The 71211-nt window shown below is 48.8% G+C and overlaps 1 long non-coding RNA gene across 1 annotated transcript; it reads right to left on the bottom strand.

The window, feature by feature from the left end:
* Positions 1–2855: 2855 nt before the first annotated feature.
* On the bottom strand, positions 2856–18860 carry LOC116656741. Its single transcript, XR_004311660.1, has 3 exons — positions 18571–18860; positions 17578–17579; positions 2856–2867 (listed from the first exon to the last, which is right to left on the bottom strand). It is a non-coding gene; the product is annotated as an uncharacterized LOC116656741 (long non-coding RNA).
* Between the last annotated feature and the right edge of the window lie 52351 nt (positions 18861–71211).

Consider the following 71211-nt stretch of genomic DNA (forward strand, 5'->3'; position numbering starts at 1 on the left):
TGGGGTCCAGGCAGGCGATTGCCTTGCCTTTCAAGCCTTGGAGAGCGTGCAGCCCGCCTCCAAATTTCCACCTCGGGGATGGTGGCTGGGACGCAGCATGCCTGTCAAACAGAAGGGAGGCAGCTTTAGAAGGCCTGAGAGCACAGCTTTCTCTCCTCACAGCAGCCTGCGGGCTCACAGCCACATCCTGGCTGAGCGATAGGCCTCCAGCTTCCCTGGGGCCAGGGCTGAGTCACCACGCATCCCCCACAGCGCTGGCAGCCGCTGCTTAAAGAGACCCAGGACCGAAATAAAAGGTGGGGTGAGAGGTTTTTGCTGTAATCAGGCTAGAATCGGGGAATGCAGAGGTCAGAATCTCTTAGAACCCTCCACGATTTGGGGAAGGCCCAGGCCCTGCTGGTCTGCCAGGGGAAGGGATGAGTGTGGGTCTCCTCGACTTTGCTGAGGGAGGGGGTCTGAAGGGTGGGCTCCGTGGACTTAAGTCTGATTCCTTTATTTTATTTTATTTTATTTTATTTTTTAACATTTTTTATTGATTTATAATCATTTTACAATGTTGTGTCAAATTCCAGTGTTCAGCACAATTTTTCATTCATTCATGGACATATACACACTCATTGTCACATTTTTTTCTCTCTGAGTTATCATAACATTTTGTGTATATTTCCCTGTGCTATACAGTGTAATCTTGTTTATCTATTCTACAATTTTGAAATCCTTTATTTTAAACGATCCTCCTAATGAAACAAGTTAGCATGTATTGAGAGCTGTCATTCAGCGAAGCCCTTCAATGCAGTTTCACATTTAAGCCTCCCAGTAGCCACATGGGGATGAGCCCATTTTACAGATGAGAAAAGCAAGGCTGAGAAGGATGAACTCATCCAAGTCAAGAGACGATCAGCAGTTTCTTCTTCAGGTTTTCTCTCTGCCCTTGCAGGCTAAGTTCATTTGTGATCTAGGAGGGTCCACCTGGGTTTCCAACCCTCCAAGGGCTCCTTTCAGTTTATGGCCATAGACTCATTACTCTGTCTGTTAGATTAATGTCACTCCTGTCTGCTGGACTGGGTGGGGAGTGTCTGGTTTTCTTCCACTTTGTATCTCCAACACCTGGCATAGAACAGGATCTTGAATTGTGACATGTGTGAATGAAGAGATGATCCCAAAGCTTCTGCCATCGACCTTTCTGCCATCTGGTAGACCCCAGCCTCCTGCCTTGGTTGGGTACATGTGGAATAAGGCCCTCTGAACATGGGTGGCCAAGTTCAGCTCCCTCCCGAGAGATTGGCACACAACTCAGCAGTGCCCTGCACAGCTCCCAACCAGCCCGGGCCATCTGTTGGCTACAGCCTAAAGGCTTGGGTGGCCAGTCCAGGGACACCATGGTTTCCCTTCCCCTTCCTCTCACTGCCCGCCTCTTGGTAGACACAGTAGGGAGGGCCAGTACGAGGGACCCTGGAGTTAAACCACTTCTCTTCTGGGAGGATGGAGGGGGCAGGACCAACTGGGAGTCAGGCTTTGGTCCAGGTGCCCACCCACTTCAGTGTCTCTCCTTTCTCCTCTCTGGCTGGCTGGAGCTCTGAGCACCATGTTACTTTATGGGTTTTGACTGCCCCTGTGTTTCTCTCCCGAGGTGCCCCATCTTCCCACTTTGCCCTCTGGCCCTTCTTCTCTGGGATGTGGGAAACGTGGCGACTGCACCAGTTCCATGCAGCAGGGGAACCTGAGAGCAGGTAAAGAATGAAAGGATGGGTTTTCTGGAAGCCCGCAATCACACATATAACCGCCTGCACTTCTGCGATTGATCCCCGCTGGGAAAGTTCGCTGGGTGAACCAGCCCAGCCCAGTTCCGAGGGACTGAAAGCGCTCTAGGGTTCTTCCAGACATTTGCGTTCGATGTAAGTCACAGCGCACAATTGGAGGGATTACAGATGATGTGAAGAAGGAATTGATGGTCTTTAAAGGAGGGTCACGGCCATCCTTGAATTACACTTCCTGGGTTCCCTGACCAGGAGACACTGGGAGGAAGGGGACATCTGAGGTCCTCAGTCCCCTTCCGTCAGCAGGTGCTTCCAAGCCAACTCAGGTCTGCACCTTGGCTGGCATCAAAATCCCCAAGGGAGGGAGTCATGTGGTTTTATTTATCCTGTGACACAGCCCGGGGTGGCATCCAGGCTGATGCCTCTGTAACCCAGCCTCCAGGGAGACTAACATCCAGATAAGACGTTCTCTGCTTCTCTGCTTTCCCTGCTTCCCTCCCCTTTCCCACCCTCAGCCGTCAGAGGTGTCGTTTGAGTCCCCTCAGTAAGAGGTTTGTCTTTTGTGCTGGAGTTCTGTGTCGTGCAGTCACACCAGGGTTATTCCTAAGCGTCAGGCTTAATTTGCTGCAAGTTTTATTTCATTCCCAACAGCCTGTTTCACTTACAGTACAAAGGTTTGTCCATTGTTACCGCCCTCCTTTGCAGTTTTGTGCGTCCGGAGCATGCGTAAGTATTCACAGTGAGAAGAAAACAAACGTGACACTGAGGGAGTATTGCTTATGTAGCTCGGGGTTTTGGTAAAGCTTCTTGGAAGCGTGGTCACTTTCTGCAAATTCTGCTTCATGGTAAAGCACACGCTGATACCCTCACATGATTAGAATCCTAAGGTCTGATCTTGTAATGGCTTGAATTTTAGTTTAAGGCTGATAGGTTGAATCACCCACATGTCAAAGATCTCCAGTTTGGCTTAACGAGAATCCCTTAGCAGAGAGGTGCTGCTGTACCCCGGAAGAGATGCTGGAGTAATGGTGTTTTGCTTCTCTGTGCGGTAACTCGTTCCTCTTACTACTGCAGTGTTTTATCAGCTAACAGGAGAAAGTGTCTCTTCCGCTTTAAAGTCTTTTTGTTTTTTTTTTCCTTCCTCGTAATCTGATTCTGTATGTTGTCTTTCCACTGAAGTCTTCTCCTCCGTAATGGCCAGGGGACCATTTGGGAAAAGGGGACAGGGAGGTCCTCTGGGAAGACCTTACATCCTTGTAACCAATTAGAGTTTTCTCTTCCCTGGGCAGAACCTCCTGTGGTTTCTGGGTGGAATTCAAAAGTGAAATGGGTTCTCCCAGCCACTCAAGCAGATCACAGAGGCCCCAGGGAGATCATAAGCCCCAAATCAGGGACATTGTTCCTCTTGGGGAAATGGAACTGGCATCCTTCGCCTCAAAGACTTAGTCCCTCCTGACCTGAAGGTGTGGCCTTGACCAGAGTGACAAGATTGCAAACATTGGGGTGAAGGAACTATCTCATGTGGCAGCCCTCTCTCCTCCCAGAATATTCTCAACTTCCTGTTGTTTTTAATCAGTTGCCTTGAGAGAAGAGACTCTTAGTTTAAAGCAGTGTTTCGCCCTCTAAGAGGCTGTGTTGTGTATTAATTCAAGCTGAGTTTGGCTTGGAAGAGCGTTCCCTCTGACCAGTAGCTTGTTTTTTCTTTTCCTTTTCTTTTTGCAAGCCAGGGTGGCACTTAAGAATTCCCCAGCATGGGGTAGGTCTCCATTTCTCTAAACCTACCCTGCCCCCTTCCCCCGCACCCCCCCACCCCAATCATCTCAGATAGATAGCATTTTGCAGTGCTGCCCGTGGGGACAAAGTGTTTTGCATTGAAGAATGGAGTCTCCAAGTAAAATATGGGCTTCTTTTGGAAGCGAGACTATGGCCGCAGTTAACATGCTGGGCAGGTCCCCTGGTTCAAGCTCAGTTGGAGCCATTTCTAGATATGCAAGCAGTTTTGTACTCTCCACCCCTCCCCCAACTCCTTTCACTAAGAGAGGGGGGGAGCGGGGGCGTGGTGGAGGAGGCATATAACTTTGCTGACCATCAAATCCTTTTGTCCTTCTCGCTGCATGCATTAACGGCACAAGCCTGCTCAGCCTTTTCCCTTCAGGGAGTTTCAATAGCCACTACAGAGAGATGAGAAAGAAATTAAAGTCGGTGGGGGTTGCCCCGTACCCCGAAAGTAATTCTCTGATTCCAATGCCGAAGGCCTGAACATCTCGCTGTCTGTCAGGCCCAAAGTGGAGAGGGGGACTAGCTCGAAATGAGTGAAGGTGTAACTTCGGGATAGCCCTTTAAAGTGATCCGTCTGTGTTGGCGGGGCGGGGAATGACTGTCTTGAAAGCCTGTTCATTCTTTCCCATCCCGTGGTTGTCTCTCTAGACTATAGAAGAGTTGTTTCACCAAGTTAGTCTTCTATGGTCCACAGTGAATCTAAGTTCAAGTTACTAATCTCAGTGGTGAGGCAGATTGGGTTCAGGCTTTCAGGAGGAGGATGTGGCCAAATGAATTAAAAGCCTTGAAGGACACACTCTTGACACGCTCTCCGTTCACGTCTAGAAATTTATCCTGATAATATCTCAGACAAGTATGCTCAGCGTGGATGTTTGCCCATCCTCGGCTTACGGACATGCCCTTTGAGAGAAGGGTATCACCCCTTCCTAGAGTGGAACGCTAGGGAGCCATTGACAATGATGTTGGAGATTTCTCTATGTTGATAGAGAAATAGGTTCTTGATGTTTTGTTGAGTAACAACAATCTGTTTAAAAATTATACGAATGCACTGCTGTGTGGTACCCCAGACTGGATCCTGGAACAGAAAGAAGACATGGGTAGAAAAACTGGGGTGAGGCAAATAAAATCTGCATTTAATCGTAATGTACCGATATTAATTTCTTAGTTTTGACAAATATGCTGCGGTTCTGTAAAATGCTCGTGACATTTTATCCTTTCTAGGTGAAGGATATACAGGAAATCTCTAGGGCCTTTGCAACTTTTCTGTTTATCTAAAAATCATTCCAAAATAAAAAGTTTAAAAAAAGCATACGAGAGCACTTAAAATTTTTGGAAGGATTTTTAGCAAAAGATTAACAGATTACCTCTGAGTGCTGCAATTATGGGTGATCTTAATTTTCTAGTTTACAGTCAGAGTTTTTTTATGTTAAAAAAAATCAGTAAAGCTCATTCCGTCTGGTGAAAGAAAGTAGCATATAGATATAATAAAAAAAATTTTTTTTTGAGGGGGAGGTAATTAGGGTTATTTATTAATTTTTTTAATGGAGGTACTGGGGATTGAACCAGGACCTGTGTTATGCTAAGTACACACTCTACCACGAAGCTATACGTATACCCTGTCCCCTCTCAAGATATAATTTTGTTGTTGTCCTTGTTTTGGACACAGTAGCCTCTCTCTCTCTCCGTTAGACTTCATAGATCCTTTAGGATTTAAGTTCTCCCTTCTGGGTACAGCCAGGCAGGCAGGATAGGCTATGGTGAACGACATAGACATTGGAATCAGAGAGATGTGTTTGATTCCATCACTTACCAGCTGTGTGGTCTTGGCCAGTTACTTTGTCTCTGACTTATTTTTTTTTAAATCTGTAAAATGGGTTTAATGATCCTGATCACATAAGGCAGTTTTTATTTTATTTTATATTTTTTAATTTAATTTAATTAATTTATTTTATTGACATACCATCAGTTATAATTTGTCAATTTCTGGTGCACAGCACAATGTCCCAGTCATGCATATACATGCATATATTCATTTTCATATTTTTTTCATTAAAGGTTATTACAAGATGTTGAACATAATTCCCTGTGCTCTACAGCAGAAACTTTTTAAAAAATCTATTTTTATATGTAGTGGCTAACATTTGTAAATCTCAAACTCCCAGATTTATCCTTTCCTACCCCCTTTTCCCTGGTAACCATAAGATTGATTACTATGTCTGCAAGTCTGTCTCTGTTTCGTAGGTGAGTTCATAGTGTCCTTTTTTTCTTTTTTTCTTTTTTAAGATTCCACATATGAGTGATATCATATGGTATTTTTCTTTCTCTTTCTGGGTTACTCCACTTAGAATGATGATCTCTAGTTCCATCCATGTTGCTGCAAATGGCATTATTATTTCATTCTTTTTATGGCTGAGTAGTATTCCGTTGTATAAATATACCACAGCTTATTTATCCAGTCATCTGTTGGTGGACATTTAGGTTGCTCCCATGTCTTGGCTATTGTAAATAGTGCTGCTATGAACATTGGGGTACATGTATCTTTTCGAATTAGAGTTCCCTCCAGATATATACCCAGAAGTGGGATTGCTGGATCATATGATAAGTCTACTTTTAGTTTTTTGAGGAATCTCCATACTCTGTTCCATAATGGCTGCACCAAACTACATTCCCACCAGCAATGTAGGAGGGTTCCCGCCATTTTTTAAAGTTAATTAACGTAAACACTGTGTTACTCATAGTGGCCTCTGTCCTCAGTGGCCTCAGTGGTCTCTGTCCCTACCAGATTCTGATGTTTGATGTGTCTTACCTTGAACACGTCTTTTCTGAAAACTTTTACACTAAGCATTGCCACTTCCATGAGAGTGGACGGTGTGAATTATATTTATTTGTTAATTCACTTAATAAGAATTTATGGTCTGCTACTCAAACACCGAGTATTTGAGGATCACGATCATGCTGTTCCCATTTCATTCCCACCGTCCCATGTCCTGTGCCTAAATAATCTTTGTGGGTTGTCTTTGTATATGTTGTGTCTAAATTAGGCCAGTTGGGGAAAAAAAAATCCTTCGTAGGTGTGATTTTTTTTTCCTCTCCCTCTCAGCCCAGATTCTCTCATAAAGGTGCATTGACTTCAAATGTCCTCACCCCACCTTACGTCTGAGTACTTGAGGAGTTTCCATGTGTCCCTGGGGAGGTGGCCGTGGTCATCATCCCTGGTGGTGACTGATATGAGATGTTTCCATAAACTCGCATGTCCAGGAAGGGTGACCCCAGGACTGTCAACTCAGGGCTGGAGCCTGGTGTGTTCCTGTGGAGAATGGAATGTCCTGCCCAGGCCCCTGGAAACCATGCCACCTGCATTCTGATCCCAGCTGGGCCACTGCTGACCTCTCGAGAAAGGCCACTAGAGTCTGCCCGAGCCTCCCTCTTCACCATAATAGCACACGGGCCTCTTAGATGTCCTGCGTCTCACGTTCTGTGATTCTGGAACATTTGGCAGAGAAGAGGCACCATCCTCACTCATGCTCCAGAACACAAAGCAAAAAATGTCCCTGCGCCAACATCAGAAGCTCAAAGGCTTTGAACATACCATTTAAGAAAATGTTTATTTAATATTGGATAAAAATATACTACTTTACCTTTGGAAAAAAAATTAAATAACCGGGAGGGCTTCAAAGCATTTCCTCTCCCCTCTGCTTTCCAGGAGGAGAACTATTTTTCACAGTCATTCAGATATTAAAGAGCGGGGCCCCAGAAGCCCTCGGTATATGGGATGGAGATCGGTGAGTCAGTCGAATATTTTTCAGAAGGTGGTTTTGTGCACAGTTTGAGACAGAGACCCTTTCCCTGCCTCGCGCTGTCCTCTCTCCCTTTTCTTGTTTTTCACCCCCTCTTCAGTCCTGTATGTGAGCTGAGAAATTTAATCTGTTTGTTTCTGATTCATTTACACTTAACTCATCAAAATGCTATTTGGTGAGAGGTACTTCAGGTCCAAGAGGTGCTGAATCCGGAGGAACAGGAAATTGCATCTTGTGCAGAGTAACTCACGGCAGACCCAGGGCTGCTCTGACTTTGGTCGTAACCCAGACCCCAAAGTGAATCTCCGTGTCGGGCGGCTTTAAACCCAGCCCTGAGCGCCCTCCATGCCTTGCCTCACTCTCGTTTCTCCGCGGCCTCCTAAATCTGTACGCCGTGGATTTGCGTAAATAGCTCAGAAAACTCACCCCATCAGTGCTCTTTTCACATGAAAGTGTTTGGGGTACCCTGTACGTCTCCCCGCAAACCACCCCAGATTTTATTACGGAAAATTACAAATATACGTAAACACTGAAAGAACTTTTACACTGAGCACCCATATACCCACTGCGTCAATTCCGTAACTGGCTTTTGCTGGACTTGCTTTATCACATATCCAGCCTAATTCCTAGGTGTCTTTGTGTCCCATTTTCTTTCATCCATTCAAACTAAGTTACCCATAAGAGTATGCATCCCTCCAAATACCACAGCATGCATATCATTAACTGGAACTTGATATTTGGTTGCAGGGTTTTTTTGGTTTCATTTTTAAGGTAAAATCTGCACAGATCTGAAGTGTCCCAAAGGCAGACACTCCCAGCTTCCCAGCAAGTTTCCACTTGGCCTCTGCCAGTCCGCCCCCGCCCCCACTCTCCCACCACCCTTCTGATTCTTTTTCTCCCCAGATGAGTTTTGCTGATTCTCAGGGGGACTGCATATAGATGGAGCCAAGCGATACATATTCCACTGTGTGATTTTTCTTTCACTCAGCACAATGTTTTTGAGATTCATCCACGTTATTGCACGTGTCAGAGGTCTGTGCCTCTCTGCTGTTGAGTGCTGCTTCGTTAAATGACTAACCCGCGGTTGGTTTATCCGTTCTCCTGTTGGTGGGTGGCTGCCCTGTTTCCAGTTTCTGGCTGTTTTGAATAAAGGTGCCTTGAACATCCTTGAACAAAACTTCTTGTGGACACATGTGTTCACTTCTCTCGGGTAAATAACTAGGAGGGGATCGTTGGGTCACAGAGCCGGTCTCTATTTAGTTCTGTAAGATGCTGCCAGGCCTTTCCCCAAAGTGCCTATATCCTTTCACGCTCTCACCGACAGTGGATGAGCATTCCAGTTGCTCCTCCTTAACATCTGATACTGTCACCTTTCCCGAGTGCTATTCTGGTGGGTGTGTGGTGGTACCACGTGTCCTCACTTTGCGTTACGTGTGTTGCCTCTGCTGAGACACAGAGAAGGATGAAAAGGCAGAAGGAGGGGTTCGTACGTAAGGGTGACCTCCTGAGCATCTTACCTCTGGGGACCTCAGGAATCTTCCTTTCTCTTAGAAAATCAGAGCTTTCTTTCTCTTTTAAATTGAAGTATAGTTGACTTACAGTGTTGTCTTAGTTTCTGATGTAAAGCATGTTAATTCAATTATACATATATATATTGTTTTTCATTATGGATTATTACAAGCTACTGAACATAGTTCCCTGTGCTATGCAGTAAGACCTTATTGTTTATCTATTTTGTATATAGTAGTTTGTATCTGCTAATCTCAAACTCCTAACTTACCCTTCCTCCATCCCCTTTCCCCTTTGGTAACCATAAGTTTGTTTCCTATGTCTGTAAGCCTGTTTCTCTTTTGTAAATAAGTTCACCTGTAACATTTTTTAGATTCCACATACAGGTGATATCATATGATATTTGTCTTTCTCTGACTTACTTGACTTAGTATGATCATCTCCAGAACCACCCATGCCGCTGCAAATGGCGTTATTTCATTCTTTTTTATGGCTGAGTGGTACTCCATCATATATATCTACCACATCTTCTTTATCCAGCCATCTGTTGATGGACACTTAGGCTGCTTCTCGGCTGTTGTAAATGGTGCTGCTGTGAACCTTGGGGTGCATGTATCCTTTCAAATTAGAGTTTTCTCCAGATACATGCCTAGGAGTGGGATGGCTGGATCATCTGGTAACCCTGTTTTTAGTTTAAGGAATCTCCATACTGTTTTCCATAGTGGCTGCACCAAATTACACTCCCACTAACAGTGCAGAGAAGATCAGAGCTTTCTGATTCCATTTTCTCTCTCTCTTACTCTCGTGGATCTCTTTTCTCTCCTGACATGATCATCACCTCCATGGCGGGGACTGAATCGCCATTGGATTCCCAGTGCGGGGAGCCCAGGAGCGCTCCTTGGAGACCTGAGCAAGCACAGCTCGTTCCTGTGACTCTGGGACCTCCCTTGTCACCAGACCTAAAGCAAGGCCAGGGCTTTTCAGCTCAGCTGGGTCCCCACGTCCAGCGGAATGAGAGACACATCATGGATACTTAATAAATATCTGAGTACAGGGATAGAGTTGCCTTTTCCCTCTTGCAAGTTTTGTTTTTTTTTAATCCATTTATTCAGTAAGCATCGTCTAAGGGTCTGCAGTGTCCACAGTGCCAAGCCGGAGGCTAAGGGCAGTTAGGAAGTAAATGAGACCTGGTGCCTGCCTTCGGGCGCTCTGTCTGTGCAGGAAGAGACTTTCATGCAGCAAGCGGTAAATGCTGGGCAACCAGAGGAAGAGGCGAACTCACCACCGGCCCACGGTCACTTGTCGGCTGTGCGGCTGGGCCGTAACTGACCCGTGAACCTCCGTGCGCGCATCTGTGCAGTGGGATTCTGACCGTTTCCACCTCTCGAGGCGGTTATGGGGATTAGAGCTCCTGCCTGGAAGGTCCCGAGCATGGTGCCTGGTACAGATGCTCGCCGGAGGAGGTAGAGGGGGGAGTCTCATTATGTTTATAGGTTGTGTACAATCTGAAGAGACAAAAGCTGCTAAACTCTAGTGGGTAAATTGAATCTCCCCCAGCAAAGGTATAAATTCCTTCAAAGCTGGGATCATCTTGTCTGACTTTTCTGGGCTCTCCCTCAGTACACAGTGCTGAGTCTACAACTGCATCCCGAAATGGACGCTCCATGTTCAATGGAGATTCATGTGTAAGGGCTTTTTTTTTTTTTTAAATTCTGAAAAGGAAGCATAAACCCCATAATGGGTGTGGTGTTGGCTCTGCTCATAGACCTGGATAATCTCAGACGGGCTCTTCAAACTAGCATTTTAAAATTACAACAACGGATGCTTCATAAGGATTTGATGATATTCTTGGACCCGGGACCCAGACTTCTCTTCCTGCCCAGCCGCGGGCTCTTGGGGCTTACCCAGCTGAGTCTGGTCTCTTCTTAGGAACGACGATTGTAAATAATCATCGTGAAATGCCTACAGGGGACAAGCCTTTATAAAGGATGGAAGTCACAGTCCTATTTCTAAGAATATGGGGAAGGAGGGAGCTGGCGAGTGGATGTGAATCCGAAAGCTCCCCGCAGCTGGTCCTTTGCTTTCGGTTCACTTTTGTATCACCTCCGAGGGCTCCACACATCCAATCACCCTCCGCTGTTTCTTCACCCGCCTCGCCAAGCCAGGCCCGACTTCCCCTCTGGGTCCTGTATCCACAGCGCAATTCTAACAGCTGGGCCTGATGTCAGAGGCAGAGGACTGTGGATCCCCCTCCCGGCCTCCCTCCCCACCACCCTTTTGATCCAAGATTGAGTAAGAGACATTGGCAAGCACTGGGAGGGACAACTCGATTGTTGCAACTTGCAGAGCGAGAGGGGGAGATGGGTTCTCATCTGCCAATGACTCATGTACCCGGTCCCCACCACCCCCGCCGCCCCACCCTGCCCTTAGAGAGTTCAAAACCCAATACAAAACCAGCAACAAACCACAAGAAAGTTGCCCCCTTATCTGTACACACGCTGGGAGTTCAGACTCCCCTGCAGAGAGGTCACCGAGGATGAGTTCTCTCTGGTCTGTTTTGTGTTTCCAGCTCTGCTCCAGGGCAGCAACAGCCTCTTTGGGGGCTTTGCTGTTGGGGAGGCAGGGGGTGATTCTTAGAGCTAGGGGACTGGGTCACTGGTTAAAGCCAGGTTCATGGGACAGTGTCCCAAACAGCATGCTCCCCGGCAATCTTCCTCCTCCTGTCCATGCCCCCCCCCCCCGCCCCGCTCCGTGGGTCCCCTCTCAGCGGAGCTCTGGGAACAGCTTTTGCTCTGTTTCCTGGACTCTGAAGGCAGTAGCTGGAGTTGCCCGGCCTGCCGAGCGGCGGGCCTATCACGTCAGTGCTCCAGGCTTCATTCCTATGCAGGACAGGTAGGCTGCAGGCTCTAACAAGCCGCCAGCCAGGCTCCACTGAGGCCTCGGCACCAGTGGAAATTAAAAAAAAAAAAAAAAAGAGCGAGTGGGAGGGAGGGAGCAGGAGAGAGGGATTATTTTGTTTCAACGTGTTTGAAAGCGGGATCTGTGGCCAGTTGGGTTTTTTTTTCCCTCCCCCCCGCCTTATTGACACAGTCTGTTCAGAGACACACTAGGGCCTGTTTGGATTGGGTGTTTGCTTCGGAGACCGGCCAAGGATTTCAGCCCTGCGCGTTGGCACTGCCACCTCGGCGGCACCTGGGAGGCCCGGTTGGTCACAAGACCTCACGGGGCCTCCTAGCTCTCTGCTTATCCTCCGTTCACCTCCTCTCCCTTCCTTGCCTCCCATCCCCAGCAACCTTGGGCCCCCGGGGCAGAAGAGGGGGCTGAGGCTGCCTGTTGAGTGGACTTCATCTTTAGGATGAGGGCTTCCTGAGGCCAGGGGAGGGGGGTGCCATGGGTAGAAGAGACAGAAAGGAAGGCTAGGGTACAGACCCTGGGAGAGGTGCTTTTCTCGAAGGGTCTGGGTTCCCCCAAGGGCCTGTGATGAAACTTGCCATGTGTGGACCAGTTCCAGGTTTAGGGAGGTAAGCAGCGGCCGGAGCCCCTGGAAATCTGTGTAAGGGCTGTTCTCTTGGGGATGGTGAGCTGGAATCAGGCTTGTCTGGGGAGGTAGGAAGGAGCAGCCCCAGCCAGCGCTGCACTCCAGGCCTTCGTCATGCCAAGTGGGATGCAGCTTCAGCATCGCTTGGGGAGCTTGCTAGAAATGCAGGCTCTCAGGCCCCACCCGGCCCTGGTGAACGGGAAACTTCATGTCTCAAGGTTCCTGTGTCCCTTGAAGGTGGAGAAGCCCTGCTCTGAGCCCTTGGTTCCCCAGCGGAGTTCCCTGGCATCCTCCTCACACCTCGAGATGCCCTGCTCTCTGTCTTTCTCCACTCTTGGACAAAAGGATTCTTTGGAGAATGTTGCAAAACGCACATCCCACCCTCACCCCCCTCTCCACCCCGCCTTGGAAATGAATATGCTTGTATTTGCTGGGGAAGTCTCTGAGAAGTTCTGCAGGAAGAAATCTGTTCAGTTTACTTTAACCCAGTGGTTCCCAAACCTGACCCAGATCGTCTACCATTTCTCCCCTGAGGTGCATGTATTGAAATTCGCTAGAACTCGTGATGGGTGGCTCCTGCTTGGAGAAATACTACTCCAGTGGGTCCAAGTTTACCTTTGGGATCTTCCAAGGAGCTTACCTTTACTGTAGACAAGAGAAACAGAACACGTAGTGGTTACGACGTGGACTCAAACGAAATACCTGGGTTCTGATCCTGGCTCAGCCACTTACTTAGGGGGTGTGACTTTTGCTCTATTAGACGGCCGCTCTGTGTCTCAGTTTTGCCCTGTGTGAAATGGGAGGAGTGAGAGTACTTGCCAGATAGAATTGTGGTGAAGTTTAAATCACTTAATAGTGACTTAAATCAGAACAGTGCCTGGAATGTAGAAGCCCCTTCATAAATATTGGCTAGCTCATCATTTCAAGTCTTACTTTCTTGGGGTCACTGTCTCCCAGGTGGTCTAGATGAATAATCCCAAACGCAGCTGTGCATCAAAATCACCCACGAAGCTCTTTTAAAAACACGGTTTCCAGAGCCCCACACCAGACGCACTGAGCCAGGCTCCAGCAGGAAGGCCTGGGGACCTGCATTTTATAAGCTCCATGGGTGATTCCAATGCAGCAAACATTTTCCTAGGTGGCTGGGGAGCAACTGCTCTAGAACTTCCTTCTATAGCCAAGTCAGCTTGGCCCCGATTTCCCACACTGGTTTAAGCCTAATGCTTCCGTGGGGAACACGCCGTCTGGTCTGGGACCTGAGATTAGTGGTAGAACCTTCCCTCTGACCTTCCGTCTCCTCCTTTACAAAAAACGAGAGAGCCAGGCCAGGTGGTCTTTGGATTAACTGCATCAGAAATGCTAGAATTGCACACTCTCAGCCCCACCTCAGACCTACTGAGTCCGAATCTGCATTTTAACAGGGTCCCCGGGAGGTCCTTGTTAAACAGAAAACAGCGCCTCTCCAGAAAAGGTTGGAAAAATCGAATTCGCCAGCATCAGATGTCTTCTTTCCCTATGAAAAGACGGCTGGGCTGAGCTGAGGCAGGAGTGGCACCGGTGGGCATGGACACGGTGACCCTCTGCTGTCCATCCACTCGGGGGCCCAGGAAGTGGGCTTCAGGAGCCTTGGCAATGATGGGCAGATTGAGGAGGACATTTTTGTGATGTTGAAGGTCATGATTTCCTGGGAGGTTTTGCAGGAATAAGTAAACTTTGGGCAGGCTTCTCTCTTACTAAAATCGGATTGATCGCTGTGCATCCATTTGGCAAACGTTTATCTAGGTGCCAACTCTGTGCTAAGCTTGAGCACCAATAGGTTGAGAATCACTTGTAGGTGGCAGTGATTCTGTATGGCTGCTGTTTATATCCGCGCTTCTCACCTGCTAAGGACAGGCATATGCCTGCCTGTGCACAGAACTTTGCAGGGACCAGCAGAGCGCGCTGACACAGCAGATGACCCCGTGGATGTGTGTCAGTTACCTACTGCTGTGTAACAAACCCCCTCAAGACTCAGTGGCTTCAAACAGCAACTATTTTATTGTTTATGATTCTGAAATCTATCCTGGGCAGGTTCTTCTGCCGGTCTGGTTGGTGGTTACTTGGGAGACTTCATTCGGCTGGTGAGTGGGCCGGGGGCTGGGTTCAGCGAGGTCCCTGGGACACTGGACCTTTCTCTGTTTTTCCGATCACTGCAGGGCTTCTTTGTCTCCTCATGGTCTCTCCGTGTGATCCCTCCAGTGGGGGCGGCATGACTGTTTATATGGCATCACTTCTGCTCCATCCTGTTTGAGTTAAAGCAAGTCCCAGGGCCAGCCTAAATTCAAGGCTAGGGGCCTCCATGAGGGTGTGGTGTCAGGAGTCAAGTTTCCATGGGAGCCACTGACCTGGTATTAGCGTGGGAAGTTGAGGCTGGCTGATGGGAGAGGTCTCATTTTGTATCTGAGAAAGACAAGATTGCCTCTGGCTCTGCTGTTAGCTTTGACCATTCCCTCCAGGATTCCAGCTGAGTGTTTTGTGGCTATATTCCTCTCCTCCGGTATTGTTGGGAGCAGCACTGCTATCCTTTTGGGGGGGGGGGTGTTATCAGACACTAAAATATGAAGTGAGGTCCAGCCTCTCCCCTTCTGTCAGGTCCCCAACACAGTTTCCTATCCAGTTGAACACATAAAAGGGTATCGGGGAATTGGCAGGGCTTGGTGGCTATTTCTGTTGCTACCGTCTCAGTGGAGATGCTCCGTCATGCCGGATTTATTGAGGGAACTTCTCACTGACCCCTCACCCCAACCCGTGCCTGTCCAGTCTGTTCACTCCTGGAGTGAGCACTTCCACCCCCCATACACACAACCTGTGACGGATTCCTAGGTCCTACAAGATAGATCGGAATTCCTTTGGTGTCGATGGCATCCCTCCTCAATCCTTTTTAGGGTTACCCGCTTGTGCTCTGAAACAGAATCTCTGATTGATGTAAGATGGACTTCTCAGGGTCCCTCAGCTCGGCAGGCTGAACCTCACTCCTGCACGTGGGATTTCCTTCTTTCTTTCCCACTGATTGGAGTCAGTCCCACATTTTGAAGCCCCGTGGAAGTCCTGCTTTCTTCACGAAGCCTTCTCTGAACATTTGAGTCACAAAGAGTCTCCCGTAGGACCCTTAATCTTTGAGCATGTATCGTCTTTACTAGTCATTTGGGTCCTCCTCATGGTCTGCTGTATTCTCTGAATTCTCTCTCTTCTATGACAGTGCAGCCTTTGAAGCAATGCCTCTATCTTTCAAGAAAATAGCAAAGCACTTCCTTAAGGTGCTAAACTCAGAGCTATATCCCTTATAGGGGAGGGTTCGTAAATATTCTTTCTCTGTTGGAGAGACGCCTTTTTTGCTCTAGATCGAGATCTGTTCTCTACATGCTGAAGTTACTCTAGGATGTTGCCCAAAGGGCAAACAGTCATTCGCCCAGGAAGCAGTCCACGTGGCGTTAATAACCTCTCTGAGATCACAGAGCAGAGAAGTCAGGGGGAGACTCCACTAGAGGTTGGACTTGCCTCTCTTCAGCTCCTGACTCTGCCTTTGCTAACCCCCCCCCAAAAAAACAACAAAATAACCCAGTGTTTCTCAATTGGGGTGCTCCTGGCCTTCAGGTAGGGGAAGTCTCGTGTGACGCAGATACATCAGCAGGGATGATACCTGCCCACCCATGTATTGTGACAATCCCAGATGTCCCCACGCCATAGTTCCCCAAATCCCCCACTTGCGAACCTCTGAGGCTCTCTGGATGGTGTCCCTGGGCAGGCTGTGTCTCTTCCTCAGGCTCTTCAATGGAGCCTTAGAGGGTTGTTGCAAGAATCACATTAGTTTATGGCATGAAGTGTCTTGGTACATAGTTAATGTTCATTGAGCACTTAGATTATTAATTTACTGAATAATCATCACGGTCACCAGTTGACACGTGGCCACTCTGGAAGTGGGCTTACATATGATACGGAACAGGCTTTTCCTCTCGCCTCTCTGACTGCCCTTTGCCCCAGTGGCTTCGGCTTCTCTGTACTTCTCTTTTCTTGTCTTGGAGGGGGGGACACACCTGTCTCAATCTGCCTGTGGGGTGTGGCAAGATTACACATCCTTGGTAAGCACTCATGTCATCCCAAAGCGGCCGTTTACTTCTTTACTGATTGCACATGTGAGACTTGGCAAATTTGTCTTGGAAACTAAAGGACATTTGACAGATGTTTATTGAGTGACCATTATGTGCCTGGCCTCGCTAGGAACCAGAGAGTGGGTGGTGAAGCCAGGAAAAAAAATAAGCACAAATTTATTTCTATCCGTGTTTGTTGCTAAGATTGTTCCCACCTGTTCACTCTTGGAATTGCTGAATGGATGTGTGTGTGTGTGTGTGTGTGCGTGCGCGTGTGTGTGTAATGTGTTTTCTGAGGGCAGTCGGTATAGAGGAAGCGAGGGCAGAGGCAGGGAGATGGTGTGTATGCTTAATAGTTGGAGGAGAAGTAGAAAAAAAAAGAAGAGTTCAGTGGCCCACTTTCCTAAATGCGAGTGTAGCCAGCTTGGTTAGGAACAGTGTTGAAAACTCGCACCTGGAGATTGGGGGCTGATTGGAAAGTGGGTCTGATTTGCTGAAGTGGGAGCGGCTTCTCATTGATGGCTTCTTTCTTGGATCAAGTGTTTTTCAAGCTGTGCTTCCCTCCACCAGGTGTAGTCAATTCAAATGGATTCTGCCAAGTGAAATGGGGGTGCGGGGCTGGGGGAGGCAGCGACCTGCAAGTTACACGACACATTGTTTTCAGATGTCGAGGAAAGAACAGAGAGGGCCATCCTCCTTCAGGTGATGCACCTTGTCCGAGGTGTTCATGATATTTAGGGTTTTAGGTGTGATGTTGACTTCATCAGGGTAACAAAAGGGTCCTTGGTAAGGACGGGAGGGAGCCCCCCCCCACCTTCGAGAGAAGGGATTCGGTTCTTGTCTGTGTGGGTCCTTGTCTGTGTCAGTTCCTGTCTGTGTTCGCTGAGCCCACAGTGAGTTCTTTCTGTTCAGGTCTGCTCTTCTTGTGAGTGTCCAGCACTGAGTCCATCTAAATCAGAGATGGGCAGTCAGCGGTTCACAGGCCAGATTTGATCTGTGGGTGTGTTTTGTCAGGCTGACCACGTTCAGTGTTTTTCTTTAATTTAGTTGCCGGTATTACAAATAGCCACATCTCATTTAAAGATCCAGTTTTCCAGCTTCCCTTGAAAAGTCAGAAAGTCTGGCAACAGTGGGGTTTTCTTTTCCATATGGCACAAACCAAGGAGCTGGGGAATAAATGTCCCCTTAAGACTGGACATTTGCTCTCAATTTATTCCAGTCCCCACCACGCCTGACCTGATCCCCGTCATGCTTGGCCTTCTTGGCCTGGCTTGGTGACTGCTGGCCCCGTTGGCATTCAGGCCCAGGATCCCCAACCAAGTGCTAGCTCTCTCCTCTCGGATGCTGGGCAAAGCAGTGATGCTGTGTGAGGCTTGGAGACTTGGCTGATGATTTCCTGGGGCCAGGGGTGCCAGCGAGAATGTGTCAGTCTCTGCTGCTGGGTCAAAAGGCCAAGAGTTCAGAGGTCTTGTTCCAGCTGTGCCCTTGACTTTCACGGTGACCTGTCAGCAATCATTTAACCCGGGTCAAGCCAGTGGCAAAGTGCCAAATGCCAGGGCTTCTTACTACACCTGTGGGTGGAATCATTTAAAAAGGGGGAAATGTCCCCACATGAATTTTCACCTACATTGTTCTCCTGACTTTTCTCATTCTTCCCTAGTGTCTTAGATCTTAGAGGAGCAAAAATTATTCTGGGAGTGCAATTAAAAATCATTCTAATGGATCTGATCATTCTGGAAAACTATTTGGGCAGCATCTGCCAAAGTCGAACATTATGTATATGAACTTTATAAACACTGATATGTACCCAACCAAAATACATTAACATTTCAGCAACAGGTGTGTACAAGAATGTTTATAGCAGCCCTTTTTGAAATATTCCCCGAATAAGAAAGCACCCAAATGCCTGTTGACAGTAGTACGAGTGAGTGGACTGTGGTATGTTCATTCACTGGAGTACTATACAGCACTGAAGATGAATGGGCTACAGCTGCATACAGTAGTATAGAGGAATCTCCCAAGCACGATGTTGAGTGACAGATAAACAGAGGTAATGCATGGACCAGAGCAAGGCTGTGCACTGTATTACTATATTTACATAAAGTTCAGAAACAGCCAAAGCTGATCTGTGGTGTTAGAAGTTAGGAGAGTGGTTGCCCTTGGTTGGTGCTGATGACAAGAAAGGCTCTGGCGAGTACTGGTAATGATCTTGTTTCTTGATGTGCAGTACTGGTTACACGGGTATGTTTACTTTGTGAAAATTCAGCGAGCTGTACTCTCATGAAATGTGCATTTTTCTGTTGTATATTTTATTGCAGTAAAAAGTTAAAATTAATAAAGGCAAAAAGCACAAAAACCCAACCTAAGAGGCACAGTGTTATAATTTCCAAGTACCTGTGCCAAGATTTTTGTACAGAATCCTGTATCCATCAGAATTCTTGTTTGCAAGCAACAGAAATCACCCCTGGCTAATTTAAGCTGAAAAAAGATTTATTAAAAGCAGATTGCATTAGCTCAGCATCTCCATTAGGGTGGGGAAACCAGGTTTGGAGGTTCTGCAGCCAGGAACATGTCCCAAATGCTGCCGAGTTGGTCTGATGACGGCATCACTTCTAACCTCTGGGCTCATCCATCACAGCCCATCCCACTGATGCTGGTGCAGGAGGCTGCCCTGGGACCCCCGCCTCCCCAAGCTGACCATCACTCCTGCCGCTGCTGTTATCCCACCCTCTCCGGAGTGGATTTCTCAGGGCTTGTGTGACTTTGTATTACTGCTTCAAGCTCAAAGGCATGGGTGGGACTGATTAGGGGAACTTCAGCCCATTTGCTCTTGCCCTACCTGCAAGGGAGGCTGGGAAAAGAAGGACTAGGCATTGTCAGCTTCAGTAGCAGGTGTTAGACCCATGGGGCATTCCCCAAACTCAGGAGACTGACGAATGTCCACAAGTGAGATGATCTGCCTGGTAATGGCCAACTGGATCTCTTAGTGGCAGAAGCTTTCAGTGGGATGATCTGAATCCTGCTGGTCCTTCCCAGAGCGGAGAGAAAGTGTGCCCACAAAGAGAAATTGTTTCTCCTTTGCCACAACCCCAAAGTTCCCAGGCGGCATGGAAGGGGGCATTCAATCCAAGCGCCTTGGAGGGGCAGGTTGGAAATGAAGATACCGGCTAACTGGGAAGCTGGCACCAGAGCTTCTCCCTGAAGTCCTTGGGCGAGGGGTGGGTCCCAGAGTCAGAGCGGTTGGCTCTGCAAAGAGATGTGCTGGCAGGATACTTGAAGGGCACCTGGTTCAGCCGTCCACCCACTGCAGGAATTTTCTTTGTTTATTTGATGACATTTCATTGTGCCCAGATTTTCCGGTTGTTTTAAAAGTAAATTTATGTAGCCTCGGTCTTACCCCTAGAGAGGAAAATAAAACTGTTTCTTCAGTGGTCATAATTTGAAAGATGCCTGCTGCGTGTTATTAAAGGTGGACATATTGCTTCCTTGTGTCTGTGCTTTTTCAGTTCATGTTACAGATTTCTCAGGAAAATCACCTACTCTTTCTAAGCATACACCTCAGCTGTACACCGAGGAAAGTAAGGTAGTTGAGAGAGTTAACAATGGTGAAGCATGGATAGCTGTTAAATTAGTGGTAATAATAAAGGGGTTAATGGGCCGCACCCTGGAGAATTTGGAGCTAAAATATATTTGGAGGTAATGTATTAAAGCACTTAGCACTGGGTATGGTTTGTAGTAAACAGCCGTAAATTATGGTAACAATAGCCATTGTTTACAGATGCAGAATAGAAGCTATGATCTCAGCCTCAAGGTACTAGAGTAATGGATGGGTTGGATGACAGTCCTGACAGATGGGGAGAGCCCTCCTCCACTGCAACAATCTCCCTCCCCTGCCCCGCCCCTCAGCTAAAGATACATTACACTGATGAGGAAACCTAGGTCTGAAACAAGCTTTGTAGCAAAGCAGCGCAAAGACGGGCTGCAGGATGAATGTGCCCACAGAGCCACCCTGGAGGGTCCAGGCAAGTGCAGCCCAAACCTCTGATCACTGCAAAGCCAGCCCTTCCAGGAGTGTCACTTTGCAAGCCTCATCTCCCCAGAGGAACAGGAGAAGGGCAGCTCTGTAGTTTAGTTTCAGGAAATGCCTTAGCCATATGCTGATTGGAGCTTCCGTAATTTAAGATTCCACATATGGAAGCTGCCTGATCCGTCTTTAGCTCTCTAGTAACTGTCCTGATGCTTGCACTTGGGGCAAAGCTGGGAGAAACAGCTGGCCGGGCTCTCCATCTGCAGAGCCAGCTCTGCCGGCTGGAAGGAGAAATGGATCATCCTGGCGGCTTGCTGACCAGCCTGCTGTGCAGAAGCCGGCAGATCTCACGGCCGCGGTATAAACAGGATGGAAGGAAGGCAGGGTTCTCGAGGAGCCCCACGTGTTGCTGCTCTTCCTCTCTGTCCCCTCCCTCGGTCATCTCCTGTCCGCTGGCTCATGCCACACTGCAGGCAGCCTGATGGGAGAGCAGTACCCTGTTTCTGGGGACAGGACAGGCTCCAGGACAAGAAGGTCCTCACTGGAAGAGAAGGCTTTGCCAGTAGTCGGGTACATCTGAGCCAGGCCCAGCAGGGAAAGCTCTGGGACTGCAAGAGGTTAAAACTTGCCCCTGTGTTTACTTTTGTTGGCTGCCACACTGCATAATAATCTGTCAGCACGTCAGGTGCGGATTTATTTGTGTATTAAAAATTGCCTAGAGCAGACGGATGCAGACGCTCTACAGCACGCTGGAAAATGTGCCTCCAGCGCAAAAACAGTCTCTCCAAATATTTCACCCTTTTAATAAGTGCATTTAATTAAAGTCATATAACTTTTTTTTTATTATATTAAAAAAAATCCTTTCGCTTGCTGAAGCTGACAGTGAACTTTAGAGTGCAAAGAGGTGTGCTTCCCTGGTCCCTGTTCTGGGAAATGGAATATTCATCAACTGATGTGTTCCCTCTTGCCTCTTGGAGGCTGATTTGAAGAGGGTCTCACGATGGCTTGGGTTGGGGGCAGGGTGTCCGTGTGACCCACGGGAGTGACCTAGTTGGCAGGGAGTCAGCTACAGAGCGGGTTTTGTTGTGTGTTTAATGTTTTGGGTCAAATGCATGGGTACAGGCATGACTGGGCACTCACAGTTCATGTCCGTCTATAACAGGGGTGGCCGTGGTATCAGCCCTTTAGAGAGAGATGACTATTTTTCACATTTATTTTGAGGACAGCCCTGCCCAATGGCGGGAGGCTAGACTGAATGAGTTCTTCAGCCCTTGCCTTCCAATAGTGAAATTTGTGATCTGGGGCAGGGTCGGGGGAGAAGGATGGCATGAGATGGAGGGGACTGCGTGGGGGACGGTGGCGCTGGAGAGGGAGATCAGTGTCAGTTTCACTCTGCATTTTCTTTATTCCCGCCAGAGCTTTGTAAGTTTCAAAAGAGGCTGAGACTAAGTTTGGCTCTGAGGTGGTGACAGCCTTATGTAGCTTGCTCTGCGTGCGCAGGTTAGGGAGCGTCCGTGTGTGGGCGGTGGTGGCAGCCTCGGAGCTGCTGTGTGGGGACCCACCGTGGCCGAGGAGGGGCCGGGAAGGAAGGGCGGGGATGTGTGTGGAGCGGCGCCGGTGAGGAGGGGGCTGGAGCGCTGCTTGGGAGTGGGGAACCGCAGCATGCCAGGCATGGCGGCCTGAAGCCCGCTAATTATGCAGCCCGAGGGAGCTATGTGGACCTGCCAGAGCCACCTGGAGAGGTGGCATGGAAAACCTCAGAAGGGGTCTGTGTGCCTTGGGTCTGATCAGGAAATAGCCCCTGGGGCTGCGATGCGCTGGGTCTGCGGGAAGCAGGACTGGATGCCCCGGCTGCTTGCACGTCAACAGGAATGGCTTTCAAAATGAGTCTTCAGACGGTTCTCCATGCAGGAGAGAGCGGACTCTGAGAGCGTCTCCTCCTCCTCTGTGCCAGGCTGTGGTCTCTGGAGCTTCTGAAATCCAGCACGCCCATTCCAGAAATTCTGCAGAACCACCCCGCTTGGTCTTTAGCTTTCTGGTTCTCCCTGCTCCTTTGGGGATGACCATGACCTTCTTTTCATGCCTGCAGAAACAGAAATCTCAGAGTTGGCTGCCCAAGGCCACCCAGAAAGAGCCAGGGGACCAAAGACCAGGCAGGTTTGGTTGTTGTTTGTTTTGTTTTGTTTTGTTTTTTCCCAGTTACTCTTTTCTTAGCATCGTCAAATGATATGCAGGCATTGCTATTTATGATTATTTTCCCTGTTCACAGGAGACAAATTCAATCCTCAGTGCTCAACCTTCTCTGTGAAGTTCACACCCCCCACCCACTCCCGGCCTGGGTTTACTTTTATGACTTTCCCATTCTCTCTCATAGCTGTTTTTTTTTTTTTAAGTTTTAATTGAAAGGATCATATATTGTTGTTGTTTTGAGGATTTAATAACTCTCCCACTTTCGTGAAGAAAATAAATTTCGTTTTAGGAATTGTTAATTATTCTGGTCCTACGCCAATGATACACTCTAAACAGTGTTCTTTGCATTGTGGAAGACAGTGTTAAATACAGGAGCTACTAAAATGCTATGTTTGTGTATAACGTTGACTGACTGATTGATTGCAATTTTTATTTGTTTTAAGTAAGAGGCTTTTTAAAAAGCAGACAAACCTCCCTGAAACATGATGGGGAAACAACAGTAATACTAAGCCAGCTGGTCATTGCCCTTATGTGAAAAACTATTCCAGGCCATTTGGAAGAGGTGCAAAGTGCCTACTATGCGCCAGGCACCATCTAGGACGTCATTAGAGAGGACGAGGAGGGAGAAGGCCTGAAATAATTTTTAAAACACTTGCCTGCTGACTCACTTATCTGCTGTATCTGTAAAACATTAAATGCAACATGCTCTGGGTATTCATAGAAAATTAGAACTTGAGAAAAAACCCAAAGAAGAAAATAAAATCATGGATATTTACCATAGTCTTTCATTATCTATTTTTTTCCCCCTATTTACCAAAATTGTCAAATATTCTTTTCCAGCTGTGGTTCTTAGTCTCATGACTAAATCAAATGATTGAGAGCCCCAAAGAGCTTTTTTTTTAATTCTTTTTTTTTTTTGAGCATTTAAAAACATGATTTCACATTTTAATCTATGTATTTATTTTTAATGGAGGTACAGGGAATTGAACCCGGGACCTCGTGCATGCTAGGCACGTGCTCTACCACTGAGCTGTACGCTTCCTCCCCAAGGAGCTTTTTAATGTTGGTTGTAAGTATTGACATTGACTGCCTTAGAAATGAAAGCTGAGAAATTTTCAGAAATTATTTATTCCTTTAAAAATAACAATACTAAACCCATTGCATTTTAACCAGAAAACATTTTTATAAAAGACAGTTTTATCTTCTGAAACAAAAACATTGAGAAGCATGGCTTTTTTTTTTTTTCCTTCTATTTTTGCTAAGCTCTACTTTGTCTGGCTTAATAGAAAGTCGTTGAGTTCTCACATCTGCTTCTGCATTCAATCCATGGAGATGCGTGTGGCTGTGACGACCCGGCTTCATCCAGATATGTATTACAAAAAAGGAGACGTGTGTTCCTCCATAGAGGAATAATTGTGGAGATTCCTCTTTCGTATTTCACCAAAACTCGACAAGTTGTAGTTTTTTTTTTTTTTAAAGTTGGTTGCAATCTAAATTTTAATGAACCTTTTTATTCTGTTCCATTAAGATCCTTTTGCTCTTTTCTCTGCCTCTTGAGGGTAGGGTGACGTTGTCCTTGGGCCAGGGTGACAATATGGTGGACGGACTATTTTCGATGGAAAGCTTAGGAAAAAGAGTCACCATCCTAGCCCGTTTTGTAAGCATTCCAAATGAATGCAGACTGCAGTGCAAATAATGTTTTTGGCTTTCTCTGGAAGGTCAGAGGTTCTTTAAACTTTCCAAATTCTCCTTTACTCCAAGTTTTTCCTCCTAGTAATGCCCCTCTTCATCGAAACCCTAACGACTTCTGTTTACTTATTATCCTGCCTTAAAAAAAAAAGTCTCTGATGTTACTGACAGATCTAAAGCCTAGAAAGAGTGAATTTATGCCTTCTAGAGAGACTAGAGCTTTCTCTGTGGCAGTTACCCCGGGTCCTGTTGCTCTAGTCTGGGCAGAGCTAGAGCTACAGCTACCTGTTGACCAAAGGGTGCAATTCCTTTACATGGAGAGTTCTCGGATCTAAAGAAGAGGTCTAACTGGATCCTCTCTTTGTAGCTTTGATGTCATCAATGTCCTCAGGTGTGCAGGAACATTTCAAGCAGCCGTGCCCAGGGAGCCTCCAACTGCCCAGGGGACCGTCAGTCTGCTGACCAGAGTGACCTCTGCCTGTCGAGACACCATCCCTTCCCCGAATCATCACTCACTGTGCATCTCAACTTGGGTTTCTTAAAGAAAGTGCTGTAAATGGGAGATGCAAAAAAAAAAAAAAAAAAAAAAAAAAAAAAACCCAAAACCTGGTAATTTGCTAAAAATTTAGGGGCATTTCAGGCAGTGTGCTTTAGCCACCAGGAGCACAGGAATTTCCCTTTGGAGAAAATTCCCATTTTTTCCAAAGACAAAACATGATATACTTCTAATCTATGGAGCTAGTGTGATATGTATAAAAGAGCTCGGTCACCCAGAGGGAGGGTGTCAGAAGAATATTTTATTTGCAAAAATGCTCTAAAATTAGAATATAGTAGAATTTGTAGACTCTTTGCTTTTGAAGATAAAGATTATGCCTTTATTCATCCAACTAAATATTTTTAAGACCCTGCTAGGTTCTGGGATTTTCTTTGCAGGAGTTTTAGCAGTAAACGAGTGAACTAGCCCCTCCCCTTAAGGAGCATATTCGAATGGGGAGACAGGTAATATTCACGTATACAAATACACATATGATGCTGGGGAGCAATAAGGGATATGAAAAAATTGGAAGCAGGACGAGAGGCTATGGAGGGATATGCAGAGGTTGAGGAAGGACCTTTTTTATTGAAGTATAGTCAGTTTACAATGTTGTGTCAGTTTCTGGTGTACAGCATAATAATTCAGTCATACGTGTACATACATATATTCGTTTTCATATTTTTTTTCATTATAGGTTACTACAAGACATTGAATATAGTTCCCTGTGCTCTACAGTAGAAACTTGTTGTTTATCTACTTTATATATAGTAGTTCGTATCGGCAAATCTTGAACTCCCAATTTATCCCTTCCCACCCTCTTCCCCCGATAATCATAAGTAGGACCATTTTTGACAGAGTTGCCATGGAAACTCTCCAGGCGGTGATTTGGGGCAGAGCAGATGTCTAATAAAAGTGTGAATGAATGAACACAGAACTCAAGCCCAGAATTCCATAGTTTATGCCAAACAAGCCAGATACACAGGCAGCATGGTTGGTTAGGGGTGGTGTTGAGTAGGAGTGCATTCGTTTCTTAGGGCTCCTGGAACAAATTGCCACCAACTGGGCAAAACAGCAGGAACCAATTCTCTCACAGTTCTGGAGGCCAGAAGTCCCACATCAAGGTGTCAGCAGGACTGGGCTCCTTCTGAAGACTCTAGGAAAGCATCCTTCATTGTCTCTTCCAGCCTCTGGTGGTTACAATCTTTCTTTGGCTCGTGGCAGCATTGTTCCAAACTCTGTCTGCATCTTCACATGCCCTTCTCCTCTGCATGTCTGTCTTCTCCTCTTCTGTCTCTGGTAAGAACACCTGTCATTGGATTTAGCGCCTCCCTGAGTAATCCAGGATGATCTCATCTCGAGATCCTTAATTTCATCTGCAAAGACCCTTTTTCCCAAATAAAGACATAGATTCTGAGCATGAGAGTGTGGGCATATCTTTTGGGGGCCACCGTTCAACCCAGTCAAGGGTGCAAGCTGGGAAGGTCACTTCAACAGCAGGTTTTAAATTGAAATGAAATGTGGCCCCTGAGCAGAGTCCTGGTGCTCCTTACCTGCAGATGCGTGGTTGCAATGCAGGTGCATTGCAGCGGTGACAGGGAGGAAGCAGCCTTGGGCAGTGGGGCGGTGCGTGATGCCACAGTGTCTGGCTACTACATTGCTGTGACTCAGAGCCTTGGGTGGCCTGGAGAGTCTGCCCAGCTCAGCAGCTTCTAGTTGGACCTTTCTACCCAGGAGAAAAATAACAGCAGTAGGATGCAGGGCTGTGTGTCTTCATGGGAGTGCAAATCGCAGCTCTTCCAGAATTGAGAATTTGAGAAAATACAGTTCCGCCCAGAGGAACAGAGTAGAGAAGTGGTTAAAAACAGAGGCTGAGAGAGGGGCAATCACACTCTCTTGGGACATTTTCCAAGTAAAAGTTGCACAGTACTCATGGAGGCAGGAGACTGTGTAGGTTGCAAAAGTCAGCAGCTTGGGAAGCCAGGACCTCAGCCTAGGAGGAGATTTTACTGCACTGAGCAATCATGTCTTCTGGGAATGTCCGTGGTGGGGTGTGCAGGTGCGTCTCCAGCGGGCGGGCGCACTGCTTTAAGACTTTATTGCCTAGTCTTTTCTCAGTCAAGTCTTTTGCCAGAGGAAGGCAGGGAGGAGCAAGTCAATGTGCCCAGAGCCTGCCTGAGTTGGGGATGATGTTTGCTCAATTCTGTGCAACCCCAGCTGTTGCTCCAGGTGCTAAGTTAGACACTTAGTAATTAGCGGGGCTAATTTATTTAATCATGTTTGTACTGTTTTCCTTCTCCCAGTTGTTCTTCTTGCCCTGATCCTTCAGGTTTTCCTGGATCCACTCCCAGGTGTGTTTGTTGGAAGATGGTGCTGAGGGAGGATGAGTGTTCACTGATGCCAGAGATTAGAGCAAGCTCCGGCTTGGTGGTGGTGGTGCGAGATGCTGGTCTTCTCCGTATTCCAGCTCTGGGTTTCTCAGTCTTGGCACTACTGACACTTGGGGCCATTTTTGTGGGGCAGCATCCTGTGCATCATGTAGTGGCATCCCTTGACCTCTCCCCACTGGATGCCAGTGATGCTCGCCAGCCCCAGTTTTGAGAACCAAAAATATCTTCACATGTTACCAGCTGCCACCTGGAGGGGTCAGAATTGCTACCAGTTGAGAACCCCTGTTCTAGTCATGGTACCGATTACTGATGTACTTACCCTGGACTTTTTGGACGAAACTTATTCTTCCAGGTCCGTCTTAACCATCTCCCATTGCTCTCTTTTTGGACTTGCACTGACTTGACAAACCAAAGCCCTCTGTCTTGGGGGGGACAAGAGCTACAAACCCATCTCTCCAAACACAGGTTCTTCTGTTGCAGATGTACAATCCTTGTGTTATCCAGGGAAGGGAAAAAGAAAGTTGTGGTATATAGAAGGACAACAGGTGGCAGGGTGAGTGTCACCAGGAAGATAAGCAGAACCAGAAGAGTCACTTCTGCGTTGGAGGTGAAAATCAAGCTTCTCCAGCTGCGCAGATGGAACCAATCCAACATGGTGGCCAGCCCTGGGAGGGGAGACCGTTTGTAGTTTCTGTGTTGGGGGACACCCCCCTGGGGCCAGCTCTCTCGACCTTACTTCTAAAGTGAAGGCTATGGGCTTTGTCAGGTCCTTCAGATCCTTGGTCTCCTGTCCAGTAGTCTGATTCATTTTGGGGGTTCCCCCACCAGATGCCAACTTAGTGCTTTATGTGCAGAAGACACCCTGACAGTCTCTGACCAATGAATGAAGATTGATGTACTCTTTAAAAGGCTCCAGATAATCTGAGGTAGATCTGCAAGGAAGGGGAGGAGGTGGGAGAAGAGAGAGAAAGCAGGACCTAAGAACTGTTAGCCTCAAGCACACTGTCCCATAGAAGTAAAACTCAAGCCCATATGTAATTTTAAACTCTCTAGTAATTGCATTTTTTAAATTGACGTACAGTTGGTTTAGAATGTGGCGTTAATTTCTGGTGTGCAGCCTAATAATTCAGTCATGATACATATATTCCTTTCCATATTCTTTTTCATTATAGGCTATTACACAGGATCAAATATAGTTCCCTGTGCTGTACAGTGGGACCTTGTTGTAACTGTATTTAAAGGAGGACAAAGGGAAGAAATAAAATCAAAATAATAATACATTTTATATAACCCAGTGTATCCTCAATCTTATTTCAACATGCAGTCCATATAAAAACTCTACTAGTGAGATACGCTGTTTTTTTTCATACGAAGTCTAGGAAATCTGGCATGTATTTTACACTTACGGGACATTTCAGCTTGAACTTGCCACATTTCCAGTGCTTATTGACTAGTGAGTGGCTTCTGTACTGGACATTGTTGGCCTAGAGAGGAAGTTTAAATGATTAAATTTGGGGGGAAATTCTATTCATTGTAGACAGGAATAAAAAATGAGCTGAAGGGCTTACGTGGACAGATTTCATCTGCAAATGCCCTTTTACCGCCTTGATAAGCGCTTGTCACCCTCGTGCCTCCGTCTCACCCCCAGACAGGGTCTGCTCGCAGGAATCCATTGGCTGCCGGTCTCCCCTCCCCCTGACCCCTTTGTAGTCCACTCGATTTGCTTTTGTTTCAAACGAATGAGCACACAAAAAAGAGCCCTGCATTCCACTGGGCAATCTTATTCAAACATGGCCTGGCTGCTTTTCTCAATTAATCAGGAGTCTGCCCCCCCCCCCGACAACCCCCACCCCATTCTCCTCTGCTATTTTCTCAGCATCTTAATCCGGGTCCTAGCTTGACTCCAGTTTCCAGGATAATTTCAGGGGGCCCAACAGACACCTGCCCAGGTAAAGAAAAACCAACCTGGGCCTTTCCAGGTGTCTCTTTCCTCCTGTACGAATAAGAGACATCGAAAGACTTTGCCTTAGAAGAGATGAAGGGACGGGTTGGGAGAGGGGGTGGGGGCGGCAATGATGGCAGACAAAGGAGGAGCTGAAAGCGAAACAGCAAACAGATGAGTCATCTCTTTTAAAAAGCAAGGACTTTTAGAAGTGGCCCTTGGCTCCTCTAGAACGTTTGAGTTTAGCTCTCCCTTCCACAGTATCTCTTCCTCCCGCCCCTGCCAGGAATGGAGAAAGCTAGAAATCCGATTTTTGCCTTGCCTTTTCCTTCTGATGTAGAAGGTGATTTTATTCCCTCTGCTGGTATCACCTTGAGGTTTCGAAAATGCCTGGTGGTCAGACTTTTTATGGGCCAGCCTGACCAAGCAGCTGATGGGGCCCCAGAAGTGGGTCCTCCCGCTCTCCACCCTACCCCCACCTCTACCATTAGATCGTCGTTTTTCAACCAGGGGCGATCTTGCCCCCACCCCCACCCCAGGGGGTGTCTGGCGATATTTGGAGACCTTTTTGATTGCCACAACTTTGTGGGGACAAGGGGTGCTACTGCCATCTGGTAGGTAGAAGCCAGTTTAGATGTTGCTAAACATTCTACAAAGCACAAGGCAGCTTCCCCCTCAGTAAAGAATTATCCAACCTAAAAAGTCAGGAGCGCCAAGGTTGAGAAAGCCTGTGCCAGAGCACCTTTGCTTTGAATTGTAGAGATTTTTACTCAAACAGAATGTTCTTTTGACTTGTAGAAGTCCCTGGTGGGGGGGGCGGGTTGGCTACACTTAGGCATACATGTGACTAAATTACTACCTTGCTTATCGGTTAACACCTGCTCAGGCTTTGTGGGAGTAAGATCTGAATCTGGGCGTTGTCTGAGGGAGGGGTGGATAGCCCTGGAGGGAGGGAATGAGAGCTGAGTGGCCACAGGAACTAAATGTCACAACTTCCTAATTTTCTAAGAGAGGGTGTGTTCTCCTGGTAAGGGTCGCCTTTCGTTCTCTACAAAGCCTTTCGCTTTATGAGCAAAGCCCCAGTCAAGTCCAGCTGGGGACCTGTTGATTGCATCTCTGAGGCTAGAATCATGGACCAGCCTTTCCTGATGTTGTAAGGAAGTTGCTTTGCGTCGGTTAGACAAAGGCGAACATTCCACCTTCCCCATTGCTCTTAGTAGGGTCAGAGCCAGCCAGAAACATTTGCATGGAGGTCCCTGTTGGGAAGGAGAACAAAGCAAAAAAATTTTTAAAAAAAGATCAGCCTTCTGGTCTACCAAGCCTGAGGCGCAGGTTGGCCTTGACATTTACTCAGGGTGGATGAAGCCGTTGTGCCTGGCCACCTGGTCTCAGTTCCATCTTCCTACAGACCATCAATGGAACTATGAGATTTTCACGGCTTCTGTGGGCCTAGATTCTCCAGAAATATCTGTTTCACTTCTAGCTGACTCTGTCAGGTAGCCCCAGGTGTCTGTCTAGCAGGGTGGGTGTAACCTAAGTCCAGGTGTGGAAGCACAAGGACTCTGTCCCTGGAGACCCTTCTTCCCGACCACCTGGGAGGTCTGGAGCCTGAAGACCACAGCATAACCTTGACTTTGGCCCCACCCAGAGAAAACTCCTCCCAGAGGAGCCATCTGGGTTTCTTGGCCTCTAGGGAGCTTGTGCAGGTTTCCGACGAAGTTATGGGTGATCTGGAATCCTTCATGCCTGACAGCCTCCTGCCCCATGTCTCTCCTGGTAGAGCTATTGCGAAGATTAAAAGGCATTTGGGGCCTGAAGGGAAGAGAGAGGCCGTAACTCTGGGGTACTGAGGGGAGCAAAATCCTCTCCTGCTGTTGAAAAGAAAAATGTGACTTAGCAAGGTACCTGCTTGGCTGTTTCTCTCATACGGTCATCTGGGATGGGCTTCCCCAAATTCAGTCTGACCTTCAGATCTTTTCTTCTAACCATTAATGCTTGCTTTTTTGCAGCTTTCATATTTTTTTTGTTTGTTTGTTTTTGCCTGCTCCCAAACAACTTTGGTAGTTGTACTTAAGTAGGAATAATTCTAGACTTGGTCTGTCAGTCAAGAAGATCAGTCACTAGCCGGCTGTGTGACCTGAGGCAAGTCATCTAACCCCTCTGAGCCTCAGTTTCTCATTCACGAAACAGAGTCACCTTGATTTAGCAGAGTTGCAAGGATCCAATGAAACTAATGTGGGAAAAGGAACTTTGTGAAGTATGACAAGCAAGTGTCTTATTACTTGGGCTGAGGGATTTGGGAAACTCTCCCCAAGAAGAGACCTTCTTGTAGTCCAAGGCAGGAACCTTCACCAGCAGGTATGTAACTTCCAAGACCTTCCCTCACTTTTTAACCTCTGGCCTCCAGGGTTCAGAGCAATTGCTTATTGGAAAAAGACAAGAACTGGGTGGGAACAAGAAACGGTAGGGCTTTGGAGTAATTGCAGTGGTTGTGTAATTACAGATCCTGGTCCCCATTAGTCCTGGAGCCGTGCGCAGGGAGCATAAATCATCTGTTTTCCCCCTTAAGGGGACTGAATCTCCCACCCCCTGCGCCCTTGCCAGCACTGTCTGTTACATTCTGATTTTTCACGAAAGGCTGGATTATTCACTTTAATAAGTTTCTTTCCCCCATAAAAGCCAGGTGGGAGCCGAGGGAAACTCACATCTGCCAGGCCAGACCCTGCAGTCTGAGGCCACTTCCTCTCCTTCTGCCAACTTCACTTGTCCCTTTAACCATTTTGTTCAGCCAGTAGCATTGTGCCGCCTTGACGCGCTGTCCCTTGGACGAGGAGAGAGCAGAGGCAGGAGCGGGTGAGCAGACAAGGAGAGGAAGAGATTAGAAGGAAGGGGGAGGCATGGCAGCCCATTAAAGAGAAATAAATTCTGCAGAGGGGAAGCAAGAGGTCCCTCCCTGCGTCTCTGTAAATCATCTTGTTTTATGGACGGGATGCGGAGGGAAGTGGGAGATGGACTGGCTCTGATAACTAGGGTCATTTCTCCTACTTACGTCTGTCTGAATTTTAGGATGTTCCATCAGAGAGCAACCTCCAGCTGGAAACCGCTGGGGCTCCTCGCTTTAATTTATTGTCGTTATTATTACTCTAAAATCAGAACCGCAGTTACTTAAGGAAAGCATTTTAAGAGTTTTATTAGAAAAACATGGCTGGTCTGTTTCTACTGTCTGTTTTCTCCAGAACACCCTATATCTCGAGCTGCGGCCTGGGCACTGCAGAACAAGGATGGGGTTTGGGGCAGTGGTTTGAAATGGCCTCACTTTTAGAAGTTCTATTTTATGTTGGAGGGCTGGAGTGGAGGAGATGAAGGGCGGGGCTGGTCAGAAAGAGGCAGGACCTCAAAGGCCAGGCCTGGGAGTTTGCAGGACTTGGAGGGCTTTTAAGCTCAGGCTTGACTTGATCTGACCCCCTGGCAGCAGGTTAGGGAGGGAGAAACGGCAGGTGAGCGAGGGGTTTGGAAGGTGGACGGGAGGGCCAGCCGTAAGGGTCTGCATGGGGCCTCAGCCATGGTGGAGGATGGAGGCTGATGAAGCAGGCTACACTGGGGATGTGAAATTGACCACGTGGGGGTCTGAGTGTTTGTGGGGTTAAGAGAGGGGTGCATCCAAGATGATGTCGCAAATACAAGCCCAAGTCTAAACTTGTAGGTGAGTCCTCACTATTTCCCTAAGTATTTAACTTGCATCTGTTGGGTGTCTCCCCCGTGCTAAGATCTGGGTATAACGAGTAAGCTGAGATGGATAAGACAGGAGGGGTTATGGTAGGTTTCTGGAATTGCTTGGATGTTGCACGTAGGAAGATGTCTACTTAGCAGCTGGAGATGGGAATTCGGAGTTAGGAAGAGAGGCCAGAGGTAGTGCTTTACTTACTTAAACATTTACTGGGCTCCGTCTCCACATCAGGTAATGCCAGGTCCTAGGGACAAATGCATGAGTGGCGTCTAGCCTTTTAGAGCTGAGCAAATGACTGATGGTGAGAGATGGGCACATGAACAAAGAAATAGCAACGGTCAACCTTCCTGTGCCCCGGGACTCTGGAGACCGGGGATGTGCACCTGCACCCAGCAGAGATGTGACCTGGGGGTGGGCCCATAGTGGGAGAGCCCGGAGATTAAGGGGAGGGGAGGGTGAGGATGGAACCCTGGAGAACACCGCAGTGATAAAGTGGGTGAAGGTGGATGAGCCGTGGGGAACACAGGAGGAAGCCAAGGGTGTGCAGGTTGGGGAGGAAGGGCAGGGTTTAAGATGGGGATGAGGACCTATAATAATAACTATTCATAACCATTGGTTCAGTGTGGGCTGTGGCCCCTGCAGCCTTGCAAACGTGTTATGTGCATCATTTAATCTAGTTCACTAAGCAGTGGTAGGCACTGGTTTGACCTCGTTTTACAGACTGAGGCTCAGAGAGGCAGGAAGAGGTCCCTGTCTCTGGAGATGACTGCTGCTTGCATCTCGGGTGCTTCTTTCCCTAAGAGTCACCATCGGATCTGAACAGAGGCCACCGGCATTGCCTGAAATAGAACCGACCCAAGTTGGTGCTTCTTCTGAGGCTCTCAAACTCAAGTGCACCATGCCCATTTCCCCCCGGCCTCCTCTGACCTCGCCACCCAAATGCAAGGAGAGGCCGGGAGGGCCAGTGCGGTGTTGACAAGGTGCCATATGTTTGGTTAGAGGACGTCGGCTGTTCAAACAGGGCCTCTGCGCCCAGCATTTCTCCCTGCAGGAAAGGGACTTGGTCTCTGTGCCTTGGGTCTGCGCAGGATGAGGCAGGGAGGTGGAATCCTGCAGGTGTGGCTGCCGGCCGGGGTTTTATATGTTTCGCTGCGCAATTCACAGCTAATGACAGGGCAGCGGCAGGTGGGAACACGCTCGCGCCCTGGGGCTTGCACACGTGTGGTTGGGCAGAAGACAATGCAGAGTGTTCCTGGAATTCCCAAACCGGATGCAAAATTGCTAGCAGGATGCAGAGAAAGAGGAAGGAGCCAAGTGTTTTACATAATGAGAAGCTCACCTCCTGCCTGCTCAGTCTCGGGGAGCTTGGCAGGAGGGTGGGTCGGGCCTCCTTTTCCTGAAGCCCCGAGGATCAGGAAACCCGCGTGCGTGTCTGGTGGGCAGAGCACTGCTCCAGCAGACTGCTCGCTCTCGCTCTGGTCGGTTTCTATCCAGGATCCGTGGCTTTCCACCGGGTGTGGTGGGACCAGAGGCAGCCAAGGGGTGTTCTACCCAGATGTACCTCGGTGCCCGGGATGGAAAAGAAGTTGGGCAGCGAGCCTAAAAAGAAGTGAAAGCAGCCACCCAGCTCTCTTCCCTGCCTGCCCCCCCCCCCCCACTTCTGCCTGGGTGGCGGCAGACACACCAGGGCATTTTTGCATCCAGCCTGGAGGGTGGAGGCTGGCCGTGGGAAGGGCTGGGGCGGAAGAAAGGCAGAAACGGGCAAGATTTGGGAGACCAGGGCGGCTGGAGGCAGAGGCCTCTCATGGGGGCTGTTGAGTGGGGCTGGGGAGCCTGGGGTGGGACCTCAGGGGAGCAGTGAGCCCGTTCACCCACCAGCGTGGAAACTGATGAGCTGAGCCTCACATCCCTGCAGTTCACCCCTTCACTGCGCTTCTTTCTGAGACCCACCGTCCAAGGTGGCACTTAACCATTTGTGAAATGCTCTTTTCTCTCTCCAGTGCTCGATTATTCTCCGAGTCCTCTCGAGCCCTGTTTGACCTGGGAGAACGTTTGAGAAGGAACTGGTGCAGGAAGGAGATGGCTGTCCCTACTCAGTGGGGGCTCTGAAGCGAGGTCTTTCTGAACTAGTCACACAAAGCCCGAGGCAGGTGGCGGCTCACACGCCTTCTTCTGATCAGCTGCTCCCTAATATACTCTGTTGTCCAGGGATGCTGACCGTGCGTGTCCTTGTGTCTCTGACTGTATCCCCACCTCTTGGGTTCAAGTCCTTGGCATGTGAACTTGGTACATCCGTTGTCTTCTCATAACCCTCAGTTTCCCCATCTACAAAAACAGGGTTCATATTTACCTACCTCGTGTGTTAATATGAGAATGAACAGATGTTTTCCATGTTGAGTTCGCCCATGTAATAATAAGTGCTCGATAAATGTTAGCTCTTCTTCTTCTTCTAATATTTCTTTTCAAAAGAAAGAATTCACAAAGGGTTTCCCTTTAAATATTTGATTTTAGACCAGAGGTTGACAGACTACAGCGCTTGGGCCAAAACCAACCTGCCACCTGTTTTTGTACAGCCCATGAGCTAAGAGTCATTTTCACACTAAAAGTTTTAAGAAAGTGATATTTTGTGGGCTGTGAAAATGATATAAAATGTGAATTTCAGCATTCATATGTACAATTTTATGGGAGCTTAGCCGTGCCGTTTGTTTCCGTGTTACCCGTGGCCGTCCTGCCACCGCCAAGGCAGAGCTGAGAGTTGTGACAAAGACCACAAGGCCCACAAGGCTGAACGTATTTACTATCTGGTCCTTTACGGAAAATGTGCCAACCCCCATTCTCGATGACTAATCATTAAACAGGGAAGGTGAGTCTAGGTACCCAGAGCAAAAATTACAGGCTTAATGCTGATTGGAATAAAGCCCACTCACAGAAAAGAAGATAAAGCTTTGCTCTTTTAAAATAAGAGAACAGGAATTGGGCGCCGAGTTTTGGAAATCCTGCAGTGCTATTCATGCCATTTTTTTTTTCAGAAGCAAACTCTGCCCTTCAGGACCCCAGGCCCCAAGAAGCTGTGTGTTCTAAAGTCCCTTAACGAGGGACCTCCCCACCCCCACCCCCACCCCCAGGTTGTTGAGTGGGTTGGGACCAGCAGGGGCTGGTGGGAGGGGGTGAGCAGGGGGAAGGCTTAGCGCATCTCCACCCCTATCCCCCCTCCCTTTTCCAAGTGGACTCCACTTGTTAAAACAGCGCCTTGCTTGGGGAGCTCCTTTTATTTCACCTGCCGTGTGTCTTTGTCTGTTTATATTCTGCCTCATTCCACCTTGTTCCAGAAAGGATTTTTACAGCAGCTTGGGCCCTCCAAAGTGCAGAATCACAAACCCCAGAAGAAAGCCAAGCTTGGGGGCCCTGGTGAGAAGAGAAAGCTTACTGGAGTGTCAATGGTGATTTAAAAGAGGTGACCAGGCAGACGTAGAAGACAAACATACGGTTACCAAAGGGGAAGGGGAGGGAAGGGATGACTTAGGAATATAGGATTAACTGATACACACCACTATGTATAAAATAGATAAACACCAAGCATTTACTGGATAGCACGGGGAGCTATATTCAGTATCTTGTAATAACCTGCAGTGGAAAAGAACTGGAAAAAAATATGTATGTACAACTAAATCACTTTGCTGTACACCTGAAATGAACACAATATTTTAGACCAACCCTGCATCAACAAAACAGGGAGGTAAATCTGTAGGTGCTGACATGGAAGGTCCTTCAAGACATTCGCGTTAAGTGACAAGATGCAGAATATTATGATTATGTTGACAATGGTAATTATTAGAATGTGTGTGAGGAATAAACACGGAAGAAATTGGCAAACAAAATTAAAAGAGGTGGCAGTAGCGAGAATGAGGATTGGTAGAATACATGGGGCCCTGGGTTTAATCCCCAGTACCTCCATTAAAGAATAAACCTACACGACATTATAAAATGACTATAACTCAGTAAAACATGTTTAAAAAAAATTAAAAATCTGTTACATTCCCCTAATCATTAAACAAACAAACAAACCTAATTACCTCCCCCGCTAAAAATAAAAATAAAGAGGTGACAGTGGAACCAGGTTCAAATTTTTCCACTAAGGGAGCATTTTTTCTTGCCTTTTGCTCTCTGCCCACTGGGACCCCCGCCCCTGCTCCCACTCCCTGCTTCTCTAGGGGACCCATTGTGTGTGCTGGGGACTGATGGAGGGGAGGGCAGGCACTGAGGGAAGGTAGCCCTAGGCAAAGGTCGACTCCCCACAGGGTGGCCAGCTTGGGAGCAGCAGCCTCAGGCCTGAGGTCAGCCGCTGGGATGGGCTCTGGGATGAGACTGAGTAATGGACAGAAACCACGAATCCACGGGTGACCAGGCTGAGAGCACAGGTTATGAGTCACCCCAGCGTTGGCTCCTCACTCCGGAGGAGCTGCGCACACATTCCCAAGGGAGCCAGTGTCTGGGAGACGTGACGTCATCACTGGGAGAGGAGTTTCAACCACATGTGGCCTCAGAGGAACTTGTTCCCATGGGTAACACCCAGCTCCTCCGCGTGAAAAATCCCAGGCCAAAGAGGTGGGCCTCTGAACCCTCTTTGTGTGTGTGTGTGTGCGCACATGAGTCTGCATGTGAGTGTGCGCGTTTTGAAGGATGTGTCTCTTCTGTTCAGGGACCTCGTTATTGGCTGCTGACTCTGTGTCTGTGGAGGGTGGTGAGAACCCTCCTCTGTGATCACAGGGAGGAGATGGCTCTGATGGATGGCCTGTCTGTCTGTAGCCGTCCCAACATTTTTCTCAAAGACTCTCCCTCCACAAAATTCTGCTCCAAACCCACGATTTGCAAGAAACATTCCCTAGTCAACTATGGTGTCTCCTCATTTGGCATGCACGCTCGAATCGTGTGGTTAGAGAGGGCTGGCCACCTTTAATTGATTTCAGAGAGGCCAGGCCAGCCCTCTCCAGCTGCTTTCTTTCTCCCAGCATCAGCCTGAGGGCTACGGCGTCTTTTTCTAGGTAAATCAGCCCATCAGGCCCTCTTCTATGTGGATCATTTATAAGAGAAGGAAAAGACCCCACAGCAGCCTCTCCTCCCGCTGCCTTTTCTCTTACACACCTGACAACCCAAATCCCACATACCAGGCAGCCTTTCCCTTCTCGCTGTTACTGGGCTTTGCTGAATTAAATCTTTCTTTTATGTTTTTTATAAAATCTTTATTTTTGCTCACCTGTAATGGCCTCCCTGTTGAAAAGCCCTTGTCTTGTCCTGGCCTTCCTGGGTAGCCAGAACATGAAAACCTTTAAAACAGAGTATCTCCGAACTACTATATATACACCGAATAAACAACAGGGTCCTCCTGTAGAGCACAGGGAACTATGTTCCGTAGCTTGTAATAACCTACGATGAAAAAGTATGCAAAAAAGAATAGGTATACCTGAATCACTCTGCTGTACACCAGAAACTAACACACCATGGCACATCAGCTCTACTTCGGTAAGAAATAAGTAAATTAAATAGAGTGTCTCTCGTGGGTGATGGAGCCAAGAAGAGGAGGAATCGAATGGATCCTTCCTTACCAGTGAAATGAAACAAACAGGAAGCTGCTACGGGGTTCAGAAGTGGGTCCATGGCGCGGCGTGAACCGGGGACACGATTTAGCTGGGGGACTCCACCTATTCGCGACGTCTGCTGGATTGCTGCTTTGCAGTGCAGACTAGTACTCAATGCTTATTTAAAACCAAAACGAAGCTTCCTGAGAGCAGTAACCTGCACCTACAAGTTGGGGTTTACAGACCCGTTGTTCCGCTGAATCCATCCGTCTCCCGTGTAGGTGCTGATGGCCCCCTTGGGTACCAGTGGTGGTTCACCCCAGCATCGTGGGTGGAAATTTCCAGTGAATTCCCCCTTTCCTCTTGCTCTTTGTGAGCGGGGGTGGCTTTAGCATCCTGGCAGTTCCTCAGAAGCAGAGAGAGGACGTTTGTGGGTGGGATGCTAAGCTAATGCCCAGGCACTGGGTTTTGTTTTGTTTGCCCCACCCACTCGCAGGCAGGGGTGCAGCGGAGGCGGCCACACCGTGGGCACAGCAGACACGGAAGTGACCAGCACTGCCGGGGTGGGAGGTGCACGTGCCATGGTCCTCCTCAGATCATGGAGCGTCATCCAGGGCACATCGAGAACCACTCTCCTTTTTCCCTCATCATGGACTTTGCTGTTTCCCTGCTGCCACGCTCCTTCTGAATATAAAAACAACATCGGGCCAACCCCCTTGTGGGGGGCAATGTGCAGAGCATCTGGGGAGGCGGGACGGGCCAAGTTTCCTTGGATGAGAGTCGCCTGTCTGTAGGCCGCAGCTCAGCTGTTTTCTAGTTTGTTCTATCTTGGGATGGGTACCGAACACCAGCCAGGTTTCTCATTTTCCAAGGCTGCTGCCTTCTGACACGCTCTCCGGGATTAAGGGTTGAATCAGGTGGGTTTCTTCCCCCTCCTGTCGCTGTCACCTGGATATCACCATGGCGATAATCCTCCCTGAAACAAAAATAAAGGGCAGAACCGGTTGGACGGAAAGTGTGGCCACAGACTCTTCCACGGAGACTGAGTGGCGAGGGGGGCTAGGACATGTCCAGAGGAGCAGGAGGTGGGGAAATGAGTGGCCCACCGGGGGGACCAGCCCCGGGATGGAGTTCCATCAGGTTGCACTTGAGGGAAAAGCTTCAGTCTTGGTTGCTTCGTGGATTCGGGGGGATCATGTTCTCTCTGCAGCCAGCAATCCTGGCTGGTCTCCCTCGGCCCTGCGCAGAAGCAGAACAGTAGATCCACAATCCGTCAGTAGAGATTAGCTGGGTTTTGAGTCACGGGGGAGGGAGGGGGCTGGGGATTATAATCCACTCTGCAGAGTCTTGTGGGCTGTGTGATGGTGGAGGTTTTGGCTTCTTGAAAAGCCCCGAGGTTTAGGAAGGCAGGTTTCACAGTGTCAGCACTGCGAAACCGGTTTGTAGTTCAGGAAGCAGGGGCTCACAAGATCTGGAGGAAGAGAGGACTGGGTTTTATTCTCTGCAGAAAAAGTATATTTGCTCAGTCTCCCTGAAAGCAAGTGAGACTGGCTTTTGGTGGGAGGTAGGGTGAACTCTTGAGAGTCACTTTCCCCCTCTTCTCTCTCTTAATATCCTGTTCCGAGGGGTTGGCAGATTCTAAGAGAAGATGCTGTCGGCTTATGGGATCTTCTCAGCGGTGGTTCAGAGCAATGACCTGGGATTGGTACCAAGGAGCATTTCACTGTTTTCTTTGGAGATTCTAGAAAGGGGAGGGGGTTGGGAAGACAGAGATCTGGGTAGGGTGGTCTTGCATGCAGCCTTCCCCGGGGCAGGGAGATGGTCTGATAACTTGGCTTATCTTTCAACCTTCCCCTGCCCTAAAGTGTGAGCCACATGCATTGTTGGGTGCCATGCACAGATGGATGAGCCCCCGGCCACCCATTCACCCCACAGACGTCCACTGAGTGCCTGCTATCTATGTGCCTTGGGCTAGTCCTGAAGACAACAGAAAAAAATCTTTGCTCTCCATCTCTAGAGGAAAAGCAGGCTGTACACAGATAAACAAGTAGATCCAGATGTGATAAATGACAGCAGAAAGGGAGAGAGGTAAAGGGATGGAGTGATGGTGGGTGCCGTTAAGAATGTGGCCAGGAAAGGTGTTCTTAGGAGATAACGTTTGAACCGAGACTAGGCAGGTATCTGGGGAAGAATGTTTTAGGCCAGTGGTCAGCCGACAATGGCTCTTGGGCCCAAACTAGCCACCACTTATTTTTGTGAATAGAGTTTTGTTGGAACTCAGCCACGCCTACTTGTTTATGTATCATTTGTTGCCACTTCCTCACCACTGCAGCCAAGTTAAGTGGTTGTGACAAAGGTCTCCTGGCCCTCCACAGAGAAGGTTTGCCGACTGCTGATCTAGGCTGGAGCAAAGTGCGCGCACTCTTCTGCGTCCATTCTCCTGGTGACAGACACCTCGGTTGTCCCCAGCTCTTTGGCATAACAGACAATTCTTCAACAAGCGTCCTTCCCGTGTCACTGGGTTTACCCTATGTGAGACTCCAGGAAAAGAGCTATTTTTTATCTTAGGATGAGCAAGGCTGCATAAAACTCCCAACAGGCGATTTTAATCAGATTACAGAACCTGCCTCATCTCATCCTGCCGTACGTCCTACCATCAGGGCTGTTGATTCTCTCAGGGACAAACATGGCTTATTTGGGCTTTGTTTAGAGCCTTTAATACCCCTGGTTCATTTTTAGGGGTTTGCGTACATCATCAAAGGGGACCACATTCATGCAAGCACTGGGAAAACCACAGAGGCCGAATAAATGTTGGAAGTGGGGAAGGGTGATGTTCTTAAACTCAGCGTTGTTAACTTATACATAGTACAGATTTTTAAAATTTTTTAAATAAATTAAAAAAATTTTTAATTTATTTTTCACCTTCCCCAACGTCCCAGTCTAGACTGAAAGTGTCTGGAATCCATTCCTTCTGTTCCCAAAGCCTGGCAACGTGCAAGCACTTAATGGAAACACAAAAGATACTTTTTTGAATAAAGAAATGCCATCTCCTGTTAAGTGCTTCTGAGCAAAATAGAAATTTGTTATTATTTTTAAAAATATTTTATTTCTTTTTAACAGAGGTACTGGGGATTGAACTCCAGACCTCGTGCATGCTAAGCATGTGCTCTACCACTGAGCTACACCCACCCCCCCGAAATTTGTTATTTTATAAAGCAATCATTTACATTCTACAGCTGAACAGAAGTGAATTCAGGCACTAGTTTTCTGTTTGTTTGTGTTCGAAGGGGATATATCATGCCTAATACATTCGGGGACCTTCGGGAGCTCCTGGACCCATAGAGCTGAGTGGCTGGCTGCACGGTCTGGGCTGCAGGGAACATGTAAAAATGCCCAGAATTATGTGTTCTTACGCCTAACGCTTTGCCCACACCTGTTCTGCCGGGAATGCCCAGTCTAGGTCCTCTCTGCAGACGTGTATCTTTCTTACCATTACAGACCCAGCTCTTCTATAACCTTGGCCCTCAGAGATTTTTCTCTTGACTTCACAGCATTTAGTAACGGTGCCGTGCATTTGGCAATGAATCACATGTCACCTGGTGGCCTGTCTCTAAGTGGGTGCTGGGATGCCAGGTTCTCAGGGGTCAGACCATGGCTTAAGGGTCTGGCTGGTCCTCAGAGGGCTGACTTTGGGCTTTCCCGGGGCAGGCTCAGTCCATATTGATTTCCTGATTGACTGGATGGGCCCGCTGACAGTATAACCATTGTAAGCTGCCGTGTTCGTATCAGTCACTAAGTCTACGTGGGCATGATTCTCCCAGGAGGCAAGGCAGGGCTCAAGTGTTTCTCTTACATCCTTTCTACTGATGGTCCAGAGAAGCTCCTTTTGTGAGGCGGACTGTGTTTTAGATGCCTGGTGCTGCTCTCTGAGACAGAGAAATTGGGCTGAGCTGACACCAAGTCTTTGAAATTAGACTTTTTTTTTTTTTTCTGCTGTCTGTTTAACTGACAGTCTCAACTTTGCATGAACCAGGAAGTTTGGCCATTTAATTTCCTTGTGATCTCAGGAGAAGGAGGTGAGGAATGAAAATGCCAGATAGGAGAGAGAGAGAGAAAGAGAGAGAGATGGAAGGAAAACATCCCGTGGAAAAGCCAGCCGTCACGGTGCCAAGGGGCCTTGCACAGCCGCAGTTAGTGGGTGCTGGGCTGGAGGTGGTGATGGAGCAGGCTTTCCTCCTGCCTGCTGGGTGGCTGCCAATGCAGGTTTTAATTATTTCATTCATATAGCAGTGCTGCTGTTGATTTTTGAACGTTGAAAGCAGCCCATTTATAAGCCTTTGCCTCATATTTTGGGTGTTAGGGCAGTGACATTTTCTTTAACCAGCATATTGCCGTGCAGAATGCAGTGTTGGAGAAAATGAATCCTGCAAGGGCCCCCGTGGTCCAGGCCTGTTCTATTACAGGCGGAATTTGTCTGGGGACACGTCACAGAGCCTTTCGTTCTGGCCTCAGTTTCTCCATTGGTAGGAGGAACTAGGAGATCTTGTGGGGCCCTTCTGGGGCCTCAAAACATTTCTGAGTGGGCTTTGCCCACTGTTCCCAATGACCGTCCCAGTCTCGTCTCTTTTTTGCCTTCTAAGCTATTACGGCAGTCGCAACAAGCAGGTGTCCGCTGAGTTCTGGAGATCTGGTACGCGGGGCATGACCTCCGTGAAAAGCTTGGAATGAAAATAGTTTCTAAACACTCCAGTTTGTGACTTCCAGAAACGGTTGAAACGTGTGTCCATCAGTCAGCACACATCAGACCCCTGTCCTGATGGAGGCTTCTGGAATGATGGCATTTGGATATGAAGGGCCTAGAACCAGTGCCTGCCCACGGGACCTTAAATTGTGGTTCTGGAGCTGAAGCAGATGTGGCCAAGGAGGACTGCTTCTCTGTTACAGGTTTTCCCAAACTGGAGCCGTTTTCGTCCAGCTATTACTACTGGATTAAATAGTTTACTATTTAACTCTATTTACTTTTTTTTAAAAAGTGAATTGATGTAAAAGCAGTGGTTCTCAACAGGGGAGGGGGGAGGTTGTCCTCCTGGGGACATTGAGCAACGTCTGGGGACATTTTTGGCTGTCACCCCTGGGCGGGGGGAGGGTGCTGCTGACATCTAGTGGGTAGACGAGGCCGGGGGCTCTGCCAAACATCCTACAGTGCACAGCGTCGTCCCCACTGCAAAGAATTATCCAGCCCAGAATGCCAATAGGGCTGAGGTTGAGAAACTCTGGTTTAAAGAAACATTACTTTTTAATGAAAATTGGTGAGGCCGTATCACTTCCCGTACATCCAAAGTAAATATAAAAATAATGAGCACATTGAAATCGAAACCGTGTTTATAAATTCTAGGTAGGTGCTGTTGTCCGCCAAGCCTCTGGGCTTTCTCTTTATAATGAAGGGAAATTAGCACATGGAGAGATGTCCCCACCATCCCGAGCTTTTCTCCTTTGGTGTCATCAGTAGGATTAAAAGAGAAGGAGGCAAAGGGCGTTGCCGCCTCCTGCTGTGATTTACGCTCTTCCGTGCTGTCTGCCCACCACCTAAAACAAAACCGGGTACCCCCGTGAGGTTCCCCGTCCCAGACTTTGGGAACCACTGTATCATAGTGCCACGGACCTGTGTAGAAGCAGCTAAGAGTAATTGCCCACACGGGTGGGCTCCCTGTTCCTCTGGCTCCATGGGTGCTGGGAGCTGTTCATTAGGCTTCAGTGCGAATCTTTTTTCTCTTTTTTTCACAGGTAGTTATAAGGATAACAGCCCTCTTTAGGAACAGGCTTTTTCATCTTCGAAGCACTTTACGAACATGAGCGAATCTCCCTGCTCCCAGTGAGGTCAGGAGTCCCTTGTTTTACTGGATGGTGCCACCAAGGCCAGAGAGATGAAGTGAGTCACGGCAGTCCGGGCTGGGAGTTAGGTGAGGTTAGGGTTGGGATTTAAGTTTACGGCCACCGGACTCCTGGACATGGCCTTCCCTGCCCCACACCTTTCTCTTGGCCGGCCTGGCCTTGGTATTTGCGCCAAACCTCAAATTCAGGCGGGTCTGGAGAGAGGGTGACATTTTTTTCCCCTACTTTCCGTCAGCTGCTCTGACAGGGGCAGCTAAATGCTTTTCTTTAAAAAATAAATAAATGAATAAAATTCCCCTATGGCAGGTACCCCCCTCCCCTCACCCCACCAAACCAGGGAGTTACTTTAAGAAAATATTTTCCTTATGGACCCTGTTTCCCAGGATGTTGGGAGGAGCGGGGCTGAAGCAATGTTCCTTTCACAGGCTCTGTTTGAAGACGTCTGTGGTTGGCAGGTCCCGAGCATCAGGACGGAGGGTGTCTGGCCACGAGCCGTGACCGCATCGACAAGGACCACCGCAGCGCGAGCAGCCTCTGGGTGCCTGTGGGCGCCGCGGCATTTCCTTTGCTCTCGGCCCAGACACTTCTGGACCTGGCCGGGAGGGGAGCCATCATGAGGTGTCAGGGGAAGGAACCAGAAGGGCGGGCTTGGGGGCAGAAGCAATGGGGTGACAGCAGCCACTTCATACTATTTCCCAAGGGTTAAAAAAAAAAGAGAAGGGGAAAAATGAGTGAAATCGTCAGGATTCAAGAGACATTGAAACCTGACAGTGGAATCACCATGGGTCTCTGAGTCTCTTAACTTCAGGGGAGATGATCTGACGGGAGACGTAGGGGCCTGGGCTACTGGCCTTTAAAGGCTCTGTCCCACAGGCTTGAGTAAATCAAGGCAGAAAATGTACTTCAAGTTGAAGCTGGAGGGAGGGAGTGAGAGTATGTTTTTGTTTATGTTGGTAATGCCACCAGGTATGGACTGAACAAACTTTTCGTGGCACAGAGATCCCCATGTGTGCCTGGCGTAGAGCAGGGGACAGTGTGGGTTGCTTTAACTCTTGTCTGAAAGAGTGGCCATCCCCAGCTCCGATGTGTGTTCATCTAAAGCCTTTACCTTTTGTCTTGGCCAGTGCTGGCTGTTCTAACAAAAATACCACCAGACTGGTTGGGGGAGGGGACTTAAATAACAAACATTTAAATTTCTCAGGGTTCTGGAGGCCTGGAAGTCCAAGATCTGAGTGCTAGCATGGTCAGGTTCTTGGTTTACAGATTTCTTCTCATTGCAGTCTTAAATTTCGAGGAGAGAGAGAGAGAGAGTAAATTCCTGTCCGGGAGGTCCAAGGGCTTTGTTTTACCCTGAATTTATGAACTGATTTTTGGTGATGAATACACTACTGTCTCTCTCTCTCTTTTTTTTTTTTTTTTTTTTTGATTAACTTTTTAAAAAATCTGTGTTTTGTGGGGGTAGAGACGTAATTGGGTTTATTTATTTATTTTTGGAGGGGTACAGGGGATTGAACCCAGGACCTCGTGCATGCTAAGCATGCACTCTGCCGGTTGAGCTATACCCTCCCCGCTCCTGTCTTTTCTTATGAGGGCGCTAATCCCATCATGAGGGAGGGCTCCACCCTCTTGACCACCTCCATCTCCAAACACCACCATATTGGAGATTAGAGTTTCAACATATGAATTTGAGGAGGATACAGTACTCAGTCCATAGCACCTTTCTATGTGACCTTGGAGTTGTGAAGCACTAAGTATGGTAGAGAAAAAGGATGCAGAATGAATAGCCACTCACTAAGACCCAAGAGCAGCAGCAGAGTCTGGAACAGGTCCTCCTGCATCCGTTGATGAACTTGATCCCTTGCCACTTGTAGGATGTGAAGAAGGAGCATGAGAGCAGGGCTGGGGTGGGAGTGAGCTGGCAGTGGGGAGAGCATGCTCCTAGCACAGAGGCCCCAGACCTCGTGTGACACTGGAAATCAGGCTTCCGTTGTCCCCCGTCCACTGCCTGGCCACAGCTGCAGCCAGCTCACTTGTCCCGTAAAGGCCAGATCCGGTTGTTGGAGCCGTCAGCAGAGGGTTGTCATCTCACTCTTTGTTGCTAAAAGATCTAGTTCGCCGGAAGACAGAAGGGTGGCCCCATGCGGCGGGATGTCCTCCTAGCATTTCAGTCATTTCTTCCGGCTTCCTGTTACCATGGTTTCTAACTAAGCCAGGTAAATGATACAGGGCTAGACTGGGATCGAGACAAGGGAGGGGGCTCCCACCTGGAATAAAAATATCCCAATCAAGGCACATTACTTGGTCTCCGCCTTGTCCTTCTCCATTACATGCAAGCTCTTCCTGCCTCCTCCCTTCAGACACTTCTGTGCTCACTGTCCCTTCTGCCACTTAACCCTTTCCTTCCCCAAGTCTCGAACACAGGTGAGAGAGCTCAGAAGCACAACCTCTCAGGTGTGTTCGAGCCTCATCCTCGCCCTGACCCATTCAGTTCATCCTTGACAGTGAAGCTGCCCCTCCCTCCCCACCCATGCCTCTCAAGTAATTGCTGCTTCATTCTCTGCAGTCCTGGCTTGCAATTCTCTGCAGAGCTGGCAGCCCAAAGGATCCTTCCTGCAGTTGAGAAAATGGATGTGAACGATCACTCCTTCTCTTCTCTAATTCACTCTCTCACCCGCTCTGTGACCGTGGATAAGGCCCCTTCTTAGCTGAAAACTTTTCTTAGACATGGCCGCTTAATTTGTTCTTCCCTTACATGGAGAGGTGGAGATTTCTGAGAGTCCTGTGTCTTATTTTCACAGCTCACCCATCCTTCCTCTTGGAAGTCCAACTCCAGCTTTTATAACTCTTCGCTGTGGTTCCCTCCAGACCACTTCAGATCTGGTTGCCTTTTCTCAGTTTTTCCTCCCCGTGTTCGCTCCTCACTCCTCAACACTGACCACCCACAGACTCCTTCTGATCCCCTCTTCTGTTCATGGGCTGAGCTTTGGCCCATGGCCTCTAAAGTCCATTGGTTTTGGTCTGGTTTTGGTCACACCCCCCCACCCGTGGAGAAGCGACTCCCCAGCTTGCATCTGTGGCCTTGAGATTTCTTCCCATGTCAGCTCTGCGTAGCCCTTTTTGTGTCCACCTCCTCAAGTCCATTACCCTTGAAGTCCAGTGGCCTCTTAGCCCCAGATGTGCTTTGCTCTGTGTTTCCTCATTTCTCATGAGGACAAAAAAATTCATCTGGACATCACTCAGTTTTATTATCTCTTTACCTTTTGGCTGTCATTCAGCTGGTCACTATGATTCAATATTTACCTCTAATGTTGGCTTTTCAAAAACAAGGGTTATGTCTTATTCCTCTCAGCACTTCCTGGGCGGGCGTTACGCTCTGCGCTTGTTAACAAAATGTGTTATAATTGAACTAGAAGTATCACTCCCCCATCATCTACAGCACTGTGGTCCACCTTCCTTCCTTTTTCCTGTTCTCCGTGGCATCACCCTGGCTGGGAGGTTGACACCTCATCCTCAGAGCTTCCCACCTTTTTCAAATGTGAAAACTCGTTTTATTTTTTAAATTTTTATTATTTTTTTATTTTTGGGGGGGAGGTAATTAGGTTTTTATTTACTTATTTTTAATGGAGGCCCCGGGGATTGAACCTGGGACCTCGTGCATGCTAAGCATGCGCTCTACTGCTGAGCTGTACCGTCTCTACCCACTGAAGACTCGTTCTAATGTTACATTTTTTTTTCATGGACTCCTGTTGACTGGGTAATGATTTAGTAATTTATCTACCAAATACTTGAAAAATGCAACACGTTTGTGTAAGACAGTATGTATTCAGTCTTCTATCAACGCTTAGCGTGCCTGCCCCTTGTGGGAACATGACGTTAACTTTGCGGCCACTTGATGATCACCAGCCTAGACTTTAGCAGTGGTTCCCACCTGGTTTTCCTGGCTCAAGGGCCCATCTCTCCAGTCTGTCCTACACACTAGTAGGTTATGCACCTTTTCCCATGTGCTGCCTCCAGCTGGAAGCCTTCCTGCTCCTACCCTGGTCTTGATCCTGAAAATAAGCTCCTTAACCTGCCATCAAGGTCCAACCTCTCCAGCCTTAGAGTCCATTCCCCTTTGACGTATGCAGTCTGTTCTGGGCAATTTTTCCCCCCTCCAGCAGGCACCTAGGTTCCAGTTGCTTGATCTTGGCTCTTAATAATACTGTTTTTTAATTTTTTTTTTTAACTCCAAGAGCTACCTGTCTGTTAGTCCCATATTAAACCACCGCTGGTATTCACTCCTCCCACTCTGAGGGGCCTGTCCCACACGTTTGTGCTTAAAGTAAGCTTGTTTGCTGCCCTGCTCTTATACACACGTGTGCAGATGCTCACACATTTTAAACTTTTAATTTGGAAATAACTCAAACATTCTAAAAATGGCACAAGAAACACTCATACATCCTTTATCCAGATTCACCTGTTTTTAACATTTTACCTCATTTGCGTGATCATTTTCTCTCGCTCGCTCGCTCGCTCTGTATTTTTTGTCCTAAACTACTGGAGGGTAAGTTACATACATCATGGGTCTTTACCTCTAAATTCATCAGTGTGTATTTCCTAAGAAAAGAGACGTTCTCTTATGTAATGGTATTTTAATGAGCATCTTCATAAATTTACATGGACACGTTTATCTCATTTCTATCCATGTTCCAGGTTTATCAAGTGTTGTAATCATGTCCTTCATGGCACTACTTCCCTCCAGTAGAGAATCCAGTCTAGAGTCAGCCATTTCATTGAGTTGTCGTGTTTATTAACTTCCTTTTACGTGGGACAATTCCACAACCTTTCTTTGTTTTTCATGACATAGACATTTTTGAAGGTTACAGTTCCCTTCTCCTCCATTTTTTTAAGGGAAAAAATTTTGTGTTTGACGTTTCCTTGTGATTAGATTGAGGTTAACTATTCTTGGCTGGATATGGGATAAGTGATGCAGTATCCTCAGCATGTCACATCTGGAGGTACCCAACGTCCATCTGTCTACAGTTGGTGATGCTAATTTTGGTTGCCCACATAAACTGTTGTCTGATTTCTCCAGTGTAGAATAACTGTGTTCTTTGTCCTTTGCAACTAATAAACAGTCTACTGGGGAGAGCCTTTAAGGTCATGCAAAGATCTCAAAAGTTCCTCCTAGAATTACCATCCGGTGATGATTCTTGCCTGATCCAGTCTTTACCATGATGGTTGCAAATAATTTTCCAACTCCAGTGCTCCCTCCGCATTTATCATTTGCTTTGACATTCTGCTGTTAGCAAGAGACCTCCCTAGCCCCATTTATTTATATACCTGTCTATTCACTATTGGCATGGAGTCATGAATTCTTGAGTTCATGAATTATCCAGTGGTTTATAATTTGCTACTTAATTATATTGCTACTTGGAATGTCCCAGATTTGGCCAATGGGAATTTCTTCAAACCGGCTCCTGTGTCCTTACACGAATGCACACTTACTGTATTGTAAGCCCCTTGAGAACACATTAATATTGTGATCCATAAGTGATAGTAACTCAAATGTGTGAGGAGAGAGAGTGCCTGTTGGATGCTTTCTTGGGTCCCTTCATGCTGCTGAGTAACTTCTATAATGCCAAGATCTAACATACATCTGCTCAAATCATTTTATAATTAGGAACCCTGGAGTTCACAGCACTGAAATTTCTGCTGGCTTGTGCTGGGAAATCTAAGAGTGCCAGTTATCGGTATTATGTGCTCTTTTATTTTTTAACATCTTCTTACCAAGCCTTGTAATTTATATGTAATTGGAAGGGCTTAGTGGATCAACATCCATTGTTGACATTCACATGAGAAAGATCAAATAGGAGCCATATAGTTGAGATAATTTTTTTTTAACCGGGAATTATAAACTCAAATGCCTACAGGGTCCAGGGAGGGAACTCAAAGGAGTAAGACTTGTGTTTTGGCATGGTGTGGATTGCAGTACACTGGAGAGCACGTGCCCTGCCGTAAAGAGGCAGCTGCTTCTCAGCTTTGGCCACTTGTTCCTGTGTGGGAATGTAGGTGTGAGGTGGCCAGAGCTTCTCATGTTTCAGGATGATCCAGAAATCCAGGTTTTTATGTAAAACCTAAAAATCTCCCGTCTTTACATCTTATCACCTAATTTTAAAAAATGTTAAAACACACATCAGGCTAAATAAAGCACACTTCAGGTCTATGAGCTGAGCCAGCCGGCTAGTAGAGAGGCAGAGAAGTGACAGTTGACCTTTCATGAGTCCTCCTGAGGATATAATGTGATGATTCTGTGGTTTCTTACCCAGAAGAGGAATTCTTTCCGGTTCATCTGAGAGTTCCATTTAAAAAATAAAACAAGATATAAAATCCACACATGTAAAACCCAAACAATTTTCTTTTCATCCAAGTCCCAAGGGTATAGCTAATGACCAGCCCCTAAAGTGTCCATTCCCAGTGGCTTACTGGATCCAGTTTTCATGCAAATGAAGTAATCTTACTTGATGCTTGGCGGTGAGTTCTCAGCCTCTCCTCTGGAACAAAAGGAGATTGTAAGGACCGCAGCCACCCTGTTAATGCAGCCTGTCATCTCCCCCCCTTTGCCAAGCCATTTCCAGAGGGAACATCTTCAATCTGTGCGGCTGGTCACGACTTCACAAATATTTCCACTGAATTGTTACCAAGAAAACGTTTGCCTTATGAATTTTTGTTTTATTACCTTGCTAAAGCAAACACACTCCCAAAAGACTGCAGTATCCTACTTCAGTCTAACCCTATGCTTAGAGGCCCATCTCTGTCTTTTTTTTTCTTCTAAAGAAAAATCATAATTAATGCCAGGTTATAACACACTGTGTATTTCAGATATATGCATTATTTTCTGTCCTGTGTATCACTGTGGACAGGTCAACTGGATTTCTAATTTGAAAGGCCTTCAAGCCCCACAAGCCTTTGACCTACAAAATCAAATAAAACCTATCGGTTTGTAAACCTATCTGTTTACATTTGACCCTTTGTGTCTCTTCTGAACACCTCCCTGCCTCTTCTTTCCGGATAAATGACACCAGAAAAGTAGATCTTATGATAGGCATTTTTTCAGTTCTTTCTCGTCTAAAGACTTTCTTTCAACAGATGTGTGTCCTAGCTCAAGTTGCTGGAGGGCACCGTGGGGACCACCAGGCTAGTGGGGGACTGGATTATGAATGAGTCTGGGTAGGGGACCAGATCTCTGCATTCTGATCCTTACCCTGCATTTTCCAGGGAACTTTGGCATCTCTTTCCTGGTCTGAATAGCATCCCTACCTTTAAGAAAAACTATCTCCTGGTGTCTCGTCGAAAAGGGCAAACGAGTCTCTCTCGGCCCTGGTTTTTGCAGACTCAGCCTCACCGGGCACAAACCTGAAATGCAATTGCTCACTCCCTGTGTTTACTTTTGTTTCCAGCCACATCTGGAGGCCAAAATTCATAAATTTATCGCCAAACCTGACAACAGTTTACTGAGTTCGTACGTTAAGGGAAGGGCTGGTGGGGGAAGAAAACGGTCTCCTGACTTGTCGGGTGTAAAATAGATGGAGAGATCGATGGGCAGACCATAAACCCCAACCGTGTTTATTAACATCTGCGGCCTGCCGGCAGACGGCGAAGGCGTGAGCGGGCCCTGTTTGTCTTGGAGGGTTAGCCCAGAGAGCTCCGTGGCATACTCCCCGTATATATATGGCCAGGCACCTTTTTAACCCACCGGAGACTGAGGGAAGGGAACAAGGGCTGCTCAGAGGTGGAGGACCACAGATCCGATAGGGGGAGAGCGGGGATGGGCACCCGGCCGTGTTTACAGTTGGGGCAGGACAGTGGGTGGGCCGATCCTCGTGACGTACTTGAGGCTTTAAAAAACGGTCATAAATCTGATGTCTGTCAAACAGGGCTGGCATTTTCTTTTCCTTTCACAACCAGGTTTTGTCTGACCAAAAAAAAAAAAAAAAAAAAGGATTTTTTTTTTTTTTTTTTTTTTTTTCATAAGAAATCCTCTAAACTCTCATGAAGGGTGTCCCTCCAGCCCACCACAAGGGTGGACTGTTGCCAGGAGCGCGCTGGAGTATTTCGGCAGAGGCTGTCGTCTCCCCACCCCAAATCACCAGGGAAGGGTGTTGCCTTTTTTTTTTTTTTGCGTTTTTATGGAAATGTTGGAGTGGGTGCAGCAGCCCTGACTGGGCCGAGACCTGAAACTCTGTTCAACAGCTTGGCGTTCACCAGAGATTTGCCCCGCTTTTATTTGGGTCAGCCGGGAGCACCCGACATAAGCCAGCAGTTCCTTTAGGTAACGCCTCTGCTATCATAAATAAGGCAGGGGCCAAGGTTAGCCATCCCGGAGGGCCCCAGGATGGGGAGGATGTGCTGTCTGTGGCCGCCAGCCACAGACCCTCTGACTAGAAAGAAAAGTGCTGGGGATGTCCTTTTCGCAGGCGGTTTGGCTCCCTGGGACCTCACGTCTGAGGTGAGCCCGCCAAAGAAAAGGGCACTTTTTGTGGTCAGAGCCCGGGGCTTGGACGGAACACTCTGACGGAGGGAATGTGTGCCTGGGGAGGGCGTGGCCCACCAAGGAGGAGAAACCCCCCCCTGTCTGCAAGGAGCTAGGCTGCCAGGTCTCTCCGCCCAGGGAACACTGAACGACTGTTGGAGAGCTTGGCCCGCCTCCGCGTCCAGGTGTACCCGGGCCAGTCAGGTGTGTCCTCTGATGAAGAGAAGCACGAGGGTCCTAGTGTCCACCTCTGCCTTCCCATGCTGGAGCTTCTGTTCTACTTGGGAAGCGCCCCCTTCAGGATCACTGTGTGTGTGTGACCTTGACCGTCCGCCGTTATGCAGGATGTGGGGGCTCCCTCCCCGCCTCACTCCACCAGGTCACCATGTCCGAGGTCCACACTGGGCAGTGTTCCAGCCAGGCTGCCAGCCGTTGGAGCTGAAGAGCTCACTGCTTTTCAAGGCATGTTTCCTGGCTCTGGGCCCCGCTTGACTGCTTGGTTATTCCGGCAGGGTTGTTTGAGGGTGTGAAACCAATTGGGCCAGAAAGGGAGACTGGGGCTCAACCCAGCAGGGTGGGATTTTCCTGTGGGATGTGGAGAGGGGACATAGACATGTCTGCAGCGGGGACCCCTGGAGGAAACCCAGCCACTGAGATGCCAGTACTTTTCCATTGCCAGGTGGGGCTGGGAAAAGGAGAACTTTGAGCCCCAGTGACCTAGCAGCTTAGGGACTTCCCACGCTTGCCTTGGGGAGGTTATCCCAATGAGAGACCGGGAATCAGGAAGCCTTTATTTTTTAATATTTTAAAAAAATTTAACCAAGTTTCACTCTTGGTGATAAAAGGTTGAGTGGTCATGCTTGAGGCCCCCATCAGTTCCTTGCCAGAACTCAGTGGGCCAGAGGGTACAATCTCGTGATTCTGCCTGGGTCTTTCTGAGCACAGCTCAGTGGCAGGTGCTGGATGAGGCCCTGCTCTCAAGGGCTCTCTGAGTTTCTTTGCTCACCTTGAGCTCATGTCTGCAGTCTGTGAAAACAAGGGTTACCCTGACTTGTATCCTCCTGGGTCTTGTGTTCTCTCAAGTCTGGTTAATTTTTGTCTTCGTCGTTTCAGAATTTCCACTCTCTGCAGTGCGGCCTTGGAGCTGGGGCCCACCCCAGTTATGTCCAAGGGACAGCCAGAAGGCGACGGCTCCCTGCGTTAACTCGAGTGGCTGACTTTGGTCTTGGCCTTCAGATATCAGCTTAATGTCACTTCCTTAGAGGGACCTTAGCTGTCACTGTAACTTGCTTCCCACCCCATAGCATTCTTCTCTTTTTCTTCACAGAAGCTTCATGGTTGATAATTCTGTGTCTGTCTTTACTTGTTCATGATCCGTGTGCCTCCCTGGGATATAGGTAAGCAGCGAGGGCAGAGGCTGGGTCGGCTTATTACTGATCAAGCCCGAACTCCCAGCGCAGCATCTGGGAGCTGCCAAACAATATGTGATTTAACGCCTCCAGGATGGGGAGCTGGGGGCCTGGCAAATACAGCAAATCAGACATGGCTGTATGAGCATGCTGGAGCTGCTGTAACAAAAAGTATTACAGACAGAGGGGCTTACATAGCAGAAATGTGCTGACTCACAGCTCTGGAGGCTGGAAGTCCAAGGTTAAGGTGTTGGCAGGGTTAGTTCCTTCTGACAGCTGTGAGAGGGAACGTGTTCCAGGCCTTTCTCTTAACTTCTGCTGGTTTGCTGGCAGTTTTTGTTGACCGTTGGCTTCTGTTGTATCACCCTGGCCTCTGACTACTTCTTCGGGTCACATTTTCCCTGTGTGTGTGTATGTATTCACGTTTCCCCTTTTTATCGTGACGCCAGCACTCTTGGATTAGGGGCCCACCCTATTTCAGTTATGACCTCATCTTAACTAATTATGTCTGCAACCACCTTATTTCCAAACAAGATCATATTCTGAAGGATTGAGGGTTAGGACTCCAACATATGAATTGGGGCGGCGGGGAGGAATACAATTCAAGCTGTAACAGATGACAAATGACCAACCTTTACAGCAGAACTAGAGAGGGAGCTTGGATTCAGGAATTTTCAAATTATTAATTTCACCTCAAGTCTTGCGATTAATTGGCGGCATCTGAGAAAAAGTCCAGTAGGAACTTAGAAACGTACAGGGGAAGGGCAGAGTTAACCCTTACCGTGCTTCCTAAGACTTTCGTGGCTTTTGCCACGCTGGTGCATGTACTCTTATTTTCTTAATCTTTTTCTGTGTGGCTTCATATTCTTCTTGAATAAACACACTTTAAGAGGAAACCCTGTACAACGATCACAAATGGAATCCAGGGTCACTGGACGTAAATAGGAGATATGATGAAATCATGAAAGATTTCAATTTTGTGGCTTCCCCAAGGCTCCGAGCCTGAGGATTGTTCTTTCTCTTTTCTTGTAGCTACCATTGTAGAGGTGTTCAAGACTGGAAGCACCAAATGGAGATGTCCTTCCTGCTTTGATCAGGGTGGAAAGAGTCTAGAAAGGGCAAAAACGTTTCTCTGTGACTCAGTGTCATTTGTTGCCACGTCTGAGTGTGACCCACAGTTATCTCAGGTACCACTCGGGGATACCACTGCCCCTGTTTGGGGAAACCATGATCTAGTACAACTTCCTCACCCCATGGAAATGAAGGCTGCTGACAAGTCGTCAGAGCCCATCGCGAGTTAGTGGCTGAGCTGACCGTAGCCCGGGGATTCTCAACCAGGGCAGTTCTGCTCTCCTCTCTTCTCCCCGGGGTTCACTTGACAATGGTCTGGAGACATTTTCAATGGTCACAACTGGAGGATGCTACTGGCCTCTAGAGGGTCGAGATCAGGGAAGCCACTAAACGTCCTGCATCCTACAGTGCACAGGACAGCCCCCACCACAGGGGAAGATCCAGCCCTGAATGTGTCTAGCATTGACCTTGAGGACCTTGCTCTAGATAAAGGTGTCTTGGCTCTTAGTCTCCTGTTCATTCATTCGTTTCCTGTCACCTCTTCTGCTTGATTTCAAATGCTGTCTGTCTTCAAAGCTACTCACTAGCTATTGCTCACACCGAGGAGGGGTTGAAAGACACTGTCTTTTCCAACTTACAAGGTTTTAAGCCATTTAGTGGCAAACATTACAGCCTCTGGTTTTCTCTTGATCTTGCAGTATGAAATCTTGCCTGTTATTCATTGGAAAGAGCCTAGAATCTGATGGCGGCAGGATTGGGCGCCCCCAGGTCTTCTGCATATGAGACAGTAGAATAATCTTCATCCCCATCCTGAATGGAGGAAGTTTGAGGAAGTGGGATTTCTTAAGGTGAAACTCTGAGGGTTTTACGTTAATCCAACAGCGTGGAAAGGTGGGTTGGTTATGGACGACACCTTCAAGGGGCATCCATCCTCGTAGGGATGGTTCAGGCAGATCCACAGGTTCTTAGAGCACAGACACAGCTGGAAATGTACAAGAGCGTGAGAGAGCTGCGGCATCTCTGAGCAGCCGAGTAGAAAGAGATGAGTGTGTATACCAGGTGTTACAGGAAACCAGTGGAAACGGAAGTCTGTCTTGACCCCTCTGCCTCTGGGAATAGAAATCCCACCTGCTTCGTTCTGACACGTCTAAGCAGTAGGCATACGCAGTCTTCCCCCCAGTTATGAACTTGAGCCTTCAGCTTCATAAGTTGATAAGACTTGGCTTGCTCACGTCCTGGTATGAGGCAGGGCGTTGTGTGCACTGTGGAGCTGGGCTGTGTCCGGTTTCTGCATCCAGCGTGCGGCAGCGTGTTTATTCTGTGCTCCTTACACGCATGCCCTCACGTGCGGATCGCTGCCCTCTTAAAGGGATGTTTACCCCCGTGTCTGGGGGGTTTCTGAGCCTTTTGGCAGGAGGGCTGGACTTCTCCCATTTTGCCCTCCAACTTCCCCAGCCTTCCTCCCCATTCATCACAACTGTCCACGGGTGTGCGGCCCGAGTCCCAACAGGTCCCTGGTCTCCTCGGAAGCCTGGACTGTGATGACTGAGGCTCGTCATTGTCTTACCTCTGACCCTCGGTTTAAGTAACTGTCTAAAATCATACTCCAAACACAGCCCGGGAGCCGTGGTGTCAGACCACGTGCAGAGCCAGGGTGAGTCCCCACGCTGCCCAATCCTGAGAGGAGTTTGTCGCCGTGAGATCAGGAAAGCAGAGCTGAACAACCCTCAGATCTGTCCGGCCCCGGCTCACAGCTCGAGGCTTTAAAATCACCCAAGTCTGGAAAAGGAGATGGCATACTATGGGGCTTTAGGAATTCTGTGTAATATTTTAAAATATCTGCACATTCTTTCCCTGGTCTCTGTTAAATAACCTCTCTTCTGTTAGGATTTTCTGATAAACCCAAAGAAACCCACAACCACTGCCCACACATGCCTTCCACAAGTAAAGTAACCATCCTTCTGCTCAAGTCTTGCCTTTCTTCTAAAGTCGCCCATCTCCACCTCGCCTCCCCCGGCCCCCAGTTTGGTTCCCCTGTGTCCCCAGTCAGCCCAGCGAGACAGGAAGTAGGAGGAACGATGGTCCCAATTCTGCGGATGGAGATGATGAAGCAACGTAAGTGCCACTCGACTCCCACGAGGGCTCCTGCTTGCTCGTCTGGCTTTGAGCTCAGCCAAACACCTCCCGAGCACCTCATTCGACCACGGCCTCTGCCAGGCTTTCTCAGTTTCTCTCCTTCACAATGAACTGATCACCTAGTGATTGCCAGCCTGTGGGTGACTGTGGACTATGCTTTTTTTTTACTGATGCTCAAAAAAGTGTTAAAGACCCCAGGTGCCTAAGATCATACAGCTAAAAACTGTCAGAGCTGTAAGTCATACCTGGAAAGGCCCAACATTTTCCTTTCCACGAAGTCAACTTAACCCTCTGGCAAATGACCCCGAGGTCGTTCCCTCTCACCTGCCCGGATGCCCTTACCTGCCACCAGGGAGGTGGGAGCCGTGTTCCCCCCCAGCTTCTCACTGCACACACTGGGCATATCACATACACATATGTACATACAGACACGTAACATGTAACATATAGTCTGTCCCATGCACATAATGTATGTTCTTTACCCATATTTAATGCATCGTAATACGTATTACAAAAGATGAGCGTCAGTTGCTTTCAGTGTCATCTTTTCCACTAGGTTTTCTACTCTGGGGATCCTGGGACCTGCCTTCTCTGCTTGGCAATTCTGGCGCCTGCTCTGAAACCACGTGCACATAGTAGGTGCTCCAGCAACCCCAGGCTGCCCTTGGAGTGGGCAGGGATTTTAGTTAAGGCCTGTGACTGTCTGTGTGTTCTATTTTGTTGTTCTAGGGTGGCAGGGAGGCTTCGTGGTGGGTTTTCCTTAAGAAAACCCCTCCTTCCTCGCAGGGATGTGTGGCGGCCACTGTCGGTGGCCAGTGTCCATCAGGCTGGCTGGTCGCGGTGTGGTCCTCACGCCTCCCCGCTGCCTGCCCATCTGTCACCTGCCGGCCCCGGATGTGCCGGGGACCTGGAGGGCTCGTTCCCTCACGGGGGCAGGCTTCTGTGTGTCAAGCGGAAGGTCTGGTGTCTTCAGTCCTCAGAATGAGCTGTCACACTGTGTCCCTGGGACCCAGCTGGGCCTTGCAAGGACCTCGGTGGCTCCGTGAGAAGTAGGGCACAGGGGAGGCCCGGCCTCCGCACTCCCACCAGGCAGAGGAGGTCCACCTCTGTGCTTAACTGTTAGGGTCCTGCATTCCGGTGAGTTAGGGAGGAGGGGAGGCTTGTAAACAAATGGTGGGTAATAGAGCATTTCTTATGTTTCCAACACTGTCCTAAGTGCTTTACGAATGTTAATTTATTTCACCCTCCAAATAACCTTAGAGGGAGGTACTATTATTATACCGAGTGTTGGCAGACGAGGAAACTGAGGCACAGAAAAATCCAAGGCTTACACATGGCAGAGTTGGGATTTAAACCTAGACGATCCGCCCTGATTCCAAGTCCTGCTGCTTTAAGAAAAAATTTGAGAACCATTAAGAGTTTAGTCCCCACTGCCCCCTAACTCCTAATTTTGCTGGACTAGTGACAGGGGAAGCTGGCTGCCGGGCTCTGGAAGAGGGGAGAAGACAGATGACGTCCCTCCTCACCAGCCCAGACACCAACCCCAGGAGGTGGGAGCCCCTTTGTCCCCCAGCCTCACGGGGCAGCTATTAAGTGGGGCTTTGCCCATCAATAAATCAAGGCCCCTGAAAAGTGAACCGGGGACCCACACCGGTTCTTTCCCCCTTTTCTTGATTAAAACAAACAAGTTCGTGAAATGTCAACCTGCCGGTCGTTTGGAAAGTTTGCGGCATGGAAAGGCGATTACCCAAATGACTTTTTAAAAGTATGAGAATTCGCCTGGCTGAACGTTTTTTAATTAATGCCCCAAGTTAACATTAATAACTATTCATAGCTCAGTGAGCTGGGCTTGGGGCGGGTGGAGGAAACATTGGGATCTCCGGCAGAGGCAGAATGTTGACCTGGCTGGCAAGGGGGCTGTATGGCCATTTTTGCAAACCCAAGGGACCTTGGGGCCCATTTGGGCCTGTTTGTAGTGAGGGTGGGGGCTTACAGAGCTTCATCCGGGCTTTTTGTATCAGTGTAAATATTCTGCTGCTGCCCAGGTGGTCTCCCCAGAGGTCCCCCCAACCCCGGCAATCTGGTGAGCAATCGTCTCAGGGGATTCTTTGGAAAAAAAAAAAAAGTTCCTTGGGGTCACACTGTTTAAACTTACCTCCCTGATTTTCTGTGATCTCATTTTTCCTTCCAGTATCATCGGAAAAGCGTTTTTCAGTTGAGCATTTTATTTTCCATTTGAACATGGTGAAACCGACACACAGGGGCCGAGGTTCGGCAGGGAGGGTGGGGGACCTGGGCCTCGCACATCTTCAGCAGGCTGGGAGCTGCGAGCAGACACAGCCACAGCCTGATCCCTGCCCATCCCTTCCCCGGGGATGCGGCGTCCTGTCGCTGACAGTACGATGCCCTGTTCAGAAGGTGTCCCTAGAGGCAAAGGTGTGATTTTAAAAGAGAGAACCTGAAGGGCTTGTAACACTGTTGTTGTTTTTTTTTTTTTTTTTTAAGTACAGTGGGTTGGGCTCTGTCTTCAGGCCCTTATTGGAGACTCTGCTCGAGGAAGACCCGGGATGGAGGCTCAACGTGGGGCCAGTGTTAGCAGCTCCAGATGGAGGTGAATTGGGAAAGACTTTGAGAGGTCGGAGAGCCACCCAGAGGAGCAAGTTCGGCTTCCCTGGGCTAGCAATCCTGAGAGAGCTTTGCCATTGTTGAGACCAGCCACCTGTATTTGTGGAGGGCCACGGGCCAGAGAGCGTGGCACGGGGAGGCGTGGCTGCTCTTAATACTGATTTACTGATTTGTGCACCGACCTAGGCCCCTGCGAGGCATGTTGCCCACCCAGAGGAGTTTAAGATGAGATAAGATGCCTGCAAAGAAATCTTCAGCAAGGCCGGATAGAGAAGAGGAGGAACCAGAGTGCAGATGGCCTCCCGATTCCAAGCAGAAGTGTTCGGTCCTTGCCTGGAGGGCAGTAGGGAGCTATTGACAACTATAGAGCAGAGTCTGGCCCAGTAACTGATATTTTAGGATGATAAGCTGGGAGAACTGTAGAGGGTGGACTGGAATAGGCAAGTCTGAGGTCAAGGAGCCCAGGTAGGGGGTTATTGCAACAGTGGAAGGCAGAGTAACAAGGTTGCTATCAGTTTTACCCCTGGAGTCAAAGGAGCTTGGTGCGAAATGTTGCCTTAACTCCTTACAGCCACGTGACCTGGGCAAGCTTTAGATTTGTACATCAATTACCTTCTCTTTCACATAGGAATACTAATATTCGTTCAACTCATTCAACCAAAGGAGGGCTGTATCATACAGTGTTGCTGCTCATATGCCCTGGAGAACAAAACGGACACACACTCTCTCCACTCAGGGGTCTAGTCGGCAGAGACAAATGAAAATGAAATAAATAAATACAGTCATTTCAGATCACAGTGATTTGCACTGCTCGGGTGGCCTGTGTAACAGGGCCATGGTGGAGGGCCTCTCTGAGAATGTGTGGTCTGAGGAGAGACTGAAAGTTAAGGGAAATGTTTTTGCCTTTTCAAATAGCAAGTGCAAAGGTCCCGAGGCACCAAAGTGCTTGGAGCTTTCGGGCCCAGAAATAGAGCCAGTGTGTGGAAGGATAGTGAACAAGGTGAGAAATGATACTAGACGAGTGAATTAATTAGGGAACACAGGTAAAGGGCTGGAATGCAGTAAGCAATAAATGGCATTTGTCTTATAGGAACATTAGGGGTCTGAGGTTAGTGTGGGCCTGAGATAGTATCATGGCCATGGGGACCTAACAAAAGACAGACCATGAGCAGTGTTAGCAGAAGAAGCGACTGAAGGTAGAGTGATTAACTGTGTATTAGGGGAGGGCTGCCCATCTGGGTGACCAAGAGAAGGAAATTCACTGAAATGGGGAAGTTCCAAGGGGAGCCTGTTTACTGTCAGCTGGGCAGGAGAGGTACCCTTTGGATGCAGAGAATTTGAGATGATTTGGTAACCAATGATCAGCCTGCTCTGTAGGGCAGGGCTTAGGAAAAGGGGCAGGGGCAGGGTTTCGGGGAATCTTAAAGGATGGGAGGGAGTTCAGCTGGCTGAGGACTGAGCCTCGGAGCCTCCTCTGTGCTGGACCAGGAAGAAGAAGAGGAACCATGGAAGAGGAGGGGAGGGGAAGCTTCTGAGACCTGGGCACCTGAACAAAGTCCACGAGGATCCCAGTTCTCGGGCTTAAATCCTCTCCGCCTTGTCCAAGCTCAAGCGGGGCGGCAGGCCCCTCGTTTCCAGCATGGCCTCTGCAGCCGTGGAGTGGAGCCTGGCCTCAGTTTGCAGCCCTAGGTTGTGTAACAGGCTCCGGGAAGTGGTAGGTCTTGAACCGAAATGTGAATGTCATCTGAGAGCCTTCTGTCTGTAACAGCGCAGGTATTTGGAAAATGCAGCGGAGCAGGTCAGCTCAACCCTGTGGCTGCAGCCTGTCGGCTGGACGAGGATTCTTGGTCAAGTACACGGTTCAAGCCAATACGGACCGTATCTTTCAGTAGAAAGTGCGGCTCTCCTGTCAGTGAGATCTCAGGCTGCCTCTGAGATCACCCCTTGGCCCTTGCGGCCCGAGCGGGTCCCACTCCTGCTCTCACTCTGCTCGGGCAGGAGGTCCCAAGGGTACCTTTGCTGGATTGCACCTGGAACCCCAACTTTGGGCCAAGGTGGCAGCCCCCCATCCCTGATTTCCAAGCCGTTTCTGATTTCACAAGCAACCTGCAGCTTCTGTTTTGACTGTTTTTTTTTTTAAAAACTGCACCTATAGTTTTATTTCCAGTTCAAGATGACGGCTACCCCTTGCCTTTTTATTATTTTTTTCAAATCCCACGGCATTTTGTTCTTCTTTACCAAACAATGCCTGTTCACTCTAGACATGCAAAAATGAGAACACAAATCACCCCTCGCTTATGACCCAGAGATGACAGCTGTTAACCTTTGCTTTCTTCTTCCTGGTTTGTTTTTATAACCTATGCAATTCTGTATTTTTTTTTTTACAATAACAGTCATAGCTAGCATTTATTAATTACTTACTACGGGCCAGGAAATATGCTATGCAGTTGAACACCTGGTTTAATTTAGTACCAATAAGCAGCCTGTGAAATGGAGACCAGCGCAATCCTATTTTACATCCTCAGGTAGAAATAACGTAATGACGGAGGCTAACAGGCTTACTTGGGGCAGGAGGCAGAGAAAGGCCGTTCCACCCTCCTTTAGCAAGACAATTAAAAAGAAAGAAAGAAAGAAAGAAAGAAACCCTAATCCTGACCTGGGGACAAATCCCAATAAAGATCCAAGTTAATTTCTCCTGCTGATCGAACCCCCGAATTTTGATCTTTTATAGGCCTGGGTGTGATGCACACTGGGTGTTCACCCTGAAGGGGGCTGAGTGTGTGCGTCTGGACTTCAGAGGTGCGGCTCTGTCCTGCCAGGTTGCGCTGTTTCCACACCAGCGGGGGTGATCTGTCTGGTCAGAGTGAGGCCCAGCCTGCCTGGGGTGGAGCAGACAAGCTTGCTGTCGAGCTAGAGGGGCAAACCAACGGGCAGCAGTTGGGCAAGGGTCTTCCGGCTGGGGTGGGGGTGGGGTCTCCCAGAAAGAGCAGGGGTGGTGGGGGTCGGCAGGGCCACTCAACAAAGGGTCTCAGTAAAGACTGGCAAGTTGGGAGATTGGACGGAAGTAGGCAAATTCAGGGCTGAATTGAGATTCTTGTGACCTGAGGCGCTTTTCTCTTTGAGGAGCCCCTTCCCCTATAAAAATCAGTCAGTAGATGGGTGATGATACTTCACGACCACAGTGGTGTAAGGACGAATCTATCCCTGCTGGGTTCATTGTTGTGTCGGCATTAATAGTATTATTCCTTCTGATTTTAAAAGAAATTGCAACATGTTCGGGGGCCCCTGAACGTCTCACGAGTCCCAGACGCTGCTTCCTGTGCCCAGTGGGTGTGCTGGTCTCAGGTAGGTTCCTAGAAACGGGACCTGGTGGTTTGGTGTTCTGACAGCTACGTGGCTTGTTTTGTAGAAGTCGCTCCCCTCTAATCTTGGACCCATTCAGAAGGTCCAAGGATCCCCTCAAACTGCAATCTTTACTTTGACCAAAGAGGGGGCTCTTGCTTACGTAGCGTTGAAATCCCGTGTTTTAGCCCATTTGTTTTCCAGCCCTGGGCTTCTCCTGCCACACGTGACCCTGTGTTGTCAGCATGGCTCACAGTATAGGTGGTGTCCCTTTCTGGGACTGGACGTGTGCCAGGCAAATGTCTTCTGTGGCCTCACCAGCTGGGCCTTTAGTTCCTCAATGCAAGGCATCCAGGAGGACCAGCCCCTTCCATCTTGGTTGGAGGTGGTAGGACCACGATCCACTAGGGGGTGTTTGGCTCAAGGCATCCCTGAGATGTCAGGAAAGAATGTGTCAGGGTGGGGGGTGCGGGAGGGAGGGAGGGACCTTGGGGGACAGGCTGTGGGTAGCCAGTGGCAGTCTCTGGCCTCCCTCAGAGGTCTGATGTGGGGCGTGGCATGCTGCTGTTGGCCTGCTTCCGAGGGAGTGCCATCTGCTCCCTGTCCCGATGTTGTCCGCACCGAGGATGCAAAGGCAGCGGGGCGGTGTGTGCAGCCTCGGCAGGGCTCCGCCTGGCAGACGTTGAAGCCCGTGTGCAGTGGGCAGAGAGAGGAAGCATCCAGGTCCACCCAGGCTCCCGAGATGCCCTGCGGCTTGCCTGCTGACGAGAAAAGCAAAGGGGAAAGGGCCCCCTGCTCGTGTTAGGGACCAGAGCAGAAACAAAGCACTCTGTTTAAAACGGTGGTTCCTAGAAATGTATTCTGGGTTAGAGGTTGGATTGCCTAGAACTGGATTATAGAAGAGAGAGCAGGGGGCAGCTGTCTCCTGGGATATGAGCAATGCCTCTCTCACCCATCCAGCACCTCAGAAGTCAGCTGGGCAGGTCCAGAAGCCAACTGGAGAAGAGCTGGTTTCCAGCCCAGGATGGAGAAGTGCTAGTGGAAAAACGGGGTGGGGTCAGCTCCCCTGAGGTTTGTGGGGAGGGGGCCCAAGGAAGTATTCGAGGGGGTCCCTTCTGAGCGCTGGCTTCTCAGAATGTGTTGTGTGGACCCCCAGCATTGGGTTCACCCCGGAACTTGTTAGAAATGCAGAATCTCAGCCTGCCACCTCAGACCTACTGAATCTGAATTTTAAACAAGATCTCCAGATGGTCTTCAAACGTGGCTGCCTGTTAGACTTTCCCTGGGAACGAAAAAAAAATTTTTTTTTTTAACCCAGTGCCCAGACCTCAGTCAGAACCAATCAGAATCACTAGGGGTGGGACCCAGGATTCAGTGTGATTTTTCCAGCTGCCTGGAGGAGGGGGAATGGTGGCTTCAGTGAGTAGCCAAGTCTGGGAACCGCAGCTATAAGAACCCTCCTCATCTCATCTCATCCTCATCTCATCCCCCACCATGGGGTTTAGGGAAGACCACCCCCCCCAGTGGTCCACTACCTCCCTCCCGTAAGTCTGCTACTAAATTGGCAGGATGAAGGTGCCATGGGGGCAGGGTGAGTTTAGATTTACTTGTGTTAACTTTCATGTCTCCCCTGGAAGAGTGGTTGGAATCAGTTCCATCCACCGAGGCTTTAGCGTGAATGAGTAGTTTATCGGATGCCTTCCACCTAACAAGCTGATCATGGGCTGGGCGCGGGGGCAGTGAGACACCGGAGGGGCCTTCTTTAAATCCTCTGGTGGTGGCTTTGCATGAGGTAGTAACAGGAACAGGCATCCATCCTGGATGCTGGAGTTGGAGTTGCAGAGTATCTTGCTGTTCTTCATGCCTTTTTTTTTTTTGGATGAGTTTTCTAGCATCTGCAAGTTGTCTAGTTAGGTCCCAAGAGTTGCATGGTCCATTGGCACTATCAAGTTCTTTGCTCCGTGGTCAAGAGCCCTACATTGCATTTGAGGTTGGTCCTGAGATGAGTTCATGGGTGTGGGAGAGGCATCTGGCCCAGCAAACATGTGTCCCCAGGGATGGGGGAGGTGGCGCTGGAGCACACGGGGACCCTGATCCGGTGGCGGGCTTGGGTTGATGGCGTTGGCTGCAGACGGCCAACCCGGCCCCGTCCTCGGAAACCCTAGAAACCAAGGGAGTGATCCAAGCCCCAAGATGCTGTGTGTACATCCAGTGAAAGAACAAAACGCCACCCAAACAATCCTTTCTCTTGTGAGTGAAGGTTACAGGTTTTCTGTTTCAAATCTGATGGTCTTGTTTTCCCCCTTTTTTCTTCTCTTCTCTCTGTTTTTATCTGCCAGCCTAAGGGTCTAGAGTGATTTCTTTGGGTCTAATGATGGAGAAGCTTAGAATGGAGCTATTATCTTTCAACACCTTTTGAAATACTACTCTTCCTGGTGTCTGAATTAGGTTGAACAGAGGTCGGATTTAAAGATTAAACGACTATTTTAGCAGCAACAGCAACTATGCTGATGACTGTGCAGGCTCGCTCGGAAATTATATGGATGGTACGGAGTAGCCTTGCTCTCTAGAAACCCTCAAAGGAGTAAAATTTAATAAAAGCATAGCTAACATTTATTGGGTGCACGGGACAGGCTGGGCACAGAGCTAGGTGTTCCTCCTGTGTTGTCCCATTTAATGAATTCAAACGTACCGTAAGGTCAGAACATGTAAGCGTTCAGAAGTAATGTTGTAGGAATCTTTGAGTAAAAGGCTCTGTAAGTGTGGCAATAGATTAATTTCATAGTAAAGGTCCATTGCGAATTTAAATTTGGTTCTAACTCGTAAAAAAAAAAAAAATTACTATCCAGTGTAATACCCATTCCTGCCAGTTTATTCAAGGTCTAGTTTATTATGGTGATAACCTATGTTTGTTTGAAAAATATTCTTCAGTTGAGCATGTACCCGACTGACAGGAAATGGATTTCCCCATTTATTCTGAATTAATGTAGTTTTATTCTATATTGAAAAATAAGCAACTATTAAACTCTGCGTGTCCTTGGGAGGCAGTCGGACATCCCAAGACCACTCCCTCTACATTTTAAGCTTGAAGATGAGTTTTGTTATCCTGTTTCCTGATGTAACTCTTCCCTTCTTTTTCCAGGTGAAATCAGAGTTTTGTGGCTGCCCTGGGGAGGTACTTCGAGCCAAGAAAGAAGGACAGGACAAAAGGTGAGCCGTATGCGGTAATCAGAGCACAGCCACGCCCCTGCTGGTTCTGGCGCTGGGGGTTCTACTTCTTCTGTGGCGCACCTGTTTGCCCTGCTATCCCCACGCACCTGCACGCCAGCCCCGAGTGGTGATTGGCAGACAGAAGCCTCGCAGTTGGCCATTAGAGAAGGTGCAGAGACGCAGGGTGATAAATACTAACAGTCATCACGATCGATTCAGGCCGGGCCATGCTCTCAGCAGCTTTTAGTTAGGTGAACTCATTACCACCTCTCACAGTCCAAGCCGATCAGTCGTGTAATTCCCAGCCTTCAGAGGAGGAAACCGGGGTGCAGCCATTCGCCCAGGGCGGCACAGTTCATTAGCGAGGGAGCCAGGATCTAAAGCCAGAGCCGGCACCCAGCGCTGTGATTTCTTTCCGACCTGGAGTGACAGTGACTTGTCCCGGTTGTCTGGCACACTGGGCATCAGCGCACCTGCTACCTGCTCTTTATGCACGTGGGTCTGAGGCAGGGCACAGAGGTCTTGCATGTCGCAAGGAGAGCCATCAGGTAGGTGACTCAAAGCCTGCAGGTCCAGGAGACAAAGGGTAGATGGGTCGCACCTGCTGCCCTTCCGGAGCGCAGAGACTGAGCGCAGGGCTAAGGGCGATCTCAGGGCTTCCTGCTGTGCTGCCCCTGCAGTCCGGCCCCAGTAAAGCAGGGCTTTGGAACTGGAAGATGATGGTGCCAATTTGCCACCAATGGTCCAGCCTCAGGGTAGACAGCACGGACCCAGAGGTCCTGGGTTCAAATCCTACCTTCACTGTTTCCTCACTTTGTGGCCCCAGGCTGGTGACCTTCAGTTCTCTAAACCTTCAGTTTCCACATCTGTAAAATGGGGATAGTAAAGACTGTCCCTGCCAAGCTGTGACCTGAAATGAGAGAACACGCAGGTAGCATCCTGCCTGGGACATACTGAGCATAGAATAGATGTCAGTGCCACTGTTGTTCTCCTGTTAGCTCTGGACATGATCTTGGGTAAATTACCAAGCCTCAGTTTCTTCATCTGTTAGGTGGGGATGCTAATGCCCTGTCCTCAGAGGAGGATGTGGGTTAAATGAAAGAATACAAATCAAAGTCTGGATCACGATAGGTGCCCCATCTGTTAGTTCTCCTGCTCATTTATCATTATGCATGTGGATGCATCAGAAGGAAGAAGTGAGTGACACTAGCCCCTCCCTCCACTGGAATCCTGAGTCCCGACAATGACGCTACAGAGATTTTCCAATTCGATCCTTCTCTTCTCTTTTCCCAGCCACCCCTCCGCTCTGGACTTTGGTAGCCCAAGCTGGGATACCCCCGAGGGGCTCCAACCTTTGGAATTCCAGTCTTTCTTTCCCAGAGTAACTCTATGTGTGTTTTTCCTGAGTTTCTTTCCCAGACTCAGTATTTATCATGTCATAAAGCCTTCCATGGCTCTCTGCGGGCCATCTCAGAAACCAGACCTCACTGAGCACGCAGCCTCATCGCCTGCCACTCACACTCGAATTTGAAGCCTTTCAGTCAAGCTCGCTTGCTTTGGAATCTACCCCCAACCTAGACTGGGATATTTCTTTCGGAACCTTACGTGCAACCTTGTTTTGCTCCCCAGCAGGTGCCTTGGGAGCAGGTGGGAGTGGGGGCAGCGCTCGTTCTCCGTTATTTGGGTGTTTTGTTTACCCGCTCCCTTTGACGTTGCTCATTCGAGGACCTGCGTAGACAGGCACTGGGGTGATGGTGTGGATGACCTGGGGGGAAGAAGATGGGCCCAGAAAGGAGAATCAGTTGCCTGCATTATTCTTGAGCTGCTGTCTGGGTTTGGGTGACTGGCAGGCTGTGTGCGTGGGCTGGTGGGGAGGGAAGGTTAATCAGTGACTCCGAGGGGATTTCCAGGTGAATCCTGGGCACTGTCTTTCTGAGAACAGCACTGTCTGCCTTAGCCAGCCCTGTCCCTTCCCTCCTTGGGTGACCCCCTGACTGAATGCCGGTTCATTCCATCAGGCCCCTTACCCTCATCGGGGTGGCAGTGACGCCCTCATTCATCCTCTCATTCATTCATTCATGTAAGAGATCGTCATTGGGTGCCGACTATGTGGCAGGACGGTCCTAGGCAGGGAACGCCATCCTGCTCTCACGGAGATGCCTTCCAGTGGGGCGAGGGTGGATGGTAAGCAGCAGAAATGGTAACTAAATTATCTAGTACATAAGAAGGTGATAGCACTGTGCAGGGAGTGGGGGGAGAAGTAGAAATGGGATCAGGAAAGGCCGTTCAAGTGTGTGGGGCCGGGAGGGGAGGGCGTGTCACAGCGTAGAATAGGGCGGGTACCTCGTTGAGAAGGTGACATCCAAGCACAGCCTTTGAGGAGGTGAGCGAGGAAGAGATCTCTGCAGGGAGCAGCACCATCTAGGCCAAGGCAGGGTTACCCTGGGGTCTTGGAGGACAGGTTGGAGCACAGTGAGGGAGCTGGGTGCCGCGGGATGAGGCCCAGAGCTGGGAGGGCTCGGAGAGCGTCAGGCTTTCCCTCCAAGGACGCTGGGAGCCAAGGCAGGGTTTTGGTGAAGTGTGCTGGGAGCCCGCTGACTCGGGGCTGGTGTGGAAGCCTAGAGGAGCAGGGCAGCTGAGGGAGGAGGGCGGCAACCCAAGGGGCGCTGAAGGCGCCCGTTCTCTCCTGTCCCCTCACATCCACCTGACAACAGAATGATGCTCATGGTGCTGATGAGCTCAGCATCCACGAGGTCACCTCCCAGGTGCTGATTCCCAGCAGCTGTGACGGCCTCTCTGTGCAGCACCTCTTGCCCTGGGATTGGGCTTAACAGAGGGTCAGTCTCCCCTCATCCCTGCCTGTGGAGTCGCCACGGGTCACACGGGCAGGCTGCAGGCTCGGCAACAAAGAGTAGCAGAGTCAGAGTCAAAATAAAGGGAAGAGGGGAGAAATTATAGGAGGAGGGAGACCAGGGTCCCCTGTTGTCCCGATCCAGTTGTGTCAGGACAATGAGGGGTGCAGTCTGCTCTCAAAGGACACCTGACAGTGGGGTCTTCACACCGTGGAGTAGCCGGTGCTGCTCACGGTCATCCCCCTTCGCCCTCCCTCCAAGAACGTGGGCCTTGACAATTGCAGGAGCCCATGGTTACGATTGCAGGAATGCCATCGTTTCTCTTTGTCTTTCCTGTCCTGTGGTCAGAGGGACCATCAAGGTGGGCGGGCTAGGGGTGGTCCAGAGCTCACCTCTGAAACAGGGTCTTTCTTAGAATGCTTCCGTGAAGACGTGGTCTTGGCTATTAGCAAATGCCTTGTGATGGCGGTGCACTGAAAGCTCAGTCCATCATGGAATGCCTGGCGCCCATCTTTGGGGGACTCCTCTTTGAGTCATGCATATGGCAGGGAAGGGCTAGCTGAGGGCCATGCACCTGGATCCCCATCTACCCATGACACCTTCAAAATGTTTATGTGCTCTGTCGGACACGCTTGGAGAAAGGAGAAGGCAACGGGCAGAGGGGAGTCTTTTCTTGCATATTCCCCCGAGCTTGAGTGCATTTCTGCATGGCTCCACCAAGCTCCTGGGTACCGGCTCTCCTGGGAACACTTTCCCTCCCATCGCCTGGCGCTCTTTTACTTCCAGGCCAAGTGGCCCAGGGAGATGGAGCAAGATGCTGGCCCGATGGCTGGGTCGGTGGAACAATAGTCGTAAACAGTAATATTCAGATATTACCGACTTGCATTGACTTGGCAGACTTGTCAAGGAACGGTCACGTTCACTGCCTTGGAGCCCCGGAGGCTTCTGTGTGAGATCATTGGGAGGAAGAACTGTTTTTACAGATGAAAAATCTGACACCTGGGAAGGACAGGCTCTTTCCTCAGGTCCATCCATCGTGTGTGTGTGTGTGTGTGTGTGTGTGTGTGTGTGTGTGTGTGTGTGTGTGTGTGTGTGGTGGGTAGGGGAGAAGGGCTGCGGCCAAAATGATGATTTTTGCGGTAACCATAATTGAGAGTGAAAAGCTGGGGCTCTGGGAGAGAGAGAAGCAAGTCTCAGTTCTGAGCAGTCATGGGGATGACCTCACCCGGGGGACCAGAGCCATCCAGAGGACTCGCCGACAGAACTTCCCCCTCGGGGTCCAAATGTGAGTCACCATGGCTCACGTCCCCACAGCGGGCTCTGTCCCCAGGCCTCCCACTTCACCCTGGGACATCATGGTCACTGGTCAGGCCTGGTGACTCACTCGGTCCCTTGAGCCAGCCGCCGGGGGTGGGGTCTCCCTCTCCTGGCATCTGTACCCTTGGTGCTATCGACGCAGACGCTATGTGAAGGACGTGTGCAGCGGGGAAAGCACCTCACACCCTGCCGGGGTCTGGCCAAAGCCACAGCAAGTGGATTTCAAAATGCAGTTGGGAAAGTCCGGGGTGCTCCGGGGAGCTAA

The sequence above is a fragment of the Camelus ferus genome, chromosome 16 (assembly GCF_009834535.1).
Source record: "Camelus ferus isolate YT-003-E chromosome 16, BCGSAC_Cfer_1.0, whole genome shotgun sequence".
NCBI classification, from domain to species: Eukaryota; Metazoa; Chordata; class Mammalia; order Artiodactyla; family Camelidae; genus Camelus; species Camelus ferus.